Genomic DNA, 69,453 nt, shown 5'->3' with positions numbered 1-69,453 from the left:
AATGTTGAGCCTACTTCCTTCTCTGAAGTTGTTCTTGTTCCTAAATGGAAGAAGGCAATAGATGTTGAATTGGAAGCTTTAGAAACTAATGGAACCTGGTCTCTCACCACACTTCCTCTAGGAAAACATCCAATGGGTTACAAATGGGTATATCATATAAAATACAATGTTGATGATTCAATTGAGCAATATAAGGCTCGCCTTGTTACTAAAGGATATACACAACAAGAGGGGTTGGATTATTTGGATACTATCTCACTTGTCATTAAGTTAGTCACTATTAAGGTTTTACTTGCTTTTATTGCAATTAATTGCTAATATTTGACCTAGCTAGATATGAATAATGTATTTTTGCTTGGTGAACTCTCCAAAGAGGTTTATGACTTTGCCACCAAGATTTCACCATGAGGGGGAGTCATTAGTTGCTAATACTATTTGCAAGTCTCACAAATCCCTCTACGATTTAAAACAGGCTTAGTGTCAATGGTTCTCAAAATTCTCCACCGTCCTCATTGGTAAAGGGTTTGTTTGATCTGTTGTAGACAATACTTTATTTGTGAAACTCACTAACAATCATTTCCTTGCTTTGTTAGTGCATCTAGATGACATTATCATAGTTAGCAATAATCAAGAATATGTTGATCGGTTGAAGAAGTTTCTTGATGGTCATTTTAAGTTGAAGGACCTTGGAGACTTAAAATATTTTTTAAGTCTTGAGGTTGCTAGATCAAACAAGGGAATCACGTTAAGTCAACATCATTATGCTTAATTTGCAACTTCTTTCAGATGCAAGTTTTCTTGGTTGCAAAATAAGAAAAACACCTATAGATCCGAGTGTGAAGCTCTCATAGGATGATGGTGAATTGCTTAATGACCCTATCACTTACAGAAGGCTAATAGGAAAACTTTTGTATCTGACCATAACATGACCTGATTGCCATATTTGATTGGTTGCTTAAGTCAATTCCTTGCTCATCCAAGAGTTCCTCATATGAAAGTTGTTCGTCATGTGCTTCAATACATAAAAGCCACTGCTGGTCAAGGATTATTTTATTCATCCTCAACCTCAATAGAGATGAAGGGATTTGTTGATTTGAATTAGGCATCATGTCCAGATGCCTGAAAATCGTTTAGTGGCTTCTGTGTGTTCATTAGGGATTCATTGGTTTCTTGGAAATCCAAAAAATCAACATACTGTTTCCAGGTCTTCTACTAAAGCAAAGTATTGCTCCATGGCTAATGCCACCTGTGAGATAGTGTGGTTACTTGTCTTGCTTAAAGATCTACACATGCATCATCCCAGACTATCTTTATTGCTTTGATACAACCAAGCAACACATCATATCATAGCAAACCTGGTCTTTCATGAAGACACCAAACATATTGAAATCGATAGCCATCTTGTAGGAGAGAAAATCCAAAATGGTATTCTTAAGACACTGCATGTTTCTTCCCTCATCAGCTTGCAAAAATGCTAACAAAGTCTTTTTTCCCAACTCAGTTTTATTTTTTGCTCAACAAGATGGGAGTTAACAATATATACTCTTCATCTTAAGGGGGAGTATTAAGAATTGTTGGGGTACTTTTGATATTAGTAGTAGTATTCATACGAGAATACCAAAATGCTTTATTTTCAGTAAAATAGTGAGTTGGGGAAAATCTGTTATAACAAAACTTGTTTTCAGCCTTTATAAAATGTAAACTTGTCTCCTTTTTGTGAGAGAGAAAATGAATTTAATATACAAAGTTTTCGTCTTTATGTTTCTCTAGTACTTACAATAAATCTATGCTTTGTTGAAAGAATTCCCGTGTAAAAAATGTTACAATGCCCACATATGGTGGCATTTGCCTTGCTGACAGATTTATAAAATCCTTTAGTTACTAAAAAAAACACTAGAGTTAATGACTTAGATAGGTTTTTAATAAATTTATATGTATCGACCTTTACTTTTAGGTTAGATTTGTTGACTTCATTTGGTATACTCTTAACCCATTGAAGAAAATTTCAATTATGTGGAAGAGTTTGGAAGAAAAAAAATTACTTAGAAATTGCATATAACTTTAGAAAACCTTCTTAAAAAATCATTTTGGTTGAAAAATCTAGGTTAATCAACCAATAGGGGGTGGATTGGGTTATTGTTATTTTTTGCAAATTTTACCATTATGCAATTTGAGATAATAAACAAAGCTTACGGAGAGTCATGACTAATGACTATCATGTTGTATGGACTCTCAAGCTATGATTTCTAGTTATGATTTCTTCATGTTATCATGTTGTATGAACTCTCAATTTTAAGAGAATATTACGTTAATGTTAAGGTCATCAATTACTTTGGCCTATGGGAGATCCTAGAGTATTCATATATTCCCATAAATTGAAAGACTGATGGTTAAGATAGGTGATAATGCATAGTGGCTACATGATACTTTATGGGTTTGAGATAGAATGATCCCTTAGGTGATCCTAAGGATTCATAATCATGTAATCTATGATCATAATAATTCCTTCAGTAAGATTTGACATATGTCATTTATGGATAAGAGTATGCAATTGATTAGGATATAGGAGGACAAAAAACTCAAGGATTGAGAGATAGTCCTAAATTGTTGGATTACAAACATAAGTTTTTAGGAAACTTACATGTAATGGATAGTAGGTTATGAACCCAAAATTTATATCATGATATAATATCATAGAATATTAGAGTGCAAATACTCTCTTCAATGAAATATTGAATCAATTTCAGAATTTGATTATAAAATAGTTAATATTTTTATGGGTCCTATTGGTTGGTACTCAAGCTCACACTCTTTGATAACATTTTTTCTAAAGAGTTGTTTTAATACTTAATTATAACTGTACTGAAGTTTCCCCAACTCATTAATAGAAATCGAGTTAAACACAAGCTTAAAGGGGTGTCTTTTTTCCTTCCTAATAAACCACCTTACTCTCGAATTGGACTTGGGTTTTATAATTAGCTCTTAGACTTTTCTTTTTAGCAATCACTTAGAATTTTAATTTTCTTGGTTTATTTTTCCTTTTTAAAAATAAAAATAAAATAAGTGACGACCCCCAAAACTTTTCAAAAATCAATGCAAAAAGGCATTTTCAAATAAAAAGGAGTTTCATCTTCAAGTGGGAATAAAAATGAAAAATACAAGTCCATAAAGAGATTATTCGATAACTAGTTGTAGGATTCTCCTACTATTTTTATTGATTTTTTTTTTTTTTTTTTGCATTGATTCTACATTATAAGAAGTAAAGTCATTACTATGTTTTATTAAGCTAGGTTCATTAATTACATCTTTCACACCATGTGTTGATTGTTGCTTACTTTTAGAGATTAAGAAATATGCTCTACTTTTATCCATATAAAATGGCTTTTCACATTGCTTCTCAAATCGTTGAATCAGACAATTTTTTAAATCACTTCTCGGATCATTGCCTTAGGTTGCTTTTAATCACTTCCCATAAATGGCACTAAATGTTGGAATCAAAATTACTTCGCCCCAAACATCAAATATTGACAAAAACCATTGATTTGATTTTGGGACTCCTCTATTTGTGATACGAGTATCAATCTAGCAGCGGATCTCCTACATTTATAAAGAAGAAAAAAAAAACCAACAACTTACTTTTATTATTCAGAAAAAGTTGAATATTTTGACTTTTTCTGTTCAATAAATAAAATTAAAAATAAGTAATAATAATAAATAAATAAAAATCTGAAATCTTAAAGCAAGTTATTTTCAATAAAATGTTAAAAAAACAAACAACACCTTAGTATTAAATATATAGTTGGCGTTTAACTAGACTTGATATTATCTTATATATATATATTAAAATTCTCTATATTATCTTTGATTAAGCTTAGCATATAGTTAGGTGGTGTTTGTTTTTTTTTTTGCTTTTTGTTGAAAACAATTTGTTTTTAGAATTTAAATTGTTTGTTTTTCTATTTTTTCATGACTTATTATAATTTTTTTACTAAATAAAAAAAGCCAAAATATATAACTTTTATAAATAAAAAAATAATATATTAATTTTTTATTATTTACTTTTTAATACTTAATATAAATAAAATACTATTAAAACAAACAATATAATATTTAATACTATTAAGTATTAAGATTATATTTAGAATTAAGTAAAAAAAACAAATACCATGTTAGAGTTTATTAATATCTGTGACCCGGATGTATGAAGTGATTTTGTTGAAGATGTGTTGAAAGCTTAATGATATGATAGCACTTAGCTAACATCTTAGCAAATCCTAAGAGTACCATACAAGACTCAGCCAATATTTTAATTTCATGCACCTTTGAGAATCCCAAGGGCCGTTTGGTTGTATATAATTAATTAATAATAAGTTAGACCAACCACTTTATAGTATGGTGATTGATGTAAAACAATGGGCGTCTCCCACCTACCCAATCAATTTAATTCCTCTGTTTCTAGAAGCTTATATTATTGTAAAAATGATCCATAGAAATGCAATCTTGATATTTGGTATAAATACATGTAATTATCATTGACTTCAGATTTTGCCGGTAAATACCCCAATAAGAATAAATTTTGTATATGGAATATATAAATGATAAATGAGGAAATTTAAAACTAATAGTGATTTAATATACATGCACTAAACCTCTTTGAATGAAATTAATCCTATAAAATTAAGGGATATTTTACTCATATTTATGATTTGAGATTAAATTTGAGAGTAGTTTTTTGTCATATTTGGTAATTATTTTTAAAAATTGTTTTCAAACGGGATTTGTTTGGTAATTGCTTTTGAAAATAATTTTGAAAAATAATTTTTAAGAATAGTTTTTAAAAACTATTTTTTAATGTTTTGTAAAATAAAAGTTTGTCTTCAAACTTAAAATGTTTTTAACCTATTTTAAATATTTTTTAAAATAATTGTAATATCTAGTATTATATTTTTAATTATTCCAGGTGTTTGTATGATTATTTTTTAAAACAACTCTTAAAAAACAAGTGAAAAAAAAATAATAATTAAAAGATATTTTCTAAAAGCATCAAAAATAATTTTTGGTTATCAAATATATTTTCATGTTTTTTTTCTATAGATCAGAAAATTGTTCTTGAAAATAATTACCAAATAAACCATGTTTTTAAGAACGGTTTTTGAAAACTATTTTTTGATGTTCTATAAAACAAATATTTGTTTGGGAAATTGAAATATTTTTAATCTATTTTAAAAATAATTTTTATATACAACACTTTATTTTTAAGTAATCATAATTATGTTTTAAAACAACCCTCCAAATACAAGTAAAAATAATAAAAAATAATTAAAGATATTCTATGAAAATATTTTATTTTTTATTTCAAAAAATAAAAAACCATTTTTGTTTTTTTATTGTGAAATGGGTTTACTTTGATAAATATAAAATTGATTTCGAAAATAGTTTTCAAACAAGCCCACAGCATTTAGGTTGCATCATTAGAATAAGGGAAGGAGTTTTCTTAAGATAAAGGAATAATAAATGGGCGGGAGGTGAAAGTGACCAGTTTTGAGCAAAACTGGCTTGTTTCTTTGAGATTGAGATTGAGATTGTGATGCTTGCAAACAAGGTTATCCGTTGCCACTTGTGGACCTTCTTCCGGCTATTTTTATTTTTTATTTTTTTTATTTTATTAAAATAATCTAATATTTAATTCTGAGACAGTTTTCTAACAACTTTTCCACCCCATCCTTTATTTAATGAAGTGCAATAATTTCTATGTTTTGACCATCTTATTATATACATCTCATTTAAAATATTGTGCTTGTAAAAGACATTAAGTTATATTCATTAAAAAAAATAAAAAGGTACTTATTTGAAAACCATTTTAATTTTTAGAACAGTTTTTTTTTTTAAATCAAAAAATCATATTTGATAATAAAAAACTATTTTCTGTTTTTTATTGTTAAAAACAAAAAAAAAATTAGGTATTTTTAAATAACATATTTTAGTTGTTTTTTTATTATTTTCTATAAACTGATTTAAAAAATAATTATAAAAACATATAAAATAATTAAAAATAAAATACTAGATATAATATTTAAAAATATTCAAAATAGATTAAAAATATTTTAAGTTTTCAACTAAGTTTTTTATTCTATAAAATATATATATATAAAAAATAACTTTCAAAAACTATTGTCAAAAATTGTTTTTTAAAATTGTTTTCGAAAATAGTTATTAAACAGAGCTTAAATTTTAAATGTTTTTTTTTTAATTTAGTTGTTTTAATAAGCGAATCAAAGTTGAAAGCATTTTAAACCGTAAGAAAATTTCATTTAATAGGTTAGGCTTAGTAGAAATGTTTTTCCAAATAAATGTAAAATAATTATGGATATTGCTTTTTCATTTTTCAAACAATATACCCAAATTTAAATAAAAACAATTCTAAAACAGAACCATTCTTTCTAATTTCCAACAAAAATAATTTGGATAAACTTTTTATTTATTTGTTTATTAAAAAAATACTACATAACATAACATATTAAAGTAAATAATAATAGAAAATATAAAAATTCCACATAAAGTTATAAACTAGGAAGTGATGATGTGTGCAAGTAAAAGAAATGGTCCCCATAGACAAAACCAGCCAACAAAGACAGGAGAGAAAAGAAGCATGGAACTTGCATACTGCAGCAAGTCCTCATGTCACATATCACACCCCCTATTCCCTAAAATTTTCAACAGTAATTTTAAAAAATAAAATTTCTTTTTTTTTTTTAAATAAAAGATTATTTGTAAATTTGATATATTTTCAATTTATGTTTTGAGATTTCTTTGATTAAAATGGATATTAAAAGTATAAATTTGAAAGAATGATTTTTGTCTATTAAAAAGTGATATAATTTTTTTTAACAAAATTATCCTTGAATATTATTGAAGTTATGTAAATGTAGGTATTATATTAGTTCTTTTTCTTAAAGAGAAAAGTCTTTTATTTTATTTTCTCACCCTTAATTTTGCTATTACAAGATCTTATAATAATACGAGACTATCTCTTAACATCGTCCCTTAAACTAAGGTAGAAAGATTTTGTACTGTGAGTTTGTTTCTTAGAATTCTTTTTTACTACTTTTCGATGAGATTCCAATAGAGCTTACGTATATCAACAAACTTTATTAAAGGCAATTTAAGTCCTAGTAACCATTACATATTGCAAAGTTCCTACAATCATCTCTTTAAATCTTTCTTTCATTCTAAACACCCACTTGTAGCTAATGGGCTTTCTTTCAGGTAGTAATGATACTAGAACATGTACTATTCTTCAAAATAATCATATCTTCATCAATCATTGCTTGTTTCTATTTATTCATACGTAAAGCTTCCTCAACACAAGTAAGTTCATAGGTGGCAAAAAAAAAATCTTTGGTTTAAAATTTTGAGCTTTAAACCAAGTGACCATAGGATGAGTGCTATCACAAGCCTGCATGGGAACAAAAGCTAAACTTTCATGTGCTTGGTCCTATGAAAGAGCTCAATGACCAATAACAATATCATAAGCATTAGTAGCAAGACGAGAGATAATGGGTTCTAAAGCATGAGGAACATTAGTAACAGATTGGACAACTTCTAGAAAAGTAAAGCTACCAAAGGAAGGGATTATTGGGAGAGTAGCAAGAGGAGTATGGGGAAAGGACAAAACTGAATAAGGTGGAGACAACTAGATTTTATGAGCAAAAGGAAAGGAAGACTCATTAAAAATGTCATCTAGAGAAATAATAATTCTACCATTAGAATCAAAACATTTGTATCATTTATGATTGAGATTGTAACCGAGAAAAGTACATTCAGTGGACTGAAATTGAAGTTCGTGTTTATTATAGGAATGGGTACTAAGAAAACAAGAGCAACCAAATATTTTTAAGAAATAATAATCTAGGAGGGTTTAAAGGAGTTTATAATGAAAAACAAAAGTTGGTAGTCTATTTTTGAGATAAACAAAAGCTTTACATGCTTCATCTCAATATTTCATTGGCATTGAAGCAGTTACTAACAATGTGAGACCATGTTCTACAATGGTTCTATGGTTGCATTCAGTTAAGCTATTTTATTCATGGGTGTAAGGACAAGAATATTTATGAACAATGTCATTTGAGGTTAAAAATTTTGTGAAAACTCGATATTCTCCATCCTAATATGTTTGTATGGCTTTGATTTTAAAATCAAATTGTAATTCAACTTGAGTTTTGAAATTAAGAAAGACTTGAAATGCATCTAACTTATATCTAAGCAAAATAAATATAAAAAAATCTTAAGTAAGCATCAACAAAGTGAATGCAGTAGTGAGAACCACTAAAGGATTGAAAGAGAGAGGAATCCCATAAATTAAAGTGTATAAGTTGTAGAGGTTGAGCGTAAATAGTGTTAGAAGAAGAAAAAGTAAATTTGTGAATTTTTCCATGACAACAATCCGAGTAGAAGGAAATTCCATTTTAATAGGACCATAAATGTTGCAATTAGACATAATAGACTACACTTTTTTGAGGATGAATGTCTAAGTTTGTGATGCCATAAATCTAAAGAATTCAAATAATCAAGAGAATCCTTAGTTATATTACAAGATTCAAGTTTACATTGAAAGGAGTTAGAAACATCATTATGAAATGAAGACTCACAAGAGGTTGTAGAAGATGAGATCGATTGTGGCTTTGATGAAGGCAGAAGTGTGAAGTCATCAAACACATATAGCTCATTTTTAACTCTCTCAATCATGAGAATTTCCTTGGAAGTTTGATCTTTGACATAACAAAAATTAGGAATGAACTCAAAATACACCTTGGCAAATTTAGAGACGTTGAGCAAATTTTCAAAGATAAAAAAAAACATGAAGAAGATGATTTAAAGAGAGCAATTTTGAAGTAAATTGAGACCTAAAGGATGATTGTCCAATATATTTAATTTTCAAACATGTTCCATTGCCTATCACAATCTGATCTTGTCCAACAAATTCAGTCTCTTTCATCAGGTTATGGATGTTAGCTGTGACATGATTTGTAACTCTAGAATCTAAGTACCAATTAGAGTCATAGGCAGTAGTTGCAATCATAACGGTCATTTGTAATGGACCTTAAGCAAAAAAAAAAAAAAAAAAAAGTCATTCTAAAATAAAGATGACCCTGAAATGACCGATGGTAACATTACAATAGACATTGATGTCTTATAATCAAATATTTTTATTTTTTATGTTTTCCAATATTTCTTAAAAATATATTTTTTAAATTATTCTTTGCATCTATATAATTATTTTTAGAATAACAGTTAAAAAATAAATAAAAATAATTAAAGTATATTCTCTATAAAAAGGCTCCATTTTTAGAGTATTTCTCAAAAATTATTTTTTAAAATTGAAAAATTATTAAATATATTTTTAAATTTAAAAATAATTAATTTATTTTTAAAAATCGCAAATACTTCCAAACATGCTCTTACTGGTTACTACCATGTAACTTAATTTTAAGACATACGTAAACTTATGTTATCTAGAAGGATTGCTTCATTGTTTAAAGGAACAACTAGATATTAAAATTATAAAATAACATGATGAAGTGTTGAAAACAATTGTTGTGATAAAAAAGGAAAAGAAGAACCTGAGTAGACCCACAAACCGCCCCAAAAACACCCACTTACTTGATTTGCACTATTTCTTTCTTTTCTGAAGCAACCCCACCATGCCCTACACCCTACACCCTACACTCTACACCCCCCATTAAAATATAGCCCACTTATGCACTACAATTCAGGTGTATATACATATCATCCTCTATTCCAAAGCTGATAATTTGATTTTGGTTTCATTTTTGTCTTCCACAACTATCCATATGCCATATATATTGATGTATTTTTGAACATTGACTTACAATAATTAATCCCACAATGGAGGGCCTCCATGTCCACTGTCCTAAAAACTAAGGACAAGTCCTCATCAATATAGATTTTTGTTTTTTTTTTTTGGTTTTTTGCTAATTAAGTAGGTGGGGTGATTAAACTTGTACCCACTTGTTCCCATTACAAGGACAGCTTGACTTTGAGCCTTGCCCAAGTTTTGAGTCTTTAAAGTCAACATTAATTTCTTGGGAAAAGAGAGTATATTTTCTTGTGGTTTTTTTATGTTTCATTGGTTTTGGTTAGTGTCTCTCAAGACTAATTAAAGTAAAAATGCATAAATGAGAATAATTATAAATAAAAAAAATAAAATATAAAATAATATTTTATTTTTGGAGTAGGTTTTTTCTATTAAATTATCAATTTTTTTAAAAGTTTAAACTTGTAGAATTTGAGTTTAATATGTGTATCATACGTCTTAACACCTTCTTTCATATGCGACTTCATATTCACACGTGGAAAGACAAATAAAATTTTGAATTCATACTAAACAAATAGGGGAAATATAAAATTTAGAGAAACAACTCAAATACGAGACCTTTCGTTAAACCAAGTTTTGATATCATGTTGAATTATCAATTTTCCTAAAAGTTTAAGCTTGTAAGTTTTGGGTTTAATATGCATATCATACGTCTTAATACCCTCCATCATGTATAACCCCATACTCATATGTGGAGAGGTAGACAAAATTTTGAATTCATGTCCAACGAAACAAATAAGAGATATACAAATTATAGAAAGACGACTCAAATATAAGACATTAAGTCAAACCAAGTTTTGATATCATATTAAACCGACAATTTTTCTAAAAGCTTAAACTTACAAAATTTATGTTCAATATGCATATCATACTCCTTAACGGTTTTCATTTATTTCTTTGTCCAAAATTAAAAACACCCATATATTACTGTACAATATTCTCATAAATTTCAAGGTCAAATATTGTTAAAATCAATATTAATCATTAAATTTTATTGACTAAAATTAACTTCTAAAGATCTTAGAACATGGATGAGCCTGCCACCCACTGGTATTGTAATCCTTAGGGTTGAGAGAGGGGGAATGACTAATGAGTAAAGAATAGAGGAAAAAAGAGATGGAGCGTCAAGGTCTAAAAAGAGTGGCTTTCAAGAGTGAAACTCCAAAACACTCCCAAGTCTTAACAGCAAAATCCAAGTCTAAGATCCTATGCAAATGCAACCTCTTTTTTAAATTTGAACACGCCAACCATGAAAGCAACGCTTGTTTTTGTCTCTCTTTCATAATTATGGCTTTTGTTTGTTATATTTTCAAATCATTCATCTCCCAAACTTTCTTCCCTATCAAAATTTCTTTCTTGTGTACTATTCTTAATGGGTGAAAAGGAGTCTTTTCTTTAATGGGCAAAATGAGAAAAAAGGAGAAGTCGGTTGATTACATAAGATTTTGATGATTTCATCATATTAGGACCAACCACAACTCCATCTTTTGCTTTCTACTTCTATTTTTTTAAAGGGCAAGGATTTCGTGTGCCTGCATGTTTTCCCGATTAGGCTTTCTATCTTTTGACCGCATGTCTTCTCAAGTGATTTACCTTTCATAATTTCACTCTTGACTTTCCAATTTTCTATTTTAATCTATATATATATATTGTATTAGTTACTATTAGTCTCAATTGATTTTTTACCTTTCATAATTTCACTCCCGACTTTCCAATTTTCTATTTTAATATTTAGGTATTAGTTACTATTAGTCTCAATTGATTTTACCTTTCATAATTTCACTTCTAACTTTCTAATTTTTTATTTTAATTTTTTTTTTTTTGTATTAGTTACAATTAGCCGCAATTGATTTTACCTTTCATAATTTCACTCCTGACTTTCCAAATTCCTATTTTAATTTTTTTTTTTTTGGTATTAGTTACCAAAAGAACTTTTCAAACGATGAAAATATCAATAATTATACATATATCGATACTTCGATTTTACAAATATATTGAGATATATCGATAGATATTTTAATACATAATATGAATGAAATCAAAATTAATGAAAATTATGAAAATATTAAGAAAAACTCTAAAAATTTATATGAGAAGTAAAAATAGGTATTTTAAAGTTTTTTTTAAAATTCATATATATAATTTATTATATTTGATAATAATATCCTTTATGTTGAAAAAATATATAAATTATACAAGTACACATTTATTTAATAATTAATTTTTTTAAAAAAATGAAAAATCGGTGAAATATGGTAAAATAAAATAAATAAAATCCGAAAGTATCAATGAAATATCAATAAAATATCCAAAAATATCAATTAATATCTCTTCCTGAATTTCCTATTGAGATCCATGAATATTTGATATATCAAGAATATATAAAGATATATCCTCAAATATTTTAAACCTTGCATATAACAATGTCAAATTTTGTCATATTTTCAAAAAAGAAATCCAAATTTTAAAAATATTTATTAATAGAAAAAATATTTATTAAGAGAAAAAAAAAACTTAGGCCTTAGAGTTTTTAGCCTTTAGTGATATTTTATCCATGAAGCAGGAATATTTAGTCACTTAATTTTTTAATCATCTCATAAATTAGATTGAGTTTTAAAATTAAAAAGATAACATTCCAATAGACCTAAAATGGTGCGCTAAATTAGGGATGGCAACGGGGCGGGTTTTTTCGGGTACCCACCCCGTCCCTAATGGGACGGGGTTTAAATTTAATAAACAGGTTTGGAACGGGTATGAGATTTTTTAAAACTCGGGACGGGTTCGGGTATTGCCTCATCCCACCTTGCTCCCGCCCCGTTTACATATAAAATTAATTTAATTTAAAATTTTATTTTACTATTTTTAATATATAGATAATAATAAAATTTTAATAAAATAAGTTATAAAAAATATAATAATTTTAATATTTATAAAATATATTTATTTTAATGTAATTAAAAAAATTAAATAATTTCTTTTAAAAATTTCAAAAAAAAAAAAAAAAAAGTTAAACGGGGCGAAGTGGGTTTGGGAATTTCTCATACCCGCCCCGCCCCGTATATCCCAAACCCATCCCGCCCCGTTTAATTTTTTAAATAGGACAGGGATGAGAATTGTGTTTAATAAATGGGGCAGAAATGGGATAGGGGAGACCGTCCCGAACCCATCCCGTTGCCATTCCTACGCTGAATGTTTGTGTTTAAGGAACAATGCTTTAACAACATCCTTGTACAAACCCTCTTGGAGTAGAGTGATGAAAGGGCAAAGTTGAAGCTACGTAGATAGGATGATAGGATAATGCAATCCGTACACATCCACTTGTAATTTTTTATTCCCAAATTAACTAAAAAGCAAAAGGCAAGGTGTAAGGTAGGCCATGAAAATGACCAACCGACCACACTTGACAAATTCAAACACTAGGTAAGGGAAAGAACCACTTTGTCATTTTCTCATTTTTTAGCATTTTATAACCATATTAAATGTGGTGTAATATTAAGTTTTTTATTCTTATTTAAATTGGGCAAGTGCTTGGCTATCAAGATTATTCAAACATGCAGTAACTTTTACTGATAAGCAACCAACTTAAGTTGTTCATCAAAATTCAAATTATTCATTGACGAGGAAAAAAAAATATATATATATATATGGTTTATAGAACAAACACAATTAGGAAAAAAAAAACAAATAAAATCAAGGAAAAAAATGAGTTTTCACACACTCATATAAAAATAATTATAAAATATGAATTTTTCGAAAATAATTCAAATTTCATGTATTTATTAATAAAAAATAGTATTTAAGATGATCAAAGATATTACATATATCACTAAAATATAATACCTGAATGATCAAAAGTAATACATTTGATAAAAAAAAAAAAAATGTATGAAATACTCATTATATTTTTTATAGCTGTTTAAAAATATTTCAAATTTTCAAATAAATTTTTATTTTACAAAATATCATAGCAAGATTTTTTTAAAAAAAAAAATTGTTTTTACAAACTCTTTTTCAAAACTATTTTTTAAAATATTTTCCAAAATCCCCACCAAAACTTTTCTTCCCTAACTCATGCAAGAGAAAATGAAAGTGGTAGAGACAAAAGGAGGGGAAAAGTTAGATGACTTGGGGGGGACTCATCAAAATATCGAAGGAATGGGAGTAGGAAGACACAAATGATTAGGGAGGGCATATGGATATCCAACATGGCAAAGGGCGGCGCACCAAACACTTAACACAAACGGTAGCCACCTGGATTGCTGGGATATATACATACTGAAAGAGACATTTTTAGTGTAATAAATGTAAAATAAATGTGGAAAGTCTTGAAACACAAATTTGCGGTGGAGGGGGTGGCGTGAAAACATGGAATCACGCCGTCCAAAACCAACATACCTTTCATCTATCTGCCACCCCCATCTCCACGCGCAATCAATTCCCCTTCCTTCTTTCAATTCTTTCATTTTCTTCCTTCCATCTTCTTTGCCTTCTTGCTAGCTTCTTTTACATTTACATCTATGTATATATATACCTCTTTGCCTCTCTCTCTCCTTCACAGCAACTCTCATCTCCATCTCCCTTCATACCAACAACATTCAACCATCACCAAAACAAATTCTCCTCCATTTTTTTATCAGGTTAGTACACACTTTTTTCTTTTTCTTTTTTGGCATACCCAACAATTATACCAGCGAATTCGAGAGCGGGAGAGAGATTTTAGAAAGCTCTCATGTCTTCACATTTGATGTTTGTAGAGAAGTTAAAGTTTGTTCCCTTTATATCTTAGTATTATTAATTACTCACTCTGAACATAGTGATTCATTTACTTATGTATGAATGAAATTTCACATTTTCCTTGCATGTTTATTAATAATATTATTATCAAACCTTTGATTTCTATACTAGTTCATTTAATTTTTATGTTGAATTTGTTAAAGAGTATGACATACATATTGAACCTAAATACTGTAAATGTGAATTTTTTAAAAAGTCGGTAGCTCAGTATAGTATTAGAGTTTGGTTTGACAGAAGATCATGAGTTCGATAAGTGGATTTGAGTCATCTCTTCATAATTTGCATATTTGTTTCCCCCATTTATTTCTTCCCTATTATTCTATTGGAAAATTAAGCTAGGATTTAATATAAAAAAAAATGCAGAATGTGGATTGAGGGAGAAGAAATGAAGTGTAGTTGGATGAATGCAGAAGGTTAGTGGGTGTGAAAAGGGTTTTCCACCAGCAATATCAGCATGAGAATATTATTGAGGGCATGAGCATTAGATAGCAGAGAGTGGACTGCACTCAAAGAAACAAACCATGCTTGTGGCAGTAAAGTCAATCTTTTCGGCTACTTGATATTACTTTTATGATCAAAACTTTTGCCTATGTTCATGCAACTAACATTCCTATATTTAGTTAGGACCATCAACCTAAGTTTCTTGGTGGGTTCCACGCTTGGTCTGCCATTATTAATTCTCATTCAAATTTCGCCTAGAAGCATTGTTAAAGGCACACATAGATATATGTAAACCTAATCATCATGATCATATATCATCGCATTGGAGCACGATTGGGTCTTGATGATTATTAACATACAAGGAAAACCATGTGTAGGATTCCATTGAATCATTGTCTTTCGAAGTTGCTTTAGATCTGCAAGTGCCCTAAAAGAAACCTTCATGCTCTCTGTGTTTATTTATTTACATTATGCTTCATATATCAACTAATAAGGATAATTAAGGTATTAAAATGGCAAGGGAACTTGGACTGTTTTGTTCAGGAGAAGTTTTGCAATGGAGATGGAATCATGCGTCCCTCCTGGCTTCAGGTTTCACCCCACCGAGCAAGAACTTGTGGATTATTACCTCAAGAGGAAGATCAACTCTCTTAAAATTGATCTAGATGTTATTATCGAAATCGATCTCTACAGGATGGAGCCATGGGACATCCAAGGTACTAATTAGTTCAATATACAAATGGAAAAGAAACATCGTAGATTTAAGAAGAATTAATAGAGCTTTTGTTAACATAGATGTGGTTTTGGTTCATTTGTAACAGATAGATGCAAGCTGGGCTATGATGAGCAGAATGAGTGGTACTTTTTCAGTCACAAAGACAAGAAGTATCCGACGGGAACCCGGACAAATAGAGCTACTGCTGCTGGATTCTGGAAGGCCACAGGTAGAGACAAGGCTGTGATTTTAAAGAACAGAATCATAGGGATGAGGAAGACCCTAGTGTTCTACAAAGGCCGCGCCCCCAACGGAAGGAAAACTGATTGGATTATGCATGAGTATCGACTCCAAACATCTGAACATGGACCGCCTCAGGCAAGTAATTTATTCATCTAATCACAACTGCATGCCATTTTTTGTTTCCAGTGTGCAAGGAAGTTGAATTTTGAACAAAATAGGGATAATTTAAGCCCTGATTGGTAATTGGTTTTAAAACAGTTTCAAAACATATTTTAAAAATAATTTTTATTTTTAATCATTTTGTATGCATGTAGAATTATTTTTTAAAATAAGCCTAAAGAATAAAGTGAAAATAATATAAAATAATTAAAAGATGTTATTTGAAAATGTTTTGTTTTTTTGTTCTTAAAAATAGAAAATATTTTTTGATTATTAAATGTGTGTTTTTTTATTTTTGGAAAACATAAAACTATTATTAAAAATAGTTGTTGCCTCTTAAAGAAGTATATATATATATATATATATTGGGAGCTAGGTTGAAAGTGTTGCCTGCCCATATGGAAGGCCCTTTACTTTTTCTTTATAAAAGGACAACTGATCAGGGCCCTTAACATGAATCAATTGCTTGTTAACTAAATTCAATAGACCACCAATATCCCTCTATAGCATATGTATATATATCCTCTGCATGCATGCAATTATTGGTAAAAATTCATGAAAAGGGCAATCGTGGTGCAGGAAGAAGGATGGGTGGTGTGTCGGGCATTCAAGAAGCCAACTAGTAGTCACAAGCAAAGTTATGAAGCTTGGAGCCATGCTTACTATGTGAGGGATAGCAGCCATGTTGAACCTCCATCACTCCCAGCTACTCTAAGCCCAATGCATATGGTCCACCCAAATCAAGGTTTTTACCCACAATACTTTGGTTCAGAGCAAGAGCTCATGTACAACCATGAGATTATGAACAATCAAGCCATTGAAATTCCACAGCTCGATAGCCCCAGTGCCCTTTCCCCAAGTTTGGCAACAAAAGAAGTTTTCGAGCACAATGGCATGAACAATAGCGAATACTTTGAGGACGAAAACAGCGATCATGCTAAGCAGTATATCGACTGGAAAATTTTGGATGATTTGCTCGCATCACAACTGGCTGACACAACATCATCAGCGCCATTAGTTCCCCACAATTATGAGCTAGGTGCTCAAAATCCTGTGAGCCATCTTCTTGGATGCTTTCCTGATTTGTAACCACGTCCTGTAAGATCAAAAATTCATCATCATAACGTAGAGTCATTGTGTACTAGAATCAAGGTTTTAAGTCCTGTTCAGAAGTTAAAGATGAGAGTTTCCATTCTAGACATGCAATAGAAATTAAAGAATGAATTGGTGTCATAAAAGGAGACTTCTTGCAAAACAAGTCCCCATAGGTTCTATTCCATGGCTGGAAGTATTAATCCATCCCTTTCATATGTAATACTAGTAATTGTAAATTGCATTTTGCATGCTTAATGGCTTTGTTTTGCAACCATATTGAGTTTTCTCTCTCTATTAATTATTTTTAGTGCTTGGAAGACAATGCATGTATTTATTGGCCATATTAAGGGGAGGCAACAACCTTGTTTAGCTTTTTGCCATAGTTTTATTTTTTATGGTGGGACAATGATATTTCCTACATTGGATTGGGAAAAAAATTCTTAACATTTTATATGTATGGGTTTCTTTTAACTTTGTAGACATATTTTAAAGTTGTGATGACCTTTTAGACTCAAAGATGACAATATTTACACGATTGGAGTATTGGAGCCAATCTCTGATCTCGATATGGGAGTTTGTTTAACCTTATAAACAGTGGTATCCATTTATTTGGCTCACTATCTTGTAAGACACAATAAGGATGTTATGTGGGATAAGGGAAACAGTTCCTAACATCTTTTAAACCTGTGATGTACCCTAGGAATCTACTTTCCATTTTACCTAGAATTTTCCTCCACCTCTTGTTGGTGCAAAGTCTCAACCCAACTCAATGGGCTATGCTATAGGTTGATGTTGTGCTTCAGGTAGATATTGATATACAGCTTATGTGACTAGCTCATATTCTTAGTCATTCCAGTAATTGTTGCAGTCATGCCATCAACATATTTGTACCTTCTCTATTTAAATATCATATCCACAATAACAATTGTAATTGCTCCATGTATCAAGCCATTACATGTGAATCATGAATGAAAAACAGAGCTTTTATGTTCAAGTTTTTACGATTTTATGGTATCAGAGTTGTATAGCTCCACTAAGCTGCCAGTCTAGCTGTCGGTCAAATCTTTCAACCTCTCCACCAACACTAGCCTTCACTTCTATTTTAATGGCTAAAGACTCACTCCTTTGAGTCACTTTCATATCCCACTGTTATTATCATGTCATATGGAAGCACTCCCTCAACCACATTGGTGTTGATTAATGCAACAACACAACTTCCTCTAAAACTCACTAGTAGCAGTATCTGTCATGGAGAACAATGTTTTCTACACTGCTATATGGTTGTGCTTTGATGGGGTACATTCATGGATCACATCTATCTCCACCAAAAATGATTTTAAAAAATGTGATAATTTCACACCCAATCCAAATCGAGCACAAATTTTGGAAACGCCAAGATGGCTTGCTTCTGCATGCTAGCTATCATGGCATTAGTTGATTCCATCATTGCTCCTCTTGTTGCATCTACTACATTTGCTCAAGAGGCCTGGCCTCGTCTACACGCCACGTATGCCAACAAATCCAAGACCAGGATCTTAGGACTCTGAGAGACGCTAAGCCAAATCACCAAATAAAACAAATTTGTTGTTGAATATATGACAGTGATCAAAACTATTGTTGATGAACTTGCCATTGTTGGATCCCCTCTTAGTGAAGAAGAAATGGTGATCAATATTCTTAAAGGTTTAGGATTTGAGTTTAGGGAGTTGAGTGCAACAATAAGAGCTCGAGATTCCTCCATATTCTTTGAAGAACTGCATGGTAAATTAGCAGATCATGAGATGTTCCTAAAGCGTGAAGAATTCAAGAAGGAAAGTGTCTCTATTACAGCTAAACTTAATCAGAAAGGTCTAAGCAACTTTGGCAAGAAGGGAAACAACTCAAACACCAAGAAAGGCCAAAACTCTTTAACTTTGGAAATGATTATCAAGGCAACAATTATCACGGAAACAAGAATCAACAAGGAAATTTATTTCCTAATCACCATAAGGGCATTATCCATTCAATCCTACTCAAAACCATCTTGTTTGTCAACTGTGTGACAAGGTTGGACATACTACTAGGGTTTATATGTCACTCCCACTTTCCTATCTCACCACAAGCAAATTTCATTCCTCGAGGACTGCCAACTCACAATGCCAATTGGGTAATAGACTCGAGAGCTTCACACCACATTACTTCCGATCGACCTCCAAAATCTATCCATCTGTTCTGAATATGGTGACACAGATGACGTAATCATTGGTGATGGTAATGGTATTCCTATCACTCATACTGACTTCACTAATTCAATTATTGAAAATTCAAATTTTATGCTTAATAATGTTTTGTGTGCTCCCTCTATTCATGAAAACTTAATTTTTGTTTTGTTTCTTAGTTTTGCAAACATAACAGTACATTAGTACATCAATTGAATTTTTTCTTACTTACTTTGTGGTGAAGGATTTGAGCATAGGAGTAACACTTGTTCAAGGCTGGAGTAAGGGAAATATGTATGAGTGGTCGATGATTACATCTTCTTTTACCTCAAGGTCACCACCACCAGTCAAGCATCCTTCAATAATTGGCATCGTTGTCTCGGTCACCCTAGTCAGTGTACTCTCAGATATGTTATCTTGAGTCAATCACTTCTAGTGTCCAAGTTAATCTTTAGAATCATGTAATTCATGCTTATGCAACAAAAGCCATCAACTTCCCTTTGGTGTCTTCTCTCTTATGAGTTTTAAACCCCTTGAACTTACATTGATATTTAGGCACTTGCCCCTATCACATTCTTTGACAAATTTCAATATTATGTGATTTTTGTTAACCATTTCACCAAATATACATGGCTTTGTCCTCTTAAAAAAAATAAAAATAAAAAATTAAATAAATCATATACAACTTTCATTTTTTATTTTCAAACCCCAATCCGTAATTTATTTCGATAATGGTGGGGAATATGAAGGTCTTCATCCTACTCTCTCCAAACATGAAATTCAACACCTTTATTCTCCTCTACGTACTTCACAAATTGTGGGTACTGCCAAAAGATGCCACAAACACATACTTGAGACTGAACTGACTCTCCTTCATCAAGCCTTCATTCCCTTTCAATTTTGGTTTATTGTATATCAAATGACAATTTACCTAATCAACTAGACGCCAACACCACTTTTAGGTAACAAATCTCCACTTGAGACCCTCTCTCATACTTCACTTAATTACCATAAACTTAACATCTTTGGTCGCCTTTGTTACCCTTGGCTCAAACCCTAAACACATCACAAATTGGATCTTAAGCATTGCCCTTGTGTTTTCCTTAGTTATTCTCTCTCCCATAATTCCTACCAATGTTAGATTATGAACACCAGTTCATGAGGAGCCTACATGCAATAAATAGTAAGACATGGACCTAAACATTCACTTCGTTGTAATAACATAAGGTACTAGAGTGTAGTTGATTATCTTTAGTGGAATGTTGAATTAACTTCAAAATTGGATTATAAGAGAGTCAGTATTTTCCTATATGTCCCAATGGTCCCTACTTAAGCTTCTAAATAAAAAAGATACATTTGTTTTGACGATATTGGGTTTCAGATTCATAAGTGTGAATAAGGGTGTTTTGGTAAAAGCGTAAGGTTGCACTAGATCTTATGAATTGGTTTTCTGGTATGAGTTAATTAATTAATTAGAGCCCAATAGGTTTAATTAATTAATTAAGATTCAAGTGGGCTAAATTAATTAACCTAACGCCAATTGGGCTCAAATCACTTAAGACCACTAGAAGCCTTATATATACCTCATAAGGTTAGAGTTTCCAACACTTTTTTCACTGTCTTCCTCCAAAGAGCCTATAAAGAGTGAACCTTGGTTTTCCTCTAAGAGAAAAAAATTCACTATTTTCTTATGCTTAGAGCCTTATCTAGATCAGGTGGAAAACTAGCGGGTAAATGAGATATACAGAGACTTTTGTGGTTTCAGATTCATCTACAACAAGTTCTACAACTTGGAATTGATCTGGTAACATCTAAATCCATGTATGATTACTATCCAAATCCATATAATTATTCTATATGGTTTTTTATTGTCATTGTTTCCGTTAGAATAGTTTCTAAAGAAGCCTAGGTTAGATTACATGTTTCCTATTTGATCTAGGGTAAGGAAACGAAGAAATTCGAAGTTCCCATCAACTAGTATTAAAGCCCTAAAAGAGGTTTCTGCTTGTTAGATCTACTTTAAGGTGTGTTATCTCTATTTTGCAAAGTATTTTGTTTCATCCCATAACTCCAAGGATGAATACTTGTGCGTTTTTATTTTAATATGATGGCTTTAATTATGAATGTTGTTGTTGTTGGATTGTTTGTTTTTTAGATTGGGTTGTAAGCTCTGTGTTTAGGAGCATCAAATTTTTTATGTGTTGTAAAAATCATGTTTTTATTCATTAGATTGGTTGTAAACTCCTTTAATGGAGTATAGGAACTTTTATTGTCAAATATGCAATTTTTATTAATCTTGTGATCTATGCAAGGCAAGAAAGTAGTCCAGGACATCATTCATAGCCATCATGACTCCCACTCCGACCAATGTGAGTTTTTGGTCAAGAATATGATTGGAATCTATAGAAGATTTAGCCTCAAGTCCACGTGAAGAAAATGCAGCACTTGAGTACTCGAATTAGCACTCAAGTGGTTTTGGCAAGGCTAGAGACGATAGTAAGAAAAGGGTAGCAGAGTAAAAATGGCAATTTTCAGATTTTGTAATGAATTTGGGATTTTGGTTAACTCTATTTTTAGTTGTATGGTTATTTTGGTAATTTGGATTTTTATCCCAATTTAGTTACCAAATATGCAATAGGATCCATAAGGCCATGAAAATTATTTATTTATTTTTTTTTTATGTTTTTTATGTTAGGAACCTTGTATTACTCAGTTCTCGTGCCCTAAATCTCGTAGGGTGCGTGCATTTATCCCTAGGTATATTTAGATCTATCACAACGGAAAATAATAGCTTCAAAACCATTTTTGAATATAGATCTAAAGAAAAGTGTTCATACCTATAATCTAGATGTTCCCATATCAAAATCTATCCAATGAAGGAGAAGCTTGAAGAGTCTGAAGGTCTTGTACACCCAAGATCTTTCACCCAATGACTCGGACTACAATCTTGGCTCTCCAAAGCGTGGGAAATGGAAGGGAAGAAGCTTTGGCTCTCTTTCTCTGGACGTTGAAGATAACTCTTACCAAAAAGTTATTAAGAAACTCTAACCTATAAAGGGGTGTTTATAGGGTTGTCAATTAGGCTTAAGTGACTTAAACTCATCAAGGCTTTGGTCACTTAATCTAGCCCAAAACGGGTCCTAATTGTTTAATTAACCACATAACATCTAATTAATCAATTAGCCCAAACCAGAGACCTTGTTCACTATCCTTTGTGCAACTTTATGTAATTACCAAAACACCATTATGCATAAGAATGAACCTATGGTCAATCCAACCCTCATTAACCGTGTCATCACGATATATGAGGTTAAAGTGAAAACCACTAGGACCCGTAGGAGTACTAGTTCCCTTAAAATCTAATTATAAAGTTTATTCAACATCCCACTAAAATTAAAAAATCAACTTCACTCTAATACCTATGTAAATAACAATGAGATAAAGCTTGAGTCGGTGAACTACTATTCACTACATGTAAATTCTCCATGAATTGGTGTTCATAATCTAACAAGGCAATGTTATCACCTATCAAGATCACATCTCAAATTTTTGAGTTACAAATCTGACTAATTATGTGATCAACTAACATACTCTAACTCCTAGGAGCATATATCAAATTCCACTAAAGCAATTATTGTGGTCATAGATTTCATGATCACGTGTCTTTTGGATCACCCAAGATGACACACCATCTTAATCCCATGAAATATCATGGTACCTCTATTAAGAATACTTATTGTCACCAACCTCCATCAATAGTGACCCAATCCATAAGGATATATGGGGACACACTATCTCAATCTCATGAGATATCATGGTGCTTCTATTAAGAATACTTATTGTCATCAGTCTTCATCAATAGTGACCCAATCCATAGGGATATATGACCATTTTAGGATCTCACCCATAGATCAAAGCCTCTTATTGGATTCAATACAAGCTCAATATCCTCTCAAGGTTGAGAGTTCATGCAGTATAGTAGTTTGGTGAATCATAACATTTAATAGCATCACATTATGATTCATTGTAGTTCATATTCAATGTGCATCATATACACTAGTGCACTCACCATGGGAAACCCATCTCGACAACCAAGATAAGTAATTCTTCCAATTAGGAAGTGGTGCACTACACTATCTACTAGATTGCCCAAATCTATAAACTATTGTGGACAACTTATCTACTTACAAAGAACCCATGACTTGAATCTTTTATGCAACTTCTAATGCACCTAAGTCATATACAATGTAAGAGACATAAGTTGAATACTCAAATCAATGTTAATACACTAAAGGGATAGCAAGGGAACAATTAAGTCTAACTTTGTTACATCATGTCTTACTTGGTGGGGCTCAATCCCAACATTTTATGCTATCTATGGTTTATGTCATGTGAATATTTTGGTATTCTTACATAAAGTGGATTTTCATGTGATTTTTCCTAATTCAAATAACTTATTAAATTAGAATGTGCTAGCTATTAGGAAATCTTTTATTTTAGGAAAAAGACAAGTTGGAAAGAAATATAGAACTTTCTTCCTTTTGAAAAACCAATTCTTAGATATTTTATTCTCAAAATAAGTTTTTTAGATTTGAAATCCCTAATAATTTTTTTTTAATGAATAAGTTTTTTTATTTTTCTAAGTCTTTGTAAAATAAGTTTTTTTTCTATGTTGCACAAGATTATAATTTATCGAAATAAGTTATTTTTGCCAAAATCTACGATAGATAATTCATGATTAAGAAAACTTTCCAAGATATTTGTTTAAATAATTTTTTTAAAAGGTAATTTTGGATTTTTCTTAAGAAAAATAATTTTCATGAGAAGTTTTTTCGTTATTGTTTTTCCAAAACTAGTTGTTAAAAGTCATATTGATATTCCTTTTAGACCATCCACTTGGTTTTGGATAGATGAAATAATAAACAATTTAGATGCAAATCTTTGGAAAAAGGCTATGGAGGCAAAGTTAGAATCCATGTATTCTAACTAAGTCTAGGAGCTTGTAGAAGTACCTCAAGGGATAAAACCCATAAGGTGCAAATGGGTTTACAAGAAGAAGAGAGGAGTATATGGAAAGGTTGAGACTTTTAAGGTTAGGCTTATAGCGAAGGATTGTAGTCAAAAACCTAGTTTCGACTTTGAGAAAACCTTCTCGCCGATAGCCATGCTCAAATCCATCATGATACTCTTATCCATTGTACCTCATCTCAACTATGAGATATGGATGTCAAGACTACATTCTTGAATGACAATCTTGACAAGAGCATCTATATGTTGCAACCAAATAGTTTCATAGCAAAGAGCCAAGAGCGTATGGTTGCATAAATACATTTATGGAGTAAAACAAACATCTTGCTTATGGAACAAATGTTTCGATTAAACAATCAAGTCCTTTAACTTTGATTAAAATGATGATGGACTTTGTGTGTACAAGAAGGTGCAGGGAAGCATGGTGGTCTTTTTGGTCTTGTATGTTGATGGCATTCTACTCATTAGTAATGATGTAGGGCTATTGTCATCATTCAAGATCTGGTTATCTACCCAATTCCACATGAAGGCTTTGGGAGAAGCACAATATATTCTTGGGATTAAAGTCCTTATAGACCATAAGAATAGGAAATTAGTGTTGTTTCAAGCCATCTACATTGACAGACTCTTGTTCAAGTATGTGATGCAAGATTCTAAGAAGTGTTTGTTACCCTTCATGCATGGAATTCCTCTTTTCAAGGATTAGTTTCCTAAGACACATGAGGAGAAAGAGCACATGAAATTGGTAATACCATATGCCTCCATAGTGGGAAGTCTTATGTATGCGATGTTATGTATTAAGTCGGATATTTGCTTTGTAGTAGGCAAAGTGAGTAGATATCAGTCAAATCCAAGCCTAAAACATTAGACAAATGTCAAGCATATACTCAAGTATCTTAGGAGAATGACAGATTATATGTTTGTGTTCTAGAGTGACAAGTTAGTACTTAAAAGGTACACAAGTTCAAACTTGCAATCTAATAAGGATTTTCTTTTATCTACCTCTGGTTTTGTTTTTAATTTTTGTTATGTAGCTATTAGTTGGAGAAGTGTGAAGCAATCTTGCATAGTTGACTCCACTATGAAAGCCAAGTGCATTGTAGCTTCAAAAGCAACAAAGAAAGTCATTTGGCTTAAGAAGTTCCTCATGGGACTTAGGATTATGCCCTTGGTTGTACAATCCATGATACTATTTTGTGATAACAATTGGTTGTAGTATAATCTAAAGAACTAAGAAACCATTGAAAAGGTAAACACATTGAGAGAAAGTACCACTTAATTCATAAGATAGTTCAAAAAGGTGATACAATGGCTGAGAAAATACCTTTTATGGAGAACTTGGTGAATCCCTTCACCAAGACATTGCTAGATAGAGTTTGTTATGGTCATAAGGATAACATAAGTGTTAGATGTGTAGTTAGTATGCTTTAATAGCATAATACTTTGAGGGCTAGTAGGAGATTATTAAGATAAAGACCTTGAAAGCATGACATAATGTAATAAACTTTTGAATTTTATTATTTATTAATAAATTTCCAATTCACTTTTATTTATTCTGATTTTATGCATTATACCGTGTAAGCATTCTAGCCTAGATCTTTTACATTGTACGTGACTTAAGTGCATTAGGAGTTGCATGGAAGATCTAAGTTATGAGTTCATTGAAAGTAGATGACTTGTTCATAACCAGTTCATAGGTCTAGGCAACCCATTAGAGGTTATAATGCATTATCCCTTAATTGGAGGGATGACTGGCATTCTCCATCAGAATGAGTTTCATGTGTTGAGTACATTAGTATATATGGTTACACATTAGACAAGACCCACAATGAGTCATGACATAAAATTATTAAGTTGTCATGACTTTACCAAGCTACTTCATTGTGTTGTCTTTCAACCTTAAGAAAATACTAAACTTGTGCTAAAGTTAGTAGTGGTATTAACCATAGGTGATATCGTAAGTTGCTCATATATTATTCCTTATGGATCAGGTCATTATTGATGGAAGATGATAGCCGTCAATATTCTGAATAGAAGCATCATGATATCTCATGAGATTGAGATTGAGTGTCCCTTTAAGTGATCCTAAGGAGGTGTGTTCATGTAAACTATGGTCATAGTAGTTCCTTAAGTGGAACTTGACATAAGCTCTTGGAGAACCAAGATATGTTAGTTGACCACAAAATAGGAGGATCTGTAACTCAAAGATAGTAAAGGTAGTTTTAAAAGGCTGATAGCTTTCACCTTGTTAGACTACATATACCAATTCATGGGGAGACTAAATGCAATGGATAGCAAGTCACAAACTTGAGCACTTAGTGTCTCATTGTTATTTATATAAGGTACTAAAGTGGAGTTGATTCTTTGTAGTGGAATGTTGAATCAACTTCAAAATTGGGTTCTAAGAGAACCAATACTATCCTATGGGTTTTAGTGGTCCCTATTTGAGCTTATATACCTTGTTAGCATGACCAATGAGAGTTGGGTTGACTCTTAGTTCACTTTTGTGCATAAGGACATTTTAGTAATTATACAAGGTTGCATAGGGGTATCTAAACCAAGTCTCTAGATTGGGGCAAATTGATTAATTAGATGACCTAATGAGGTTAATTAGTTAATTAGCACCCATTTTGGGTTAGATTAAGTGACATAATTCCTTAGTGGGCTCAAGTCACTTAAACTCAATTAGGGAACCTATAAATACCCCCTTAGGGGTTAAGGTTTTCAAGTTAGTCATTTTCCACCATCCAAACATAAGAGAGTCGCAACCTCCTCATTTCCAAAGACCCATATTTGGAGTGCCAAGATCGAGTTAAAGCCATTAAGTAAGAGCTCTTGGGTGTTTAAGTCCTCTGAAGACTTCAAGTTTCATTTTCATTGTGCAAATTTGATTTAGGAACATTGAAATCAAGGTGAAGTTTTCTCTTTTGATATCTAAATTCTGTTAAAGTTTTTAAATGCATGTTTCTATTATGCATAGGATTTAGAGAAAGCCTACGAAAGTTTTTCTTGCTTCTAACCTAATATGGGTATAAGGAACAAAGAAATACGAGATTTCCTACAAGATGGACAAAGATAGAGATTGTTGGGAGGTGTAGTGCATGATCGAGTCGAATCCGGTGATAACAGCGAGTTGCATTGTAGTACGGTAGAGGGTTGTGGTGGTGGAGATGGCATGTGAGTGTAATGGGTTAGCAATGGGGAAGGGAAAGGAAAAACAAACAAAAAATAAAATAAAACAAAATTGAAGAAAATAAAGGAGAAGAAAAAAATGGAAGAATAAATGGGGTCGTTTTTAGTGGGTAAGTGGAGAAGAAGAAAGTGGAAGAAAGGAAAGGAAAGAAAAGGAAAAAGAAGAGAAGAAAAAGGAAAATAAGACAATTGTGAGTGCTTTGAAATGGGCCTTTAGGGTTTGAAAAAAGTAAAAAAAAAATGAAGTAAATGGTCAAAGATAAAATCATGGTCCTGAGGTGATTTTCTTAATAGGTATGAATATGGGTTTGAAAATCTAAGTAGGACGAGTCTAAATATCACTAATAAAGTGGACTTAAAATCAAACATAGAAATGAACATGAAATGTTAAGTGAAAAGATGATTGGGCTAATTTTGGGGTTTACACATATACAAAAACCCCTTAGGGGTTTAGGGCTTCAATTTTAACCATCATTTTCCAGAGAAAGAGAAAACCTTAACCAGCCTTAAGAGATGAAGAGAATTTCACCATTCTATTGTGTCAAGATCGATGAAGAGAGATCAAACAAAAGATCCTTGCGTAAACGAGATCTATAACACCTACAACATTTTTTTCAAATTAGAATCGATTTAGGAACATCTAAATCACAAGTATGAACCTACACTCTCTAGTTTTACATTTAATATGATTTTTTTATGACACATTTTCCATACATTAGATTTAGAGAAACCTATGATTAGATTGCATGCGCCCTATGTGATCTAGGGCCAAGGAATAGAGTAATCCAAGGTTTCAAACAATTTGCGTGAGAGTATATTTTACAATCATGATTTCACATCCATGACTCATTTTTTATGATAAATATTTTATAGTTATCTTATATATATAATATTTCAAATATGGATGATTGACAAGCAAGTTTATTATTTAAGATTAGTAAAAATAAATATTAATTAAAAATAAGGATAAATATGTAAATTCGATGATGTAGAATAAATTTTATTAAATAACCTTAATATTTAAAAGTAAAAATTAAATAATAAGTTTTACATTTTAAAAATAATTTTATTTAAAATGAACTTATTTCATAATGATACAATAACAATTTCGCCTTTTATGATGTAAATGGTGTATGATGTGAAAGAATATGTATCTTTGGACGAAAAGATAACTTTAATTTGAATATTGAAATTTAAAATTACATTTTTTTTAAAAGTGATTTGAAATTTTGAAAACCTTCTATATACTGTATAGTCGTTGAATGAATAAGATAACCTCTCTTTCTTTGGAAGATATCTTCTCCCACATTTTATCCAAGTCAGCATAAAGGGAATTTAGAATGACGTGCCTTGAATAATATTATTGATTTATTGTCATCTTTTTTTTCTTCTTTTTTCTTTTTTTTCTTTTTTCTTTTTTTCATTTACTATCAAATTTAAGAACAAAAATTTCAAAATTTTGGACAAAATCAAATCATTAAAACATATTGTCCTTGATCTTTGACCAATAACTTGAATGGAGCCAAATTTACACTCAAACCCACATCCCACTTCTTCAGTACGGCTTTGGTCGGTCTATCCGCCATCACCTTCCACCGCTGACCTCTCACCTCTCTCTTTACATTATTCACCTCGCTCAATCTGTCCAATTCTAGGGTTTCATAACTTCATTCCTAGGGTTAGGGTTTTATCAAACCCCCTCAGTTCTCAAAACCCCCATTGTCCGCAATTAAAATCCTGCCTCAGCCCAAGTGTTGATTGTATCGAATTACACACCCAATTTGCTCAATTTCACAACCCACGAATCAAAATCACGCCTTTTGCTTTCTTTTTTCTTCAATTCGATCAATGTGAGCTAGGTTTTCAATCGATCCAATCCAGATTCATGGCTCCTTCTGCGTATGTTGAAGCTTGAGAAACCTCGGTTCTCTGTGTGATTCAGGAGTGGTGCATTCATCATGGCGGCTCCGAGAAACTTGGGGAACGATGGTGGGAGGTTGAGGGACGAGGAGAACGCGAATGAGGATGATTCTCCGACCACCAAGAAGCCGGCCGGGGTGAAAATTGACGGGAGATTCCCGCTGACAAGGTGGGAGTTCACGGTGGCTCTGGGAGTGTTTGTGTTCTTCTCCATCGGTTTGTTTTGTATTTACTTGACAATGCCGGCCGCGGAGTATGGACGGATTAGGCTGCCTCGGACAATTTCGGATCTCCGCATGCTCAAGTACGTTGTTTGTGATTTCAGTTTTGTGGAATTCAAACTTGTTGATGTTTGGATTTGAGAAAATTATGTTTTAGACCATGGATTTTTTGTAGTTTTTAAGTGGAAAGTTGGATTGAATTTGGATAAGTGTTTGAGATGTGGTTTTGGATTAGCATTGGAAAAATACTCTTCTCTCGGGTACTTGGAGAACAAAATTGTTGATTTGAGGAACTTGTTGTTTAATGCAAAACAGATGATGGACTAAGCTTTTGCTTTCAGTTTGAAGCAGAAGCAAAAGGAAAAAAAAGGGTCGAGAAGGGTGACATAGAGTTAAATGATCTTAGGTGTTGCAATTCAGTGTTGTAGTGGAAAGTTTTATTTGGCTTTTTAGTAGAGCTCTATTGCATATTGGAAGAACTTAATTTTAAAAAAAATTTGAGTCAAATTTTGCAATAAAAAAAAAAGGGGGAGGGGGGGAGGGGGGGAGAGAAGAAAAAAAAAAAGGCAGCTAGAGTGACATAAAGGCTAAAGGTCTCATGGGTTTAGCAATTTAGATTGTAGTGCAAAGTTGTATAAGGTGCTTTGGCTAGAGGTTTATTGCATTTTGGAAGAACTGTAGGCTCTAATATGTGGGGCACTTGGTATGGGTATAATAGCTGTTGGATTTCAAAACCAAATGTGGCTTCGTTTTATTGGGCATAGATCAGAACCAATGTAATGGTGTGGCCAGTTATTTGGTGAATGTTATGGAATACGTAAAGTAATATAGTCATATTTGTTTTGCCCTTAAGACCTGGCTCAAGTGGTAAGGGGTTGGGTGGGATTCAATTGGGGCCAACAAAAGAAAGGTTATTTGTAGGGAAAAATTCATTTATGGAAAACTAAGTAACTAGACATGTCTGTGTTGGATAGATGTTGGATTTCAATAGCATTGGATGGAACCAAATATGGGCTTTATATGTGTTGTATATATCCTGAATTTGAAAATAATTTTGAAAATTTGGGTACTTTATGTGGGATTTGCTTAGAACACAGCCTATTAAGTCTGTGATATTAGGATTGAAAATAACTTATTTTCTTCACATAAACAAAAATAGCATGCTTCAGGAATAGTAAAAGTGTGGACCATTTTCTAGGAATGTACAAGGGATCCTCATATAATCATAAGACTGGTGTCTATTCCTTTATGGAAAGAACTAGGAAAATGGAGTCTTTTGCTACTTGAAGGTTGAAAATCTTGAAGTTTGCAATAATGAGAACCAAAAGAGTCTTTGCAAAATTGAATTGAAATCGCCAAATTCTGTTTTCAAGATGTAAATTATCATAAATTAATACATATTTTGGCTAAATTAATTACTAAAATTTATTTGTCATTATTGTTGTTGTTGGGTATCATGTTAGCCATTACTATTGTAATATCCCAATTATATCAATGTCCTACCTTTTAAAGATTTTCTATGTCGATATGTCTGTATCATTGTTGTGTCCCTATGCCTTATCTGTGTCTATGCTATGCGGATGAAAATGATCTTTTTTATTGAAATTTAGCATGGTCAATTTTGATATGGTATTATAAGTTGGTTCAACAACTGCTATTGTGTTATCCGTGTTTCATAGTACTAGAAGAAACATTGTCAATTTTATGGGGAAGATACTAAGGCCTTGTTTGGCAACTATTTTCAAAAATAGTTTTATGTTTTTTAGAACAAAAAAACTGAAAAACATGTTTGACAATCAGAAATTGTTTTCTGTTTTTCTGTTTTTTATTATCAGAAAACAAGATGTTTTTAGAGAACTTCTTTTATTTGTTTTCAGTTGTTTTTTTAGAGCTATTTTAAAGAATAATTATACAAACATATATAATGATTAAAAATAAAGCTATGTACATAAAAATTATTTTTAAAACATATTTAAAAATGTTAAAAATAGGTTAAAAACAATTTTAGATTCCCAAATAGACTTTTATTTTACAAAACATCAGAAAACAGTTTTCTAAAATTGTTCTTAAAAACTATTTTTGCAGAATTGTTTTAAAAACAGTTACCAAACAAGGCCTAAAGCTTTTGTTGATCTAATTTTTTGTCCCAGAGATTGAAGATCAACTTGGTGCATGTCGTTACCTGCTTGAGATATCATTTTGTTCTGGTACTCAATGTTTTAGCGCTGCATGGCTCAAATTAGTATGTTGAACTTGTGCATGTGGTGTGGAATTCTTGGGGAGACATGTCCAAAAAAATTGCAATGGAAACAATAGAAGAGAGAAATGTCATTTTCTTAACTCCTAAATTTAAAGTCCAAAACTAACTACCTAGATAAAGTTTTTCCTTTGATAGAGGATCTAACCCTAAAAGACTTTTAAACTTACTGAAGTCAAACTTTTAAGTTGAAATGTTTTAATTTTATAGTAACTTCAAATCAGACCTAATACTTTGGTGCACTTTCAGCCAATTACAAAATTGCTAAATATTCTTAAATCATAGCCACTGTTGCTAAAATTAATTTAGCCTAACCACAGATGCATTTTGATCTACTATTAGAACAATCATATGATTTAATGTTGCTTGGTCACAATTACATATCTTGCCATTGTCAACAAATATAATGTCATATAGTTTTGAGCCACACAATTGTTCTTCTGGCATTCTTTAAAATGTTTTGTACTGTCCTAAATCAACAAAGTGAATCAGATGCTCAGAGTGTATCTATTTGTTTTAAATTTTTACAACATAGGTCTGTGTTTGGGACTTTTTTTTGGGTTGACCCCTGATGTTTTCTTTTGCCAACCAAGCATAGAGAATTTGGTGGTTCGGAATGCGTATTCTTCAAAACTTGTGTCTACAGTCTACTTTAGGGTTTTTTTATGCTCTGTATGTAGTCAAACCCAAGCTCATTGACTGCTTTCTCTTTAGTACACTGGTTTAATGCTATTGTGTTTTAATTGCAAAATGTTTTTGCTGAATTCTATTGTTTTAAATTTTCTTCAGAGATCAACTTGCAACATATGCAAATGATTACCCAGCTCAATTTATCATGGGTTACTGCTCAACTTACATCTTCATGCAGACATTTATGATTCCGGGCACCATTTTTATGTCATTGCTCGCTGGAGCTCTTTTTGGTGTTGTCAGGGGCCTTTTCTTGGTTGTCTTCAATGCCACAGCTGGTGCATCATCCTGCTATTTTCTCTCAAAGTTAATTGGAAGGCCTTTAGTTAACTGGCTGTGGCCTGAAAAGTTGAGATTGTTCCAGGCAGAGGTATGTGTGTGTGGGTGTGGGTGTGTGTGTGTGTGTGTGTGTTTGTATATATGTATGTATGTATGTATATATTTTTTTATACTTTCTCAAATTGAAACTTTCTATCAATTTAACTCTTTCATGATTTCTAACTTTTTTAGCACTATTTTAACCTGACAATTTGTGGATTCAGATTTCAAAACGCAGGGAGAAGCTACTAAATTACATGCTCTTTTTGCGGATAACTCCAACCTTGCCCAACCTTTTTATCAATTTGGCCTCTCCAATTGTGGATATACCATTTCATGTTTTCTTTCTAGCTACATTGGTCGGTCTTATTCCAGCATCTTACATCACAGTCAGAGTACGTTTATTTACTCATTCCTTGTTTCTAATCTGAGTTTGCTTTTGTTTTATTTCTGTTTTCACAAGGAACTCCTGCATCTTACTTTCATAATGATTGATCTTTGTTTGGTTTCATTTTGGTTGTTCCTTGAAATTGGCCTTGTTGCACTTGCATTATCACAGGCATGATCAAACTTTGGGATATAAGCCTGTTATAAGAATTCTATTAAACAATAACTGCCACATTTATAGTGTTAAAGCAGTATACACGACATCAATTTGGGGCTTATGAAGAGGCATTGTAACTCTTTACTTGATCTACTAGGTTTATATGTCCCCTTATTGTCTGGGACCTTGCCTGGGTGGAGGCTCCATTCTGCATATCTCTGTTTGGATAACCTATGGAAATTTAGGTAAATCAAGATGGATTAGTAGCAGTGAGAGGAAGTTCATTGTTCCTTTCCTTCCTAGATGAGTTGGCTAGATATGGGATGATTGCTTCATTCTCCATGTTGATTTGGTATTGGATGGAAATTTTATTTACAATTTTAAGTAAAAAAGAATTCTGCATAAGTAGTGTTTCATTTTGCAAGTCTAGACTTTGGAGAAAAAAGAGATTGAAAATCTTGTTAGTCATTGTTGAATTGGTTTTTAAATTTGAGCAGATGAACTTTATACTTTTGAAGTCCTCTATCAAAAAAAAAAAAAAAAAAGAAAAAGACTTTAAACTTTTGAAGTCCTTGTGCTATACGAAAGACTCCTTGTAGTGTTGAACTGTTATCTTCTTAGCACATTTTCATCTGGTTGAAGAGAAGATTTCAAAGCTTGTGCATCTCTATTTCATGAAGCTATGCAGTTTGTGTGGGGAACTGAAAATTTATGAATGGGCTGTTTGGGAAAAGAAGATTCTTGAATATTTTTATTTTTTTTGTTCTTTCCTCCTCTTTGGTTGCCTGCTACCATGATTCCCTCCCCCTCTCCATCCTCTTGTTCCCTTCTTTTCTGAATTTTTCCCATTGATGAAGACAAAATTTAGTTTTTTGTGGGCTCAAGTTCAATTCTAGTTAGTTTGGATGTCAAGTCATGCCATTGTAAGATTGTCGTTTGGTGATAAATCTATATTGGAAAAAGTCAGAATTGAGGTTCTTGAGCGAGTGTGATTTGATCAATATGGGCTTTCAGATGTGGACTCTGACTCTACTGCATGCCTTGTGTGAGAAGAAGTGACATGGATCTAATCCACAGTCTTTTGTCATTAGATCTTCACATAAAACTCTCTATTGAAATCAACTGAACTAAAAGAAAATGAAAAATGAGTTATTTCCTTCATAATTTAGATGATCCATGTACTAGTGCAATCAAAACCTTTCTTTAGGAAACAATAATTTTATTCGAAGCAGAGGAAGATAAGTAGAAAGGTCAATGACTTGCCTAGAGGATCTGTACCATTTATTCCTGATTCAGAAATAGCATGAGCTCAAAGTTGGTATTCTGTCCAAAAGGTGATGTATCAAATACAGAATAAATAACCAAAATTTGTCTTATGAAAAAAATTGCTGAGAATTTTTCTAGCAGAGAAAAGCTTTTCCTATATTAGATACAATCACACCACTGAAGTGCAGGAGGATGTTAGAAACCTAAACCTCCATTCATTGCCATTAGCATATGAAAAAGGGATATTAAAGACCGCAATAAATCCCTGTGGTAAAATGACAAAACATGCATAGATTCAGTTCTTTAATCCTACTAGTCAAACCGCATAAAGGTGGAAGGATATAAAAAGCATCAAATCATTTGGGTCTTAGCATCAGTGTTGGGTTGTAGAATAGGGAAACTACCCACTTCTTATTTGGGTCTTCCTTTGGGAGCCTCTTTTAAATCTTCCAGGGTATGGGATGCAGTAGAAGAGAGATTCATAAAAAGATTAGCAATTTGGAAGAAACAATACCTTTCTAAGGATTTTTTTTTTTTTTTTTTTGATAAGTAAATAATATTTCATTAAAAAAGAGACGCTAAAATAGCAAGTCTAAGTATACAATACCTATACACCCACCTTCAACAAGGCCAAAAGACAAAGAAAACCCAATACCCCAAACCTACTTAGAACTCAACCAATCAATAAAATTAGCTATAGTTAGAGGGCAATCATCTATGAACAACTTAGCCTCAGCCCAGAAAGTAAGAATAAAAGAGTGTTTCAGTCTCTGAATTGACAACGATTCATCCTTGAAAGCCAATCTATTCCTCGCCTTCCAAACCGTCTAGAAAATGTGAAGAGGAGCAGCTCTCCACGCCTTCTTGCAATTTTTGCCTAAGAAAAAACCATTCCAACTTAGAAGGGTTTCTCTAACTGAAGAAGGCAAGACCTAAGACACCCTAAGTTACTTTGATCAAAAGCACTTTATTAAGTCTTCCAAATTATTTCATGCTATTATTTGTCATCCCAAGAAAGGTTAGTTCAAGACTTGAAATGATCTAACGAGATTTTTTATGGGGAGGTGGGGCGCTAGAGAAAAACATCATTTGGTGAATTGGAATCTAATTCATTTAGGTAAGGAGAGGGGCCTCATAATTCATAATCGTAAACAAAGCTTGGCTTGGGAAGTGGAGTTGGAAATTTGCTACAAAAAGGGAGTCCCTTTGGAAATAAATCATTACAAGGAAGTTTAGAGAAGAGGAGGGAGAGTGGTGCTCGAGGGGAGTGACAGAAGGTTATGGAATGGAGGTGTGGAAAGCCATTGGAAATTAATGGGAGGGTATAAAAAGTAGATCTTGCTTTTTATTTGGGAATGGGGGAAGGTTTAAGTTTTGGAAAGACTTGTAGTACGAAGGCCAAACTTTAGAAGAAGCATTCCTGAACTTATTTTCTTTGGCAGCCAACAAAGATGGATGGGTGGTAAAGGCTTGGGAAGAGGTTGGGGAAGGGGGTAGTTGGATCCCTCGTTTTTTCAAGACAATTTAACGATTGGGAGTTAGGTAAAGCAAGAACGGCATATTTTATGTTAGATCTCTTTATGGTTCCTTTTCTAGGGGACCTAGAGTTTCGATTCCATTTAGTATAGTATGGAGGACGTGGGCTCCAGTCAAGGTCAATTTTTTTTGCCTAAAAAGCATCTTGGGGCAAACTTCTTACTCTTGACCAACTCAAAAGGAGGGGTTGGAACATCCCAAATAGGTGTTATTTGTGCAAAAGAGAAGAGAAAACTACATATCGCTTGTTTTTGTTTTGCTCTAAAGTAAGAATGTTGCAGAATTCAGTTTACTCCCTTTTTGGAGTGCAATGGGTTTTGCATTCCTCAGTTAAAAGGAATCTATTGTGTTGACATGGCTCTTATGTGGGTAAAAAACGGAAGTATGCAGGCTTGATCCCTTATACTTGTCGTGGACTATTTGGAAGGAAAGGAATAGAAAGGCTTTTAATGACGTTGAGCAGTCTGATCAAGCAATAAAATTTGTTTTTATGTATACTTTTGTGAACTGTGTTAGGATGTATTCAGAGGACCATATTTTGTCCATGTTGGGTTTTGTAAATTGGTTGAATTTCAAGTAAGGAGAAGATTTTTTTAGCTCCTTACTACTTTGCCTATTTTGGGCTTTGATTGTATACTTGCTTTGCCTTCTTTTAGGCGTGTTTAATACATGCCCTCTTTTTGCCTATAAAAAAAGGATATCAAATCATTTGTTTATTGTGATCCAAAGAAATGCTATTTTGGGCAGTAAAACCATTCTCTCAATCCCTGTTTGTAAAATGGCAAAATAGCATCAAGGAAATATTTTAATGCTTTTTTTAACTTTGAGTCCAACTCCATTGCCAACACCCATCCCAACAACAATAGGAGAGGATTAGTAGTAGATTGGTTTTCTGATAAAGAGCATGTCAGCTAATGATGCTGGTAACGAGAATAACAAGTGGTGAAGCTATTGGCCAAGGGCCCCATTTATAAAAACCAGTATGGTGTATTCCATGTAGGTGATATCAAAGTTGTTAAAAAACAAGGAATAGAAGTGAATGTGCTCTTGCTTTTTCCTTTCATTCTTTTCATTTAATTAGAAAATAATAAACTGAAGTAGTAAACATCATGTATTGCATTCCTGTAATAACCTCAATACTCAAATTATAATAATACCCTCATCACTAATCTTTAATACTCTCCCTTAAGTTGGAGCATGGGAATTTTTAATGTCTAGCTTGAAATAGAAAGATAAAAACAGATTTTTGGAAATGAACCCAGTAAATGTCTCCAAGCTAGTCTTCTGATTTAACATAAGAGGTAATCATATCACCTCTCATCACTACTTCCCAAATGAAATGACAATCCACCTTAATATGTTTAGTGTGCTCATGTAACATAGTATTACTTGCACTGTATGTAGCACTTGATTGTCACAAAACATAATCATAGGCTTCTTAGATTGCCATAGAATAGGACTCCACAAAAGAACCTAGACTAACACCTTGCAGGTGAGAGTAGACACTACTCATGGTCGATAATTGTTTACTAAAGATGATATTATTCTTAACACTAGTATACTCTAGACCTATACCAAAGATAAACTTTCCTACTTTGAATTTTTTCCCATTGGTTTCATTGCAGATCAATATCATTAGTGATAGGATCATATACATTGAGTTTCTCCCATATTTTTGTGGTTAGCCATAGTATTCGTTAGGAGAAATCCCATTTGTGTACAAGACATTTATTTTTATTTTTTTTATATAGGTAATTTTTTCTCCCCATTGGGACTTGAAGTTGGAACCTTCCACAATCCTTCCCTAATCCTTTGTCCCTTAAGCCAGGCCACAAGAACTTCTGTACAAGAAAAAATACTTTCAAAAGGCTCATATATCCTTGAAATGTTTTTATCTTGCATACCTTTTCCATAATGCCTCCCAAACTTGTTTGGCAGTGTCAAAGAACATGACAGTAGTAGTCATATTGGGTTCCATGCTATTCTATAACTAAGTTATGATTATTGAGTTTTCCCTATGTCATTGTTCATTGTCTTTTGAATCATCAAGAGAAGGATCATCAGACAAAAATTGTAACTTGCCCTTCCTAAGAATCTAAGATATACTTTTACAAAACTTAAAACCATAGCAGATAATTGGATTCATTCAATTTTATAATAGTAATTTGCATACCATTATGGTCTTGAGTTTGAATCTGAGAACGAGATTACCATCAGAATCCATTTAAACAAATTATGGTTTGGAGTTTTACTTGAACAACAAAATAAGCAAAAGGGCTGCGTCCAATTAAAATCAAGCTTGCAACTAGGAGTAAGAATTTGGACTTTGTTTTGATACGATGATAAAGATTAAGGATTGGGATAGGATAATGCACTTTCTCTCTTCTTTCATTCATAAATTGAAACATTAAACATTCAATATTGCATCCCTTTAATAACCCTAATATTCAAATTACAATAATACTCTTAACAACTAATCTTTAATAAAAAAATATATAGAACAATGTTGGAAATATCTTTGGAAGACTTCCAAGACAAGGGGATATATTGGTCTGAGTGCCCGAGCATTAATTTGTTAAGTTCCTCTTGGTTCTTACCATAGTTAGTTAAATTAAATCTTTTGTTAAGTTACCATTTTAGTTAGTAAAACCCCAAAAGGGATAGTTGATATGTCATAAATATCAACAAAAATTTCCCTGAGGACTTCAAAGAAGGCCAAATATGATAATATTTTGTTGTAAATGGTTTAGAAGTGCATCCAGAGAACTTAAGGCTTCACAGTCTAAAGTACGACTGAAAAGAAGAAATATTGAATGACAAGCTCTGCCCAAAGGAAGATGAGTGGTTTTGATGGAAACTGAGGAGCTGGAGGTTGCAGTTGGCTGCAAGTTTTTTCCCTCTGCAAATGTCAATTTACTCCATCTTTCATTTGGAATTCGAAACCAAAGAGTGATAAATATACAATTTAACTCATATCTCAAACATCTTGCATGACTGAAGAAAACGGTTTGGAGCAGGTATTGGAATCACTTGATTTTAGTAGGGTGACAAACACAAATTTTCCATCAAATGCCTTGTCTATGAAGAAAAGTGTGATACTAGAATGAAGGTCAGCGATGTGTTATGACTGGTATGAGAGCTGGTGCTAACATTTTACTAGAATTATTTTGAATGTGAGGATATATTTGATGTTGTATCTTCTGATTTGTATCTTTTGTGCTGAGGGACTTCTGGAGGGGCCTTCTAGTGAAAAAGATATACTCATCTTTCTATGATTATAAACCACTAGTCCAGATGGATTCATATTGCTGTTGTATTGGGATCAATAGATTCAGTGTGTCGTAAACAACTTGGAGTGGTATTGGCAGTGTGTTAGGAATTTTTTAATGGCAAAATATTTCAATGATTCAATTATTGCACCTTCATTAATTAATCTAGAGCTGTACATATAGATTTCAGGACAATGAGTCTTGTATGAAGGTTGTTGATGTTCAGGCCTGGTTTGAATACTGTAATAATCAGTCCCTTATGTTCACTGAGGAAGAAATTTGGGTTGCTCGCTCTTTTTTAATGTGTATTCTTATTGATGCAGAGACAAAAGTAAGTTATAGGTTTGCTTGCAAAGTGAACATCCATAAGGTGATTTTTTAAGCACCAATAATAATTTTATCACGAGCAAAACAGGGGACAAGACACACCTCATAAACCTCAACAGAGGAATGCCAGAGGGGGCAGATGTTGCTTTCGGTGCAGGAGCAAGGAAGGTCTGACCCTTGGCACCCTCAAAGACATGGAGCAATTAGGAATGGTCTTTCCATGCTTGCATCTGTATATTGTGTTTGTAAAAACACATTATACAATTAAATTTTCTGGGATTGATTGAACAAAATGTATTTAGAATCCAAGTTATCGATGGGGAGAAGTAATTAGGTCAATTTTTTTTTTTTTTTTTAAATTTACCCATCAATCAATAGTGAGGAGAAATTAATTTTTGTATGAAGAGTAACTAATATAATTTAAAAATAAAACATGAAAGGTAGTTATTCCTAAATAGAACTTCTTTGTGATACATTTATAACAGAGGGGGGTACGGATAGGATCCTCCTTGAGGATATGGAGGAGAGGGAAGAAGAGGAGGAACCTGGTTGGCAATCTAGTAGTTTGGCTAAGTTTAGCCGTTATATTGGAATGCCGACGGAGGGATTCGAAAGGGAAATTCTGTTATTACTGAAAAGAATGAAAGAAAGGAAGATTCAGAGAGGACATTTGGATGGTAGAAAAAGGAAAAAATTGAAGTCGTCAAAATTTGAAAGAGAATTGAGGAAATTGGAATGGACAGTGAACTATATTGGAGAAGGAGGAGGAGAGGAAGGGGTAAACACGTGCAGGTCTAAATGAAATTCCGTATGCTCACTTGGAATGTAAGAGGGGCCAACAATTGTGACAAGAGGAAGGTTATAAAAGCTCTGATAAGGAAGCATAAGGTGGATCTGGTTTGTCTCCAGGAAACTAAGATCCAAGACATGTCAGAGGGTATTATTCGCAGCCTAGGGGTGGGAAGATATCTTGATTGGGGGCAGTGGACTCAAGAGGGGCAGCTGGTGGTATAGTTGTGTTTTGGGACAACAGAGTATTGGACTTGGTTGATATTCAAAAAGGATTGTTTTCCATTTCCTGCATCTTTAAAAACAGTGAGGACGGCTTCATGTGGATGTTTACAGGGGTATATGGCCCGATATTGAGGAGAGAAAGGGAGAGTTTTTGGGAGGAGTTGGGGGCTATTAAGGGGCTCTGGAATGGGCCATGGTGTGTGGCAGGGGATTTTAATGCCATTCTAAGTCCTGAAGAACGCAATAGAGGGGGGAGCCTGAATTCGAATATGAGAAGGTTTTTAGAAATCATAGAAGACCTAGAGTTAAAGGATATGCCTTTAGTCGGGGGCCCGTTTACTTGGAACGGAGGGGTGAATAATCAGACCTTCTCAAGGCTGGATAGGTTCTTGATTAATGAGGGTTGGGACATCCACTTTGGTGACGTGAGGCAGTGTGTCCTTCCAAGACCAGTCTCCGATCACTTCCCGATTCTGCTGGATGTAGGGGGTGCAAGAAGAGGTCCCTCCCCTTTTAGATTTGAAAACATGTGGTTGAAAGTGGAAGGTGTGAAAGAGCTTATGAAGTCTTGGTGGGAGGGGGTCAGAATCAATGGATCAGCAAGTTTCATTTTGGCTGAAAAAATAAAAGTTCTGAAGGCTAAGCTGAAGGAGTGGAATAGAGACTCATTTGGCAGGATTGAGCTTAGAAAAAATGCGGCGTTGGAGCAGGTGCAGTTGTGGGATGCAAAGGAGAAGATTAGAAGACTGAATTTGGAAGAGCTGGAAGCTAGGAAAGAAGCGAGGGAAGAGTATAAAAAATGGGTTTTAATTGAAGAAATCAGTTGGAGGCAAAAATCTAGGGAAGTATGGCTGAAAGAGGGGGACAGAAATACGGGTTATTTCCACAAGATGGCTAATGCCCACAGGAGGAGGAATAATGTGGACAGAATCAAGATTAATGGAGTTTGGTGCACAGAGGAGAATGGAATTAGGGAAGGGATCCTCAATGCTTTTAAGCTACTGCTGTCCAGTTCGGGGGACTGGCGTCCTTCTATATCCGGGCTGCAGTTAGAGACTCTGGATCAGATGGATGCTAGTACGTTGGAGAGCCCGTTCACGGAAGAGGAGGTGTTCAATGCATTGTTGAGTTGCAATGGGGATAAAGCTCCAGGGCCAGATGGACTCTCTATGGCTTTCTGGCAATTTGCTTGGGATTTTGTGAAGGCGGATGTATTGTGTTTCTTCAAGGAATTCTTTGAAAATGGAAAATTTGTTAAAAGCCTAAATGCAACTTTTTTGGTCTTAATTCCAAAAAAGTGGGAGCTGAAGATTTGGGGGACTTTAGGCCTATAAGCTTGGTGGGTAGCTTGTATAAGTGGTTGGCCAAGGTTTTAGCCAATAGGCTAAAAAAGGTGGTTGGAAAGGTGATTTCCAAGGCCCAAGGGGCGTTTGTGGAAGGAAGACAAATACTAGATGCAGTACTGATAGCCAATGAAGCCATTGATTCGACTCTGAAAAATAATGAGAGTGCCATCTTGTGCAAGTTGGACATAGAGAAGACCTATGACAATGTGGATTGGACTTTTATTCTCACAGTTATGCAGAAAATGGGTTTTGGGGAGAAATGGATCAGGTGGATTAAATGGTGCATTTCGACTGCAAGTTTTTCTGTGTTGGTCAACGGAACCCCTACAGGTTTTTTCCAAAGTTCAAAGGGATTGAAGCAGGGTGATCCCCTCTCCCCCTATCTCTTTGTTATAGCAATGGAGGTTTTTAGCGCTTTTCTCAAAAGGGCTGTAGAGGGAGGCTATTTATCAGGGTGTAGAGTCAAGGGAAGAAGTGAAGAAGGGGTCCTTATATCCCATTTGTTGTTCGCCGATGATACTTTGGTGTTTTGTAAGCCGTCTCAAGACCATTTGACTTATCTTAGTTGGTTGCTTATGTGGTTCGAGGCCGCTTCGGGATTGAGAATAAATTTGGAAAAAAGTGAACTCATTCCTGTAGGAAGGGTAGAGAATACGGATCACCTTGCTTGGGAGTTTATGTGCAAAGTGGGTAGTCTGCCGTCCACATATTTGGGGATGCCCTTGGGGGCTTCTTTCAAATCAACATCAGTTTGGGATGGAGTGGAAGATCGCTTTCGTAAGAGGCTAGGAATGTGGAAGAGGCAATACTTATCCAAAGGAGGGAGGATGACCTTAATTCGAAGCACGTTATCGAACTTACCAATCTATCTTATGTCTTTGTTGTGCCTACCAAGTGTAGTCAGACGGAGACTAGAAAAGATTCAAAGGGACTTCCTTTGGGGTGGGGGTAATTTGGAGCGAAAGCCTCATTTAGTGAGATGGGAGGTGGTGTGCTTGAGTAAGAAGAAAGGGGGCTTAGGGGTAAAAAACTTATATATTCTCAACAAGGCCCTTCTTGCTAAATGGAATTGGCGGTTTGCTAATGAGAGAGAAGCTCTATGGAATCAAGTGATTAGAGGGAAATATGGAGAAGAGAGAGGGGGTTGGTCCACTCGGGAAGTGAGAGAGGCTCATGGCTTAGGGTTGTGGAAAGGGATAAGGATGGATTGGGAATTAGTGAGCAATAGGTTGACTTTCATTGTTGGTAATGGAAGGAGGGTGAGGTTTTGGAGGGATAAGTGGTGTGGGGATTCTCCTTTGTGTTCGTCCTTCCCGTCTCTATTTGCTCTGACTGTTGAGAAGGAAGAAAACGTGGTAGATGTTTGGGATTCCTTGGCGGAGGGGGGAAGGGGGGGTTGGAATCCATGCTTTCTAAGAGCCTTCAATGATTGGGAGGTAGAGGAAGCGTCAAGTTTCATGGAGCGGTTACATCGTCATAGAATTATTGAGGAGGTGGAGGACAGGGTCTCTTAGAATGAAACTAAGAGTGGTAAATTCTCGGTTAACTCTCTATACTTGGCCCTTGAAGCAGGGGGTTCGGCTCGGTTTCCTTCAAGCCTTATTTGGAATGAGAATGTGCAGCCCAAAATGAGTTTTTTTGCATGGGAGGCTACGTGGGGCAAAGCTCTAACTTTGGACAAGGTGCAGAAAAGAGGATGGGCTTTGGCAAATAGATGCTTTTTGTGTCTTGAGAATGAGGAGACCATAGACCATCTCCTTCTTCATTGTTCAAGAACAAAGGTTTTATGGGATCTTCTCTTTACTGTTTTTGGGGTTTCTTGGGTGTTGCCTTCTTCTATTAAAGAAACACTTCTAAGCTGGCATGGTTCTTTTGTGGGCAAAAGCGTAAGAAGGTATGGAGAGCGGCTCCTCTGCACATTTTTTGGACGGTTTGGAAGGCGAGAAATTGCTTGGCTTTCAAGGATGATATATTGTCAATTCAAAGATTGAAATACTCCTTTATTCTTTCTCTTTGGGCTGAAACAAAATTGTTCATAGTTGATTGCCCTCTAACTATAGCTAATTTCATAGATTGGATGGGCTCTAATTAGGGTTGTATTTTGGGGCCTTGTGTTTTGTTTTTTTAGCATTTTCTTGAAGGAGGGTGTATAGGTTTGTAATTCTTGAGCCGCCTTCTTGGTGTCTCTTTCTTTCTTTAATAGAATCTCTTTTACCGATCAAAAAAAAATTTATAACCTTTAGATTAGATCATTAAAACCCACATAATGGAGCCTTTATGTATCAATTTCAGTATTAGAGTTTCACACTGTCATGTTATTCTTTTTGGAAAGTCTTGTCCCAAATAGTCATATAAAACAAGCTAACCAAGCATTGAATTGGGTGTTGGTGGGGTATGAGGCCCCAATGGATAGATCTCCATCAACATGGGAGTTTTCTGACAGAGTGAGGGTCTTTGTCTGGCTGCTTGTATTCACCCTTGACTGAAGCTTCCACATGAGCTTGGCTTTCCTATTCGAGTATACTGAAAGTTCTGCACTTTGTTTCCTAGTATTATTTTGTGTAGGACGTTGAAAAAATTTATGTTCTTTGCTTTTCTTCTGTGAACTAATCACTTTACTGTTGTTGCTTGAATCATCAGGCTGGGCTTGCTCTTGGGGATCTCAAGTCAGTGAAGGATCTATATGATTTTAAAACTTTGTCAGTGCTTTTCCTCATTGGATTTATTTCCATACTTCCTACACTTCTGAAGAGAAAGCGAACATATGAATGAATGTTGTGTTGGTGAGGCCCCCCTTATCTACTAATGAATGCAAACTTAACTTGTCAGATACTTGGATATCATGACTGTTTTTACCCATTTTAGGACCCCAAGCAGGAGTTGAGGTGCAGGACCCTGGTTGCAAATTGTATTCCTTTTTTTTTTTTCGTTCTTTCTTTTCTTTTTCTTTTTTTTCCATGTAATGCACCAGAGGGTAGGTCTTCAACTTTTTTATCGTGATACACGGGTTGACTTACTCACCCCCTATAGAGAGCACAAAAGAAAAAGAGAGAAGAAAGGAAATGAAATCCGACTATTGCCTGTTTCTGTGTTAAAACTTGAATCAAATGATACTGAATATGGATGTTGGGATAATTGGGAGCAAGAGTTGTATCATTTGGTGTAAGATTACCCTTTTTCTGCTGAGATGAATCTGAGCAGAATCAAAATTTGGTTTTAGTGGGCTATATCTGATAAATAGGTTTTTGTAAACTCCCTTGGATGACACATCTTATTACTGTTATGTTTTGCACTCTTTACTGTCTTTTTTTAATGAGGTTCAGCCAATTCTGATGAATGATAAAAGACTGCCAATTGTAAATGCTATAATCTCCCCTGTGTCTTTGAGGGGACATGGGATTGCTCTGCATAATGCATCTCTCATTCGTCTTATTTCCCATACATCACTATGAACATCATGTGTTCAGCTTGATATGATGTTCACTTTTTTATGTTTGAATAGCTTCTACTATTTATGTTCATGAAATATGTGACACGATACCAAGTTATGAGCCTTTCTAAGTGCTCTGAAAAGTATATATATATATATGGGATACACATCTATTTTTGGTTGTTGATAGAATGAGATATTTTTGGTTGTTGAAGGAATGAGATAAGGACATTTATTTTATATCATATAGAATAAGTGATAGGATGATATATAATAATCCTAAATAAAGATATAGGATACATGTATTTCATCATTATAAATTTATTTTTTTTATTTTTTTATTAAAAAATTAAGGTGGTGTTTGTATACATTTCTTTGTTTTCAATTTTTAAAGACGAAAAATGATAGTAACTTTTATATAAAATGTAAGAACTTTTGGACGCTTACGTTAACAAGATAATGGTTTTTAGAAATCATTTTTATGGACATAAATGTTGAAAAAAGTTTAATATTGACTATTTGATCTTTTCATGTGGATTATTACATTAAGAAAACCAAACTATGAAAAAAAACCATACCTGAAAATTATTCACAACTTTGGCATACTGTTGGAGAGACGATTAGTATGACAAGCAGCTAAATAATGGCTTAATGATAGACCATAATAGTGAGCTTTCTCTATAAAAGAGTTGCTAGTTTTAGTAGCCATATAAGTCGACAATTTAGTTAGTTGCTTGTTATTTTTGTGGTTAAGAACTCATCAAATTTTGAGTATGATTGATGGTTGTTATTGGTGCCATTTGGTAATACCAAAATTAATTAAACAAGGGTTGGAACCGAAAAACTTATGTTTGAGTAGGGTAACGTGTGGAGGGTATAAATGGGTGTATTTTAAAGATTATAATATAGAGATTAAAATTAGTAGCCCAATTAAAATAAAAAGTGGGAATTAAGGCCTATTGAAACAATAAAGTCTTGTTGGATATTATGAATGGGCAATAAAACACATCCACACAAGAGAAATGATTTATGTGGAAAACCTTCACACTAGCTGTGGAGATAAGAAACCTTATTCCACCACGTGAGATCAAGATACACAAGTTACTTAAGTCACTTATCTTACAGACTTGCTCTCCAATACCTATATCATGATCCATGTCTGCGATGTAACACCTTCAATACTCTAATGGATTCGTCTCAACCTCTGAAAGGATGCAAGTCTTTCCAACAACCTAAAAATCGAATCTATGAGACTTGAGAGTTTAGGAAAGGATAAGGCAAGTTAGGGTTTTCTCTTGTGGGGGCATCATCCCCTAAAACAAGTTTAGAAAGGGTACATATAGGCCCAAGAGCATAAAGGTTCAAAAATGGAATTTTATTTTTTTTTTAAAATCTCAACTTTCCAAAAATTAAATAAGACATTTTAACTCAATTTTTCAAAATAAATTTAATTTATACCCTTCCACAAACTAACTTGCCTCTAACAAACCTTTTCAGACTTGTGACAATCCGATTGAATAAATATCAACCTTGAATCTTCAATGAAGGGTAAATCATTATCTAAAAAGGTTTCTATGCTAGAATGAAAAAGAACAAAATTATCAACAAAGTGAATGGAAATGTAATGCCCTAACAATACCCTTCTTTGGCAATTTTGTGACAAAACATGATTATATAAACCCCCCAAAACTCAAAGCACTCGTCTAAACCTAATCATCTTATCACATGCAAAGGATGATATGATGCATCTATAAACAACAAGATCTCAATACCTACAACTTGCACACACCAAAACATGAATACCAAGGGTGAAGTAGTGTGTAGGAAAATATATAAACAAGATAATCAAATAAAGATAATGAGGAAAATGAATAAATAAATAAATCGATATTAAGATGCAACTGAGGCATGCTAACACATGAAACAATTCATGTCATGTCTCCCCCTTTTTGTCACAAAATAGACCAAGAGGGGATAAAAAAAAAATAGCAAGATAGCACAATAAAAGTGAGAAACATGATATCCATATACAATTGAAAGGTCTTGGATACAAGAGATAATGAAATGAGAAGAAAACATCCGGACCAAGTAAGCAAAATAATAAAGACAAAACTTATACGTGGATTTAGCATACACAAAATGGATAAGAAAAAACAATGATGAAGCTAAAAACATCAACGTAGTGCTTAATTTAACTAAATAAACTTGAAAAATTAGAAAGAATAGTAATAAATCAAGTAAAAATAGCCCTAACAAAATATGTTTCAATCAAACAAGATTCATAAATCAAATCCAGGAGAAGATCTTAGGAAAGAAGCTCAATATAAATCAAAGTATAAGAGGGCCAAAATTAAGCTATTTTAAGGGAATTAACTTATTATTTACTTCTATATTACAAATTTGAATTCTTAGAAGTTACTAAATTATGTCTTCATTTAATTAATTCACATTCAGTCAATTTGATCTAAGTTCATTAGATTTTTGTTTAATACAACATTTGTTAACCTACATACAACACAACTTAAATCCCCCTCAATTTAGATCATCATTTTTTTTTTCTTTTTCCTTCCTCTCCTTTTTTTTTTTGAAAAGTAGAGGCATTGTATATGTGTGTGTGTGTGTGTGTGTTTCCAACTTTTGCAAATGAAGGCTTTTACTCTTGGTTTAAATATATTTTATTTGGATTTAACCAAGTTAGCCCTTTTCACTTTGGGAAATATTATACTGAACATAGTAAAACAAAATATATGTATTAAGCTTGACTAGGCATGATGTTCGAGACTTCTAAAACTACTTTATTTGGTAAACTTAAGAAAATTCCCAATCAGTCACTTGCCAAGGGTTATTCTAGATTTCCCACCATATAAGAATTTTTATTCACCTTGATTCTTTTACCTTAATAGTGATTATAGAAATCCTAGGCAAAAAGCCACAAAATTTGTAGATTTAGTACATTCATCTTAGGCTTAAAACTTGAGGCATTGAAGTCTGCTAATAAAACAAGTAAATACGGTATCAAAAATTACCCTAAGAAGAATTGGGTTAGGCTAAGGAGTTGGAAGAAAAAAGATGAGTAAAACAAGCATAAATCCTTAAACCAACACCTAGTGACTTTTAAGCAAAAAGATAGGAGGACTCCCTCTATTAAAAACACTCCCCTTAAACAAGAGATCTACTCTCAAACTCACAAAAAAATACTACAAAAAAAAAAATTAAAATCTTAAGCAAAGAAAGGACTTTTAAACGGAACAAAGTTTTAGGACAAAAGATAAAACAATAAAAGAGGATTCTAGGTTATAGAGCAATAAGCTAAGTATAGGTAGGGGTTCCTAAAGTTTTCCTAGGATTCGACTTCCTAAAAGAATATAAAGGAATATCTGTAAACATAATTAAGCCTTTATTTTGGCGAGTGAGGACATCTTGTTTCTTTACCAAAATTTGTTTAACCTTAGGTGAAGAATGAGAGGAGCTTTCCTAAGTCATAAGCTTAGAGTTGTTTTTCTTCTCTCTTAGTGTGCATAATTTTATTTTTTAGGAAATCAAATTCATTCATTAGCCTATTTAATTGAGACTCATGCCTCTCAAGGAGTCTACTAAGACATCTACTTTGAGTGTGTCCAAACTTCTTACAATAAGTGCATAGGAGAGAAGTGCTAGAACAAGCTACATGGTTAAGAGTTTCCTCCTTACCCTTAACATAGATTATGTATCCACTAGTGGGAGTTCTAGTTTTGTTGATGTAGCATCGGTCTCTCTAGTCTTCATAAGACTTATATTTATCAAGAATATCATTCAATACTTTAATCTCAGTTATCCACTAGGGAGAGTTCTAATTTTGTTGATGTAGCATAGGTCTCTCTTGTCTCCATGGGACTTACATTTATCAAAAATATCATTCAATACTTTAATCTCTATATGAAATACCCCATTAGAAGAAAATGATGATTTTTATATTTAATCTCTCAAGCTAGAATATGGTTTCTCTCAAGTTAGAACATTGGTAACTTGATTTTGTGAACATATCAAGAAATATGAGCAAAAACTTATCAAAATTCATAAAAATGTTATTAAAAAAAAAACTCTAAAAATGATATAAGAACTAATAATAAACATATTGAAGTTATTTTGTTAAATAAATTAATATTTGTTTGACCAAGCTAGATATTTCACTATTTTTTCATCATTATGACCACTTTAAGATCTTACTTATAAGTCAAAATCACTAAAAACCTTGGCAATAGTTCAATAGTTTTTTAAAGGTTGAGACTTAATAACCAATGTCATGATTCACCATACATTCTATCCAATGTGTAATTGTACACATTAGTACATTACAATCACTGATTGATTGTCTAAATCCATAAAAAAAAAAAATCCAGTCTTCCTCCCCTTGAAATATTCAATTTCTTTCTTAAAATTTTTTATTCTCCCTCTTAAAATTTTTTATTCTCCCTCTTAAAACTTTTAAAGATTTTGATTCTCACTCTCAAAATTCTAGCTTTCCTTTCAAATTCTACTTTTTCCCTAAAAAAATTTATTATTGCTGGCAAAAATTTGATTTCCCTTTTAAATTCTAATTTTTCTTTTTGAAATTCCCAGTCAAATCCACACCTTTGTTTTTTCTCTTTTTTCCACACATCATTTCTTCAAATACAAATTGAAGCTTCAAAATAAATAAAAAGAAATGAGGATGAAAGTAAATAAAAATAAATATAAATATAAAAGTGAAATAAGATGAAATAAAATCAAATAAATGAATGAAAATAAAAATAAAAATAAAGTGTATGGGCCGAGAGTAAGAGAACTTGATTTATTGGGCCAAGAGGGTGGACTGAAAATGGCCGAAGTAATAGACCATTTGTGTAGGGGTCTAAAGGTGTAACCATATTGTGATGGATAAGGTAAATTTTGGGTCAACAATTATGTTCTTCAATGTATAAAAATAATTTATATATATTACTATTATTTCCATTTGTGTAGGGGTCTAAAGGTGTAACCATATTGTGATGGATAAGGTAAATTTTGGGTCAACAATTATGTTCTTCAATGTATAAAAATAATTTATATATATTACTATTATTTTACACTTTATTTTATAAATATTTTTTTAATTACTAGTTTAATTTTTTGATCAAAATTTTTTATTTTATAAAATAAGTAATACAAAAAAATAAAAATAAAAAACAATGAAAATAAATAAATTTATGATAAATAGAATATTCATCCTTATATCTTGACTTACAATTAATATATCACAATATATGATTAAGATATCTTACCTTATTATTGACATTTTCCTTTAAAAAATGATATAAAAAAAATCAATATTACACCACTTTCTCATGGATAACTTATCATATCTTTTTACGAAACAAATAAATGATACGATACGTTATCCATCTTTTGTCGTATCTCATATTATATCTAATCAATCAAACATAGTCCGGAGGTTTTCATAGTAAATTTGTCTTTTCAAAAAGGATAAATTCCACTTGAAATTCAAAAATACTACAATTTTTATGCAACATAATTTTTAAAAAAACACATTTTAAAATATTACACCACCCGTGGAAAAAGCCCTACAAATGATACGAGCCGGCTGGCCATGCTCATACGGTAGGCCACTTGAAGTTGTCTATTTCAGACCGATTTTGTAGTTGGTGGCTTTGACCCACCCCAACAAAAACTAAAAGACATGGCTGCAAAAGGAAGCAACATGTGGGTGGGTGCGTAGTGGGTGGCGTGATGGACTATTTTACTCTACCCTTTATTGAAAGAATACTCGTATGCTTACCAACATATAAAAATAAAACTGGGAGTTGTGACCAAAAGGTGTTACGCCATTTGCGTATGATGATAATGGCAAGCAAAGCGTGCATCATATTTTTAGATTGCTGGGTCAAAATTTCATTCCATTGGGTGATAATGACTCAGAAACTTTTTTTTTTTTTTTTGGATGAAGTCAATGGCGTGGAAAATGACCTTGTGGATGGGACAGTCGTGTCTACAGGCTACAGCCTCCCTCCCATTGGTTAAAACGTAACTCTTTGGTTGCGGCACACATGGTGGAAACTCACCTGCTCTCGTTAGAACTTAGAAGCCACCTAATCTCTTTTCCACATGATCTACGCACGTCATGCACGCCAAGTCATTTATCTTAGTGGAAATGTTCTACAAATTTATCAATGTGTTGTATAATAATAAGGTTTTTTTTTTCATAAATGCTTTTACAAATAAATAATAATTTTTTTTTGTTTTTTTTTATTTATTACTAAGGAACATTCCATGAGTAAGTCTGTAGGACTCTCCATAGGAATTCAAACCTTGGGGTGTTAATCATCTTGCAACAACCAACACCAAATAAATTTAAGGTATCATTCATGACAGAATTCAAATCTGGGACCACATGTCTCAGTTTTCATCTTGATCAATTGGGATATCTTGACAAGTAAGATATATTATTTTATTAAACTATCGATTATTATTATTATTATTATTTTAAGTTGTGTTTAGTTCTTGAAAAGTATTAGGGAAAGAAAAAAAATTAAGAAATTTTTTTTTTCTCATATTTGGTTTCAATATGGAAAATAAAAAACAAATCAAATATAACTAAAATTAATTAGAAATTTATATATATTTTTAATTATTTAACCTTTATATAAAAAATGAAAAATAAGATAAGTGAATTTGAAATAACATATAAAATAATTTATTGATTTTAACTCTATTTTTTATTTTTATTTCTACTTTTCTTTTTTATTTTATTTTCCTTGCATTTTCCCTCATGTATTTCCGAGAATCAAACATAACCTAAAAGTTTAAATTTGCAAATTTCAGCCCATAATATATATTTTTTGCTCTAATATAATGTATTAATAATGTCGTTGAGAATTTGATAAGGTGTTCCAACAAAATAACATAATGAGAATTGATATGTTGAACTTCGTGTACATAGAAAGAAAACAAAGTTATTTTGTTTTTTTATTACTAAGGAATCTTCCATGATCAAGTCTTTAGAGTTCCACATAGGACCCAAATCTCGGGTGCTAATCATCTCGCAACAACCAACATCAAGTAAATTTAAGGTATCATCTATGACAAAATTCAAATCTAAGACCATATGTCATTTATTGAAACCACACTTCCCAATATTCACCCTAACCAATTAGGCTACTCTGACAAGTAAGATATATTATTTTGTTAAACCATCTTTTATATATATATATATATATATATATATATATATTTAAAGTTAGTGTTTAGTTTTTGGAAAGTATCAGAGAAAAAAAAAATTTTAAATGATTTTCTCATATTTGCTCTCAATATAAAAAAAAATCAAATATAATTAAAATTAATTAGAAATTTATATATTTTTTTAATCATTTAACCTTTATATAAAAAATGAAAAATAAGTTAAATGAATTTGAAATAACATATAAAATAATTTATTAATTTTAACTCTATTTTTTATTTTTCTTCTACTTTTCTTTTTTATTTTCTTTTTCTCGCATTTTCCCTCATATTCCCGGGAATCAAACACAACCTAAAAGTTTAAATTTGCAAATTTCAGCCCATAATATATATTGTACGCTCTAATATAATGTATTAATAATATCACTGAGAATTTGATAAGGTGTTCCGACACCAATATAATGTAATTAATCTATCATAAATTTGATTTAATTGTGCACCTTTTTTTTTTCTTTTTTCTTTTTTTTAGTGAATCAAAGTTAGAATTGAAATTTATTGAAAAAAAAAAACTTTGGTAAAAAAAAAAATGAAAAATAATAAACGGAGGCAACATGTATTTCATGTTTTTATTAACTAATGGTAACCAAGGGACATGAAAAAATGGATAAGGAATATCTCGATTAAAAAGGCTGTCGGTTTGAAAGATATTTGACTTTTCAAGTTTGGAGCTCTTGGCAAATTCCAATTTGTATTCAAATATGTTCCTCGGTAGGTTTGTGAATTCAAATGAAGCTTTGACAATTCTTACCCAACTTTTCTTGGTCTTATTTTAATCTTTTTTAATAGTATTTTCTTTTTCTTTTATGCTATGAAAAGTTTGAAAGAAAATATGAAGAAAATAAATAAATAAATAAAAATATATATTTAAATTGAAGAAAGTATATTTATTGCTATATTCATTTTTTTTTCACTTATTTAATTCTTCTATATAAAAATTAAATAAATTAAAAATATATAAATCTTTTAATAATTTTAATTATATTTGACTTTTTTTTGTATTTTTTATAAATATTTTTTTTCTTTCCATAGTAATTTTTTATATCCAAACTTAATCTTTAATTTTTTTAAGGTAAAAAGATATTTAATTATTTATTGAATATTTTTAAAATTTTATTCTTCTTTCTCATTATTAAATAGATTTCCTAAAAAAACACACCTCAAATAATGGTCGCATAGGCATGTTTCATATTAAAATGGTATACTTCCTATCTAATCTTTCCCCACAAAAACATCTCAAAATAAGCTTGATTTGCTTTAAATATGACAAATATTCTATGATGGTACAAGTTTCATATGGTATGTAATGCCAAATATTTTTTGTGGGAGGACCATTATATTAAAATTTTCTTTTATTGATAAATTAAAAAAAAATCTAAATAATAATAAATGTTTTTAGAAAGTGTTTTTAAAAATAAAAATTAGGTATTTGATAAAATTTAGGAATTTATTGTGTTGAAAAATCACTTATAATATTTTTTTGGAGAAACACTTAACAGATAATTCTCCTAAAAACATTTTGAGAAAAAAACATTTTCACATTAATAAAAATACTAAAGAACACAATTTAAGAGTGTGTTTAATAATTTTTTTACTCAAAATGTTTTTAATGAAAGTGTTTTCTATAAAAGCATGTTTAGGAGAATTACCTAAAGTGTTTTTCTATAAAACATTACAAATATTTTTTTTAACACTATAAGTTATTTTTCTTATTTAAAAAAGTGTTTCTAAATTTTACGAAACACCTATTTTTTTTATATAAAAAAAACTTTTTTTAAACTAAGAGTGTGTTTAATAATGATTTTAGAAAACGTTTTAAATTTTTTTAATGCTTGAAAAATAATTTTTTTTTAAAGTATTAGAAAAGTTAAAAACACTTTCTATAGTATTATAAGTCACACTCTTATAGTGTGTTAAAAATATTGGAAGTATTTTCTAAAATTACTTGAACTCTAAAAGTATTTTATAGAATCACCACTGAATATACTTTTGGACAGGAGGATAGTTTGAAATGGTTTTGGATTATGTTACATGTAGGAAATTTGGTCAAAGCTAAATATTAGTAATTATAGAATTTAAAATTGATTACATTAGAAAATTTGATATTTGTAAAGCATAGAAAAATCTCACATATATGCCACGTGAAGTGGACAATAAATGTTATTGATGACACAAACTCAAATCTTATTTAATAAACAAGTGTCCATTTTTTTAATAATTAATGCATAAAATAATAAAAACAAAATTAAAATGGACAATACATGGTATTAAAATAGATCAAGTGCTATTATTTAAATCAAATTGCTGATGAGGCACAAATAATATTCAAAATTGATTTATTTTTTTAATTTCCAATATTATTTTTAATTGTGACATAGACAAATAATTTTGTCAAATTTGCATTTCTAATCTTATTTTTATAATTGTATTGAGTTTTAAAAAAATTTATTAACTTTGTTTTAAGGTTAATTTCATTCACCTCCCAAAAGTTTTAATTAAATATATTTAATTTAGATTGATTTGAAATTTCATCAAATACTTTTTTTATCATCTTATTTTTATCGTGTGGTCGGGTTTTAACTAAAACCCGAGGAGAGGTGAATGTTTATTAATATCTTTATCTTTTATTATATTTCCATCCACATGGAGAGGGAACAATAAATGCACTGAAAAAAAAACAAAAGGCTTAAAGAGGGGGAGGGTGGGGTGGCCTTTGAATGGATTATCAAACTCCCACCTAACTTTCTAATTAATGAATTAGTGTAAACAAGAAGCTAAAAATAAAAAAAAATAAAAAAAAACAGGGCCCAAGAAAACAAGTTGGCAGTGAAGCGTCCAATAGCAATTCTGTCAACTCAGAAGGGGATCAGGGATGGTCCGCCAAAACTGTGTCGTTTTGTCCACGTGGCATCCTCACAATTTCCTCGTGCTCTCACCTGTTATTCCCGTCAACTCTCCTACAGTTGTCTTAAATCTTCATAATAAAGAAATTAGTATTTTTTTTTAAAAAGTGTTGTGCGTTTCAAGAAATAACAAATAATTTTTATTTATTTTTAAATATTACACAAAACAAAATTTAAGACGGGTTTGGTTGCGTTTAAGAAAACAATGATGAGAAATAGTGTTAAAAATTATTCTTTATGAAATAAAATTTTAATTTTAATATTTTTGAAAATAATTTTTATATTTAATATTTTATTTTTAATTATTCTATGTATTTGTGTAATAATTTTTTAAAATAATTTAAAAAAAATGAGTAAAAATAATATAAAACAACCAAAATATGTTATCTAAAAATATTTGTTTTTTTGTTAAACGAGTTTTTTTATATTTTTCCTATTATTGATTTTCCAGAAAATTATTAAAAAAATAGAAAATATTAAAAAAATAAATTTTTATATTTAATTTAATATTAAAAAATATATAAAAATAAAATATAATTAAAATTAATTAAAAATTTATATATTTTAAAATAATTTAATCTGAAAATAATTTATTACTTTTTAATTTATTTTTATTTTTCTTCCACTTTGATGCCTCTATTTTCTTTTATTATTATTATTTTTTAACCAAACATACCGTAACCAAAAAATAAATCACGAATCCATTGAGATATGATAATTGCCAGCTAACTCTTTTTTTTTTTTTTTAAGTTTTACATAAATTAGAAAATAATATCTCTGAAAACTAAATTAAAGAATCTTCTGGGATTTTACTTTTTACTTTTTAGTATATAATTTTGTTTCCTACAGAGACAACAATTAAAAAAAAAAAAACAAAAAAAAAAAACCAGTCCATCAACTTTCCATTTGTTTTCACTGACCGGCTACCGCCGGTGACTTCTTACAAACAATGCATCATATTACATTAGAAAAAATCGATATTCAGGCGCTATAAATATCAGCTGTGGTAGATATGCTCTCTTTTTCTCTTCTTCCTCCTTCCTCCTCTTCCTTCCTCGGTCGTCTCGTCGCCGACGGTTCTCCGGCGACTTCTCTCCCGCTGATCCCGCCGGAGACTCTTCTTCTTAGTCCTTCAAGGTCGCCTCCTTTCCTCTCCTTTCTTTTGTTTTTCTCGATTCTTCCACATGCTTCAGATCTGGTTCCCTCCGCAGTTTGCTTGCTGTCTTCCCTGTAGCTCGCAGAGTTGAGCTCGTTCTCTGAGAATTTGTGCTGGTGTTTTATGATTTAGCAAGATTTCTGGAGTTCTTTTGGTGGATCTTGATCTGCCGCTGTAAATTTTTGGATTTTCTTTGCTTTTTTGGCTTTTGGTGCTGGTTCTGAGTCTGATGGGATGGCAATGTGGTTTGTATTGTGAAATGGCACAAAAGTTGTATCTTTTTTGAGTTTGGATTTTTTAATTAAAAAAATGTGGAAAATAAAAAGTTGATTTTTGGAACTTGTATGGAATCATAATTTTGGAGTAGAGTTCATATGTTACAGGCTCAAATTTGGCTTTTGTTTTTAACTATTTTGAATTTTTCTGAAGTTATTAATTGGTATTTTTGTTTGAATTCGTGAGAACATGTATATTTCTTTGATTAATGTGCTACAAAGATTGCAGTTGGTGTTGTAAATTTGGCATGTTTACATAATTGGGTTTATTTGTTGAATGATTTGTTCGTGGGGTGCACTTGTTTGACTTTGCTGAGTAAATATAAAATGTTTATATGTTTACAGGTCTCCCATTGTGATAAGAACATTTCTTCATTGAAGTGATTCAAGACATGGACGGAAGTAAAGAGTTTGGGCTTAAGAATGTGGGCTCCCATTGCTCCATTTCGGAAATGGCCGACTATGACCTCTCCCGGCTGCTTGATAAGCCACGGTTGAATATCGAGAGGCAGAGGTCATTTGACGAGAGATCAATGAGTGAGCTGTCCATTGGTCTTGCAAGACACTTAGAACACTTGGACAGCATGTATTCGCCAGGTGGAAGGTCAGGCTTTGACACCCCTGCCTCATCGGCCAGGAACTCATTCGAGCCCCATCCAATGGTTAATGAAGCCTGGGAAGCTCTGCGGCGCTCCTTGGTCTTCTTCCGGGGGCAACCTGTTGGCACCATTGCTGCCTATGATCATGCTTCGGAGGAAGTTCTAAATTATGATCAGGTAAAAGTCTAAGCCTTCAAGTTGGAGGGTGTTCTGGGTTATGATTAAGTAAAAAGTTTAAAATAAATGCCAAAAAACCATTAAGATCTGGGGGATAATGGCATCGAAGTTAGCACAGAGTTGGGAAGTAGACCATAACTAGGTAAAAACTATAATCAGGGAGATAGTAACGTGGGAATAAAATAAATTTCAATCTTTGATCTGGTTTTTAATTTGGTGCAGGTTTTTGTGCGAGATTTTGTACCTAGTGCTCTGGCTTTTCTAATGAATGGTGAGCCTGAGATAGTTAAAAATTTCCTTTTGAAGACTCTGCATCTTCAAGGGTGGGAAAAAAGAATAGATAGATTCAAGCTTGGAGAAGGTGCAATGCCAGCTAGCTTCAAAGTTCTTCATGATCCTATTCGGAAAACGGATACTCTAATTGCAGATTTCGGTGAGAGTGCAATTGGACGAGTGGCTCCAGTTGACTCTGGATTCTGGTGGATTATTCTTCTCCGTGCCTATACAAAGTCCACTGGGGATTTATCTTTAGCTGAAAGACCAGAGTGTCAAAAGGGGATGAGGCTTATATTGACTTTATGCCTCTCAGAGGGGTTTGATACATTTCCAACTCTGCTTTGTGCTGACGGATGCTCTATGGTTGACCGAAGAATGGTAAGATTTCCTTGCAAATTTAATTTTACCATGCTACTGCAAGTTACAGTTCAGTTGCAAGCCTGTGTAGGATATGAGTGCATGCAGTTGCTTTCATATGGGCTTTTGATTTGTATAAGAGACTTTCTTGTGGTTTTTGACATTCAACTCAAAACTGTTACCGGGTGTGTTGTGGTTGGCTGCCATGAATTAGATTATGTGGGTTCTAATTTGGTTGACAAATTTATTGAAAGCTAAGTGCAAACTGAGATGAAACGCCTTAGTTGCTATGATTTTGTAGGTCTTGTTCTAGATAGAGATAAATGATAAGAAAATCAAAACCAGGATTTCCATAACTGATCATACATGGTTCATATATAAGGTTTACAGTTTGTGTCTATAGATTCTATCCTTGGAAAGCATCCCCAAATTTATATATGGAAGGAAAGAAACTTGGAAGTATAAGTCTGTTTAGGATACTGATCTAGCAAGCTTAAAACCGTATATTGGTAGTGGGTCTGAATTTTCAGTTATGTTGTATTGATTGCCAAAAATCCTTTGATCTTGGAATCAATTGAATATTGAGTAGATCTCTGGTTAGAGAAAAAGATTGTAAAGAAAATGAAGAATGAAGAATAAGAGGTTAAAAATGCTTTGGATGCTTGCACCATTTGTATTCTGGGTCCGACTTTTCGAGCTCTTCATTTATCCTTTGCTTCTGCATTCTTCTAAAGTATTTCTATTTGTCAGGTTCCAAGTCTTTTTAATGGTTTGGCTTGCAAAAAAATTTGAGAGAAAGAAGAAAAGGGGAAGGAAAGGGTGATGGGTTTTGCAAATATCAGGTTTTTCTTTTGTGTACTTTGTTATATGTTCATTCTGTCCTGTAATTTTTTTTTGCTGAATTTAGGACCATGGATGTTGTTTTAAGTATTGTAATGAGAAAGTGCCTTAAGGTGGTTGAATCAACTTAAAAGACATTGATTTCATTGCTCTCCCCCCTTCTTCTTTATAGTTTTTTTTTTTTCTTTTTAAAATTTTAAAATATTTTATTTTAATAATATTGAAAATAGTTGTGTACTTTCTTTACATTTCAATTATCAGACAGCTCATATGATAATCCATAGGAGCTAGATTTGGCTTAGTTGACCATCCATCTTTCTTGCTCAAAGTTGCTATGGTCGTGGAAATCCCTGTTTCTTTGGTAACGATCAAGTGGGCAATTACATCGAGTTGGAATGATTTCTCTTTCTTTGGTAGGTAATTTGGAACATTTGTAGTATTTGTTTCTAGTTTCCTATAGTTCAATCCAAGAATTTTTGCTGCTTTATATGATGTTTAAAGGACCAATCTCTTGACATCCTTGCACCTCTCCAATTTTAAGGCTCCATTTGGATCATGCAAAGAATGAGGTAACGGAAATGAATGGTTGAAATAGCTTGGGAAGGAAATTCATTTTAAGTAATTTATAGAATTTTATTTTGCTCTGTATTCATTCTCCTTGCGCTGGCATTTTTGTACCACCCCATATTTGATGCTAGAGCTTTTGTACGCCTTCATGTGATTCTCTCAGCTGGTCTTAATTTTGGATTTCCTAATCAATAAAACTCAAACAATGTTTACAATATTTCACTTGAGTTCTTACTTCTCTGTAGCCTTATTCTCATCCTTCTAGAGGCTTCACCAACTGAAGCTACCCAGGAGTTTATTGTCATTCCTCTTAGTCATCCCAACCAAGGATTAAAATATCCGGATATATCGCCGATATATCTGCGATATATCCAATATCCGTGAATACCAATACAAAATTCGGGAAGATATATCCATCAACCGATATTTCCGGATATTTTACCGATTTTTTATTTTTTATTTTTTATTTTTTCGTGTTTCAACCAATATTTCACCAATATTTTCGGATATTTTACCGATATTTCATTGATTTTTTGATTTTTTTTATTATTAAATAAATAAATTATAATTATTTTATTTTTATATTTGACTTAATTTATTACCAAAAATATAAAAACATAATTTTCTTAATAGGTCTTTTTTATATAATCTATATATTTATTAAATATAATAAATATAAATACTAAAAAAAATTATACATACATTATTATTTATTTGATATCATTGAATAGATTTAAATTAAAATGGATCATAATTTTAATATTAAATATATTTTAAAATTAGACTTATTATCATAATAATATTGTAAAATAATCTATAATGCAACTTAATAATAAATTTACATTTATAAAAATTTATATTTTTTATCGATGTAAAGGATATTATTATCAAATATGACAAATTATATATATATATATATATATATATATATATATATATATAACTTTAAAATATCTATATTTACTTCTTATATAATTTTTTAGAATTTTTTTTAATATTTTCAGAATTTTTATTAATTTTTACGTTAGTGATAATTTGTATCAAAATATCCGTCGATATATCTCCGATATATTCAATATATCCATAAAATTGAAGTATGGATATATGCGTGATCACCGATATTTTCATCTTTGATCCCAACATACTCACTTCAACCACTCTCCTTTTCTTTCTTTGTTTTGTTTTGTTTGTTTGTTTCATTCTTTCTTTTTCCCCTCTTTTCTCATGTACATGGGTTTCTAAATAGGTATCATTTTGTACGATAAAATGAGTTGATTGCTTAGCCTGTTGTTGAATTTTACCTTCAACTTGATAATTATACATTGATCAGAAAGTATACTATAAGCACCACTTAATCCAACATACTTTGATTCTATTCTATGAACAATGGCATCATTTAATCTCTGTCTTTTTCTGACAAGTTGATTGAGATCATGAAAATGGTTGCAATATATGCTTGTTCACCCAAAATCTTGGCTATTTATAGGCCCCACTTCAAGTCCTTTTGAAACTACCCTAGACAATTTCTATGTTGGGCCTACTTAATTAGGATTTTGATTCTATCTTAGTTCTCTTTGGTTATTTGTTTCCCTTTTTAGTTCTACTCTGATCAAATCATTCAAAATTTTGCCGTGAGCAAATAGCATGAATCATCTGACTTCTCAATCTCTATGGATGATGGACTTATACATAAACATGACAAAAATAGTTAATGCTAGCAATAATGCATTATTTGAAGTCAAAACATTATACATGTCAGGTGTGTGATATTTAGAATGAAAATGGTGCATATTTACGAGTATAAATAAGCAATTGAAAACTAATTAAATTATTATCAAATAGTGAATAAACCATTCTTTTTGAGGATCAAAACACTCATAATAAGAAGCTTAAAAAAGAGCACCATTTGGTGGTAGGATCAAATTGGTGTTTGTAATTCCTTTTTCATCTTTTTTTTTTTTTTTTTAATTATTTATTATTATTATTATTATTATTATTATTCTTTATTTTATTGAATGACTTACACAAAACATTAGCCTCATGTTCATCTCTATGTCAAATAGCACCAGTAGCTTCTTGTCTCTCTTTCACCCCTCTTATCTTCATAGTCTATGCACTCTTATCTCTTATTGTAAGAACTCCAGCTCTACTCTTAGTTTTCCCTTGGTCTCCATTGATGGCAGCAACAGTGGAGCACATGGTTGCAGAAAGTTCTCACCTCCATCTCTCCTACTATGGCTGCAACCATGGCAGTGATTTACTCAACATTTTCCCTTAATCTCTAAAAATGTGGTGGTATAAGCCATAGTGCAAAGCTTGAATGCTTTCTTGGTCGCCATTTAGCTGCAATTCTGTTTGCTGGATCTCTTGCTCTCGTAGCTTCTGTTGCTAAAGGGTTTTTATTTATTTATTTATTTAGACACTCTTTCTTTGGTATAGATTTTGTTTGGGAGTGGGCTGCTCATCTGTGCTACTTTTTTATTTTTTATTTTTTGGGGTCTGACTAGTGTGATTTATTTTCCTATTTTATATTTCCCTTTGCTCTCTTTGTATATGTCCAACATACTTCGGGTTTGCCCCCCCTTTGATTGGCATTTTTCAATTAAAGAAATGCTCATTTGCCTGTAAAAAAAATTCTTAAAATATCATCCTACAATGAATCTCATATATATTGTGGATGCTTTTGTAGATTGAGATATTGCTGAGATAGTTGTGACATTCCCCTGATAAACTAACATAAAGAAATTTCAGTTGGCATTCACATTGTATCCACCAAAATATTGAAATACTGTTGATGTTTAGTCATGCTTTTGGTTTTCCGGTCCTTGATCAGCCATTTAGAGTTTGCAGACTTGAATAACCATCCTAGGCTTGGCTGGCGAAAGCCTAAGAGCTTTGAATGTGTACTCCAATAGAGTCAGATTATACAGCTTTATTAACATTGTTTGCTTGAACTTTGCTCGCTTGAATGAGAGAGTTCTTCGAGGTTTTGAATATTAATCTGGAAAAAATTTATATCTTCATTCAAGTTATGTTAATTTCGTTATTTGTCTTTGAGTTAATGTTAAATATGAACTATTTAAAACCTTGTTACTCTTAATGGAAAAAATTGATTGCTGGAAATGTCTTCCTCTTCTTTGGGTTTCATATCCCAAGTAGCAATTTTCTTTTAGTTAAAAAAACGTATGACATGTGGCAACATTTGATTCATCGCTCATTTCTTCTTTCACATAGCATGAGACTTGTGGTATTATTCACTTGAGGAGCACCCTCCTTTTGAGGGTCTCCTTTACTACAACTCCAAATTGATAGATGTATTTATGGGTTGAACCGGAGGAACAACTAATTTGTTAGGATTGATAATAACTATTTTATTTTCAGTTGTTGAACTTAAAGACCAAAAGACAAAAAAAAAAAAAAATTATATTCATTAAAATTGGTAAAAGTGAAATACACACCTTGTTGACCTTCATATATATGATGTCTTAGAGCTTAGAAGAGGTCAATTAATTTTCACCATGAACATAAGTTTGAGCGTGAATTTGAAGTTATAAAGTCAATGGAACTTTAGCATTGTAATCCAGAGCTTGATAGACAACTATGTGGGCTTTAGAGCTATAATTCAATAGAGCTTTACTATGGTTTTGAAACTTTAGTTTGACATAGCATTCTGTCTTTTTCAAGTTGTTTTAGCATCAGTTTAGAGCTTCTCCTAATTATCAAGTTTGATTAGTCATCTCCAAATTTGTCCTTTATAGAATAAGCATCTAGGATCCTTAATACTTATTCTTTAATTTGAAAATTTTTGTAGGGATAAATATCAATTTAAGTAACTTATCAAATAACCCTTTATTGGAGCAATCGTCTTACCTTTTTCTGTGGATCCCATATGCAAAGTGATGATACTCTGTAGAAATTTTTGGCACATGGTAGCATTTATGGCTTGCTCTGACCTTTTATAAGACCACCGTACCCATTTCATTGAACAGGTCTGCTCTGTGCTCCCATTCCCACTTCATTGAATGTGTTGCTCTGTGCCCCCTTCACAGCTTCCTGAATCTCCATCTTGGTCAACTATTTTTTTGATGCCATGGTTCACCTAATGAACTCCCTGCATCCCCTTGTCAACTGCCTCAACTATCTTCTCTCTTGGTCCCTTCCTCTTCAACCCCTTTAGTCTCAAACAACTTCAGCAATGGGTCTTCAATCCCTCGTTTTCTTTCAGCGCTCCATTCTGGTTACATCCCATTGTAGTTAGCTCCAGTTTAGCTCCTGGTATTGCTGCACAAATTGGGAATGGGACCCTCTGACTTTTAACTCAAACCCAGGTCTGGTTGTACTCCATTGAAGTTAACTCATTGCTTTCCTCTAGACATGGGCCCTCATCCATCTGCAATCTAGCTCAAACCCAGCCTTATGCACACTGCCATTAGCTCCAACATATCCAATCTCTTCTGGTGATGCTTGGGTTACCATGTATGGGTATAAACCCTCCCATAAAAATCAGACATTGGATAAATCGACATCTAGAACCTTAGACCTCCCATTCCTGTGCAAGAGAGTCTGCTAGTTGATTTGTCAGTTGGGGGTACCGGGGCTACTTCCACTTCTCCCTTTTTCCTAGGGATAGCCTCTGTTTGCCAACGGTTTAATGTGTGCAAAGCCAACACTTTTTTGTTTCTACTGGGATTTGAGCTTACTTCTTTTTGCCCTCAGGTTCAGTCCTGAATCTTTCCACCATAACGAGACATCCTTTTTCAAAATCTCATGCTGGTGCAATGGTTACTGATCCAACTCTTTGCAGCACCTTTTCTTTATGGCTTTAGGCTCTAGCTTACTCAAAGCCCCTACCACATGTGGAGTAGTGTTGCATATGTTGCCCAAATGTCTTCTTCTCCTACACTCCTTTTGGCTAGCATTGTTCTACATCTCCTGGTTGACCACTTGCACTAGCCTTCCCTTTGACTTGTTAATGACATCAACCTCAATTATTTCAAATTGATTGTAAAACTTTTATACAAACATTATCCTCTCCTTGTCAATGTCAGCTCTAACCCTAAGAATACAGCAGAACCTGAATCCAGAAAGCTTTTCTGGGGATGCATCAGAGATCTATGACTAGAACCATATTTGTCATATCATTAAATTCCTTCTCATTTTCAGTTTTAGCATGTCATATTTCCTATTCTGCATAACTGTTATATCTTGTGTTTTTTGACAAATAGGCAGGATAGCTCTTCGACTCCTTAATTTGTAATGGGCTTTAGAAACCACTGTCGGTTAGCTAGGCCTTTTAAGCTATGAAATGTGAATAGATTTGCTTATCATTTTTATCTCTGCAGTTGTAACAACATTGTTGAGGCAGAAAACTACATGGATGTGCAAAATTAGGATTTAGTTCTCTTTTGAAGCAATTAAGCTTGTGTTCTACCTGTACCATGGAACTTTTCTCTTTCTTCTCTTTTAGTAGTTCATATGTGCAGCTTATATGTATATATAATGAAATTTACTGTTACTTGTCAAAAATGGAAGCAGACTCAATAGTAAGTTCTGAGATTGAACAAATAGATAAACCTAAAGTCATTTCTGGGAGGGCATATGGTTCAATGTCTTGGGATGAGATTCAAAATGAAGCATGACATTCAAGTTTTTAAAAATGGATAAAATAAAGGTCAATTAATCCAGGAGTTCTGAAAAAGAGAAAAGGTTCCCAAACCAATTATTGACTTATAATATGAGTTTTAGCCGGATTTTACTTCCATTTTTGTGTAGCGTTTACTATTAATTCTTCATTTAAAGCATTTGTTCATTATTTTCAAGAGCTTTGTGGTTGTCAGAAAGTACATATTAACATGTATGAATCACATGTTAACACGTTTGATCACATGGATTTTATTTTGACAGGGTATTTATGGTTATCCAATTGAAATTCAAGCACTTTTCTTCATGGCACTGAGATGTGCTTTGGCAATGCTAAAACAAGATTCTGAAGGTAAAGAATGTATCGAGAGAATAGTGAAGCGTCTGCATGCCCTGAGTTATCACATGCGAAGTTATTTTTGGCTTGACTTTCAACAGCTAAATGACATATATCGTTATAAAACTGAGGAGTACTCCCACACTGCAGTAAACAAATTTAATGTTATTCCTGATTCAATTCCAGAATGGGTTTTTGATTTTATGCCAACCCGTGGTGGCTACTTTATTGGCAACGTCAGTCCTGCAAGGATGGATTTTCGCTGGTTTGCGTTAGGTAACTGTGTTGCTATTCTTTCTTCTCTTGCAACTCCTGAGCAATCTATGGCTATTATGGATCTTATTGAATCACGTTGGGAGGAGTTGGTTGGAGAAATGCCCTTAAAAATAAGTTATCCTGCATTCGAAAACCATGAATGGCGAATCATAACTGGTTGTGATCCTAAAAATACCAGATGGAGTTACCATAATGGAGGATCTTGGCCAGGTTTGTCCTTCTTGCTTACCGTTTCTAGTGCTCCTATTTTCGCCCAAATCATATTTAACACAATGTTGATTTAATGGAGACAGTTGGCTATTGTGTTGTGGTAGGGATTATATACAGATTACAATTTGCTTTTCAAGATGGATTTAAAAACTTCCTATTAGGGAAAGGCTGAGCTTTTGTTTATTCCACACCAAAATTTCCATTTCAAACATCTTAATTTTACCAAATTTTCAAACTTCTTAATTTTACCATATTTTCAAACTATCAATTATAAGTAAAATGAATATTTACACTTTTTTTGGTAGATTGGTATCTTCATAAATTTCTATGCATAAAGTGTCATATAAAATATCTTATGCTTATTTTTTAATCCAAGAATTGTTGGCTGTATACTTGGTTCGCGTTGATTGTATGGCTTTTCCATTATTTAAAATGCATGTACTGTGTTTAACCACTCATGATACTTAAATAGTTAAATTATGTGGCACTAGATTAAGTAATGCTTTTTATATGCTCAAGGGCTACTTTATACATCCTACACCACACACTTCTTTCTCTCTCTCTCTTTCTCTCTCTCTCCCTCCCTATATATATATATATATATATATATATCCGTGTTTAAATATTTCGTCCTTAAATCATGCACAAATCTCTTTGTTAACATGTCTTAAAGTTTCACATAGATTTCAATCTCCGTTCTACTGTTTTCTGTGATATTTTCTGATGTTCTGTAAACTTGGATCCTCAGTTTAGTGATTGATATCAACGTGTTATTCCTCACTTGAGGCTGAGGGTAATATGGAATTATGCATCAGCCTGGCCACGATTATAACTGCATTAGTGGTTTTAGCATAAGTCTCAAAACCAATAAATCAGGTTTTTATTTAGAATATTTTACCTGTAATCCAATCTCATGGCATGTAAGTAAGATTGTGTTTTCGACAATGTGGGAAAATCATGTCACACCAACCAAGATTTTCTTATGGCAAATGGTTTTTTTGGCTGGTTTGACCAAGGAAATTTATACAAGAATTTGATTTGAAAATTCAGTATTATAAACTTTTTCAAGCTACAATATTCAGTTTTCCAAACTGATTAGCCATTTGAATCTGAATCATGGTTCAGATAAAGTCTTATGGAAAGGAAGTAGTTGCTCATCTTTCTTCGACCAGTCAGTCATCATAGCTAATTGTACACCAAACTCAAGATTATTCTATATCTAAAGATGGAATCATTCACATTGTCTTTATTTCCTACCACTTAGAGCCTGTCTTATTTTATGTTCAACATCAAGGTTTGATGTATATGATAGCAAGTTTTTATTGTTCATCCTAATCTAAAATTTAGAGCTATATGCTAATGTCTTTAGAATTTGTGTCTAATCTTCTTAATCGCACCTCTTTCTTTTTACTTGGAATATATGTTTTTCCCTTTATCTTGAATGCAGTGCTATTATGGTTGTTGACGGCTGCTTGCATCAAGACGGGGCGGCCTCAAATTGCAAGACGAGCCATTGATCTTGCTGAAAGCCGGCTACTAAAAGACAGCTGGCCAGAGTATTATGATGGGAAACTTGGGAGATACGTTGGTAAGCAAGCAAGGAAATATCAGACGTGGTCCATTGCAGGTTATCTTGTGGCCAAGATGTTGCTGGAGGATCCCTCACACTTGGGTATGATTTCTCTTGAAGAGGACAGGCAGATGAAACCTCTGATCAAACGATCCTCATCTTGGACCTGTTGAAGAGCCCAAGCAAGAAGCTACTGATTGAGCCAACGGAAAAGAAGAGCACCCAAGGCGAGAGAGGCCTCGCAATTTCATAAGGTCAGCACGATTCTTTTGGGGTTTCTGTGGCTGTAGGTTTATTGAAAGTTTGGTTTCGTGTACAATAGGCTCTGCTGAGACTGGTGTTTTGCTTCTCATATAAAATATACATTTTGATATTTTGTTTCCGACATTTTGGATGGCATTCCGCAAATGCCATGAATATTTTGGGAAGAGGCACCCTGGATAATGATGAAAAATAATACTACAAACTTTTCGGATTCACCCTCTTCACGTAATGCCTTGTTTGCAGCATCCATCCTCTTTCCATCTCCTTTCCTCTCATGTTTTAGAGTGAGATACGGTCAGTTTGGAAAGTGTTTTTGAAAACAATTTTGAAAAATAGTTTTTAAGAATAGTTTTTGATGTTTTAAAAAACAAAACCGTTTGAGAATTGAATTATAAAAATAAGTTTTTATTCTCAAAAACAAAAGAGCATGTTTAGTTGAATTAATAAAAATGGTTTTTTAAAACAAGTAAAACAAAAACTTGTTTCGAAGCTATGTTTTTTAATTGAGTGTTTTTTTTCAATTAACTTGATATTATAAGTATATAAATAATTTTTAGATTCATATTTTATTAAAATTAAAAAATTATTCCATTTTGAAAATATTTGCATCAATTTTAATTTTTTAAACAAAGGAAATATGTCTAATTATATTTGATTTCAATAATGTTTCTATTAGTTCATATGGTAACTCTTTTTTTAATCATAAATTCATTGTACTAATACATGTTTCATAAAAAAAAAAATGTAAATTATATATATATACTAAACAATCAATATTAATACAAATAAATACTATAAGTATTATGACACCAACATTATATTTTAATATAATATATTAAAGTTTCGAAGTTTGTAGATGA

The 69,453-nt window shown here is 32.4% G+C and overlaps 3 protein-coding genes across 4 annotated transcripts; all 3 read left to right on the top strand.

The window, feature by feature from the left end:
- Positions 1 to 14,401: 14,401 nt before the first annotated feature.
- Positions 14,402 to 17,724, top strand: LOC117907403 (NAC domain-containing protein 30). The gene is made up of 4 exons (XM_034820937.1): positions 14,402 to 14,532; positions 15,674 to 15,846; positions 15,952 to 16,223; positions 16,827 to 17,724. Exons 2-4 carry the CDS (start codon positions 15,687 to 15,689, stop codon positions 17,334 to 17,336), a joined length of 942 nt encoding a protein of 313 aa, XP_034676828.1. The 5' UTR covers positions 14,402 to 14,532; positions 15,674 to 15,686; the 3' UTR covers positions 17,337 to 17,724.
- Positions 17,725 to 29,292: 11,568 nt separating this feature from the next.
- LOC117906940 (uncharacterized membrane protein At4g09580) lies at positions 29,293 to 45,837 on the top strand. Of its 2 annotated transcripts, XM_034820231.1 has the most exons (5): positions 29,293 to 29,984; positions 32,948 to 33,218; positions 33,391 to 33,561; positions 45,109 to 45,251; positions 45,334 to 45,837. In XM_034820231.1, exons 1-4 carry the CDS (start codon positions 29,719 to 29,721, stop codon positions 45,238 to 45,240), a joined length of 840 nt encoding a protein of 279 aa, XP_034676122.1. In that variant the 5' UTR covers positions 29,293 to 29,718; the 3' UTR covers positions 45,241 to 45,251; positions 45,334 to 45,837. The 2 variants fall into 2 exon arrangements, with proteins under 2 accessions (XP_034676122.1, XP_034676121.1); XM_034820230.1 differs by having other exon boundaries at positions 29,295 to 29,984; positions 45,109 to 45,834.
- An 11,235-nt stretch (positions 45,838 to 57,072) lies between these two features.
- LOC117906703 (probable alkaline/neutral invertase D) lies at positions 57,073 to 68,817 on the top strand. The gene is made up of 5 exons (XM_034819849.1): positions 57,073 to 57,186; positions 57,826 to 58,256; positions 58,479 to 58,910; positions 66,201 to 66,759; positions 68,207 to 68,817. The coding sequence occupies exons 2-5, from the start codon at positions 57,873 to 57,875 to the stop codon at positions 68,500 to 68,502; spliced, it is 1,671 nt and encodes a 556-aa protein (XP_034675740.1). The 5' UTR covers positions 57,073 to 57,186; positions 57,826 to 57,872; the 3' UTR covers positions 68,503 to 68,817.
- Positions 68,818 to 69,453: the final 636 nt, after the last annotated feature.

Source organism: Vitis riparia, chromosome 18 (genome assembly GCF_004353265.1).
Source record: "Vitis riparia cultivar Riparia Gloire de Montpellier isolate 1030 chromosome 18, EGFV_Vit.rip_1.0, whole genome shotgun sequence".
Lineage (NCBI taxonomy): Eukaryota > Viridiplantae > Streptophyta > Magnoliopsida > Vitales > Vitaceae > Vitis > Vitis riparia.
Note: the sequence above shows the minus strand (reverse complement) of the source record. Positions and strands in the feature narration are given on the sequence as shown.

Bases quoted from the DNA above. Each gene is read 5' to 3' on its own strand.
- LOC117907403 (XM_034820937.1), top strand. From the start codon at position 15,687: ATGGAGATGGAATCATGCGTCCCTCCTGGCTTCAGGTTTCACCCCACC. The intron at 15,847-15,951 runs GTACTAATTAGT...CATTTGTAACAG, and splicing joins GGAGCCATGGGACATCCAAG to ATAGATGCAAGCTGGGCTAT. The intron at 16,224-16,826 runs GCAAGTAATTTA...ATCGTGGTGCAG, and splicing joins CTGAACATGGACCGCCTCAG to GAAGAAGGATGGGTGGTGTG.
- LOC117906940 (XM_034820231.1), top strand. From the start codon at position 29,719: ATGGCGGCTCCGAGAAACTTGGGGAACGATGGTGGGAGGTTGAGGGAC. The intron at 29,985-32,947 runs GTACGTTGTTTG...AATTTTCTTCAG, and splicing joins TCGGATCTCCGCATGCTCAA to AGATCAACTTGCAACATATG. The intron at 33,562-45,108 runs GTACGTTTATTT...TTGAATCATCAG, and splicing joins CATCTTACATCACAGTCAGA to GCTGGGCTTGCTCTTGGGGA.
- LOC117906703 (XM_034819849.1), top strand. From the start codon at position 57,873: ATGGACGGAAGTAAAGAGTTTGGGCTTAAGAATGTGGGCTCCCATTGC. The intron at 58,257-58,478 runs GTAAAAGTCTAA...AATTTGGTGCAG, and splicing joins AAGTTCTAAATTATGATCAG to GTTTTTGTGCGAGATTTTGT. The intron at 58,911-66,200 runs GTAAGATTTCCT...TTATTTTGACAG, and splicing joins CTATGGTTGACCGAAGAATG to GGTATTTATGGTTATCCAAT.